Source organism: Falco peregrinus, chromosome 9, assembly GCF_023634155.1.
Source record: "Falco peregrinus isolate bFalPer1 chromosome 9, bFalPer1.pri, whole genome shotgun sequence".
Taxonomy (NCBI): domain Eukaryota; kingdom Metazoa; phylum Chordata; class Aves; order Falconiformes; family Falconidae; genus Falco; species Falco peregrinus.
The window spans coordinates 2452034-2504139 of NC_073729.1; the positions used below are offsets into that span (position 1 = coordinate 2452034).

Genomic DNA, 52106 nt, shown 5'->3' on the forward strand with positions numbered 1-52106 from the left:
GCTGCTCCACGGGTGCTTGGACACACCAACGGGAGCACAGCTGCTGGAAACCACATGGAAACAAGGAGCACTGAGGATGCTGGCTTCCCCTTTTCATGCCATGCCGCCAGCTACTGCTGCACCCCACATGGGGAGTGGGGCAAAACCTGGGGTGGCAACCACTGTGCCCCACGGGGGTCCCCATTTCCCCATCCTGAGCGAAAAGCTACAACTCTGTAGCTCAAATGGCCCATGTGCTTGAATGCATTGTCCCAGCTACACATCCCCAGCTACCAGTGACCATACTGGGGCACCTCCCAGGGCTGGGCCACCCCCAAAAGCTGCTCTTGGGGGTGCAGACCCCCACGGGTGCCTCAGGGCTGTGTTTTGGCAGGCTGCTGGCACAGCACAGGGGTGCATTGGCAGACGCCGTCTCCTCTGGGGCTGTTTGTTTCACAAGGCACCAAATTCACCCTGTGGGGAAAAGGAGGCACCGGTCACCGCTCGCTGCTCTGCTTCTGGGGCAATGCTCAGTCGGGGCAGGCAGAGCAGCCCCAGCGGTGGCTCTGAGGCTGAAGAGCAGTGGCGGGGATGTGGGTGGCATTTTGGAGTCCCTCGGTGCTCTCCGAGAACTCACTCGCCTCCAGACCTGACCTGTGCTGTCAGTAAAACTTGCACAAACTTGTAATTGTTAACTGGTTCCCCTGTAGTGGGCTTGTGATTTTTTCAGGACAGGGTTCGAAAATGCTAGACATCTACAGTAGTAAAGATTTTATTGTGCTGGCAACGGACTGTAAAACTTGATTACATGACACCGAGGATTGCCTAAACCTCATTCCCACTGATGCAACTGCTTGGGGTTGGGGGGATGTGAGTGAGGGAGGTGGCTTCAAGTCACGTCCGGAGGTGGCTTAGCACGAAGGGCAGGAGCCAGGGGCAGCCCACTCCCACCCAGCCACTCCCACCCTTTGGCACCCTCAACATGGAGCTGAGGATCTGGTGGGGTCACGGGAGGCACGCATAGCTGAAAGGATAGATGAGTGTTTGGGCCATCGCTGCCTAATCACATGAAAATCATGGGGAAGCCCAACCTGGAAGGAGTGAGATGAGATTCTTCTGTGGAAAAAGCTTTTCTGTTGAGAAGCAGGCTCCCCCGTTGGCCCCTTCTCTCAGTTTACTGCTGACATGGGAGTTTTCCCCCTAAGACAAAACTTTCCACAGTTTATATCCATTTTATACCCATTTATATCACTGCTAGTATTTTTCAAATTCCAAAGGACCATTTATGGTAAGAAAATAGAGTTTCCAATAAATAATCAAAGTGATCATATTTTGGAAGCGGGGAAAAAAATCATAGTAGGAAACTGTTGCAAAAAATGTTGGTCTGTGCTGAACTTTGAGCCGGTGTGATATCTTTTTTCCTTCCAATAAATCTTCTGGCTTATTTCTGCACACAGACTACGGCGAGCCAAGAGGGATTCCTGAACGCTTGGGTACAGCCAGCCCTTCCCCTGCTGGGGCATGCTGCTGAAATGCCATGAGGAGCTTTTAGGAGCTACATCCAGGATTTGATTAGCCAAAAGTAAGACAATCAACAGACTAATAATGTAGCACTTCCAACACAAAATAAAAAAGCTTTTTTTTTGCTGCATCTGTGGGATAAGCCCTGGGGAAGGGGGAAGCCCAGCATGGAAGCTACCCAGAAGGGAGACAGTAGATGGAGGAGCTTCCTTACAAAGTCCCACCATCAATAAAACGTGAGTTTGGGTGAGCTCAGGTAACATTCAAAAGCGCAAGAAGGAAAACCCTAAATGGCAGATCTCAGTGTGTGATCAGCCTGGGGAACACCCTGCACCGGAGCCGTTCCAAGGTGACCACTGGACTGAGGTCCATCAGCCCTCAGGCAGTTGGTGACCTCGGGACAAACACCTGCTAAGGGGAGCTGCAGGGTAATTCTGCAAGGCGATCCCCTCATGTGAGATGCCGGCCGGCGGTCCCTGCTCTGGAGGAAACGTGGGTGGCACAAGGCTGCTGCTCCTGGCTTTGACGACCTACTTCAGCTGGGGTAAAATGCCAGGTTTTATCCTGTGTAGCTGCTAGTTCCCCATCTGCTCCAGTAGAAAGAAGGTCTGAGTAAATGAATTCCTTATACTCATATTTTGCTGAAAACTGAGACTATCTTCTCGGGTACACCACTAGGTCATTGAAGTACACCCATTATCGGTTTTGAGGGGGAGGGAGACAGAGGTAGTGTTACGCATTGTGCAGAAATGCTATTAACTGTAGTTGAGCATCACAACTTGGATTTATTGGCAGGAGACCGAAAGGGGTACATGGCAGGGGATGTAACCGATAACCTTGTCTCGCATCAACGTGAGCGACTCAGTCCCCTCCCCGCACCCTCAGCAGAGCTTTAGCACTTCTCAGTGAGCCTTTTTGCAATCACTGTCATTTAGCAAACATGTAATTTACACTCGGGGTATATGGGACTTCCTACCTCCTACATGCTGATGGATGGAATTGCTTTGGCTACTCAAAAAAACAAGGGTCTGGTGCGTGTCTCCAGGCATTCTGCTGATTTCGGTGAACTTCCTTCTGATTTATACTGTGCATGGGGAATTGGGCTTGTTCCACATTAAACAAGCAGCAGAGTTCAAACAGATGAAAGTGTCTCCTCGGTGGTGCTGAGCACTTGTAGTCTCAACATTTAGAGTGATGAGAAGTTGGAAGATCATCTCATCCCCAGCATTTAAAATGGCCTTTTTCAGACGGGAGAAAAAAGAAAAAAGTATACTTTAAGCAGAGAAAGGTACAAACATGCTGTTGGTGGCAGAAAAGCTGAACATGGAAGTATCCAAAAAATGGGGTAATGTTGTGAAAGAGGGTGAGCTGGGTCTGATGCCAAACGCAGTCCCATGAACACCAGTGGACCACCCTGGGCTATCATCTCCTATTAAAAGTGAAATTCCCAGTCAGGATGGAGAAAATCAGCTATGTCCTGGTTTTCAGTGGGATTTACTGGAAACATTTCTCAGTGTCAAAGACAAAATTTTGGGCAGAGCCCCAGAGAGAAGAGCTGAGGTGTTCAGAGCTCTCACTTGCAAATGGCAGAGGCTGAGTCTCTGCTTAGTCCCACCCAGGAATTCCAAGGGGCACCTGGCAGACAGAGGAGGAGACCTGCCTTTCAGTGGGCGAAGGGGCAAGGCTAGTTTTTTCCCCTACAAAATTTCTAATACTCTGCTCCCATGCTGAGCTAAAACGACCACCCAAGGTGTCCTGCAAAATGCAGATGTTGTTCCTCCCGCAGGCCAAGCTGCGGACGCGTGTGTCTCGCCGTGTGCCGCGTGGCCGGCGAGTGGGGCTGCAGGTAGCCTCAGCGCAATAATGTGTTTTCCTCCCTCTGCCACCTGACAGTAGCATGGTCTCACCGACAACTTGGTCCCATGGCTGCATACTTTCCAAGGTGATGTTAATCAAACAGATTAACATGTTTGCCTTTAATTTTACATTTTAGAAACAGCTGAGCCACCTCAATGCCAGCAGTGCCTATTGCCAGCATTAGTGTCAATAGTAATCATTGCAGCTGTAATAGCACCATTATCTCCTGCTAAAAGGGTCACTGATGGCTTCAGGGAAGCAAAAACAGGTAAGATGAAATGAGACGGAAACTGCAAACTGATGCTTCTATCTTAACTTGCACAAAGACCCGCTGGTGCTACGTAGAGGGAAATTAATGTGCACAAGCAGCAAAAATTTTGGCTGGAGTGTCATCAAGGAGGTGGGGCTCGCACTAGCCCTTGTGTCACTTGGGCTAATGTAAAGCATATAAATAAGGGAAAGAGAGAATGGCGATATTGCTACCAACCTAACAGTCTTCATCTCTCAGAGCAAACTTCTCCCCATCTCTTGCTGCCACTTCTCGGTAAGTCTGACTGTCACCCTTTTAGCTTCCACCTGTTTTGCAGAGCTGTTTCCTTAGGCTGATGTAGCTGGTGGTGACAAATGCTGGCTTGCTAGTCTGTGAAAATGAGGGTTCCTCAGGTCTTTGAGCACATTGTGCTGTTTTGGGACCATCACCATATGGAACAGCCCCTTTTGACTTGGCAGAGAGGGTTTTTCCTCTGGAGGTGTCTGCTGATCTCGGCTCTGCTGGGTGGTATGCTACAGGGCTCGGTGGGATGGCTTTTCCAGTCTAGTTTGACCTTTTGGGGGAAGTCAGCAGGGAGGCCAGGACTGATGTGAAGATGTGGATGGAGATGGACTTCTGGTTATAGTAATTTGTCATTTACTGTGACTTGTAAACCCTGATGCAGGAAGCTCTCCTTCCCTCCCAAGCTAGGGCATCTTTAGAAGGTCCATCTGCTACTTTGGTCCCATTCTCATGCCAAAGGAGCCGAAGGACATAAGGTGCTTGGTGACAACATATTTCTCTTTCCTAGACCTCCCTGTGTTTCCTTTACCTCTTAATCCCAGGTCTCACCCTGCTCACCATGGCTCTCTGGATCCGATCGCTGCCTCTCCTGGCCCTTCTCACTCTTTCTGGCCCCGGGACCAGCCACGCGGCTGCCACCCAGCACCTCTGTGGCTCCCACTTGGTGGAGGCTCTCTACCTGGTGTGTGGAGAGAGGGGTTTCTTCTACTCCCCCAAAGCCCGCCGGGATGTTGAGCAGCCTCTAGGTAAGTAAGGCTGACTGCTATGTGATGTGACACATAGCAACCGCCTATCTTTGACAGTGACACCAGGAATGTCCTTGATGGGGAATGCCGGGAATACCTTTAACATACCAACAGCACCACATTGCCAATGAAAAGATCTTCAGGTTAAAAAGCCAGATGGGAGGGCAGGCAGGAAAGAGAATTTATGAGGCAAAAGGAATTGTGCCTGAAAGCTCAAACCTGTCTATTTCTTTGTGTGGCCGTTACACCAGCCAGGGAGTACTCATAGAAAACAAAGGTGGAAGGAACGCAAGAGGTTTCCTTCTGCCCCAAGACAGGATTAGTTGCCCCCATCCTATTCCCGACCCATGCTTATCTGGTACATTCATAAAAAACCTCCAGTGAGAAAGCTTCTTCTGCCTTCTGAAACTGCCTGTTCCCGTGCTTAACTGACCTTCTTTTTGAGTGTTTCTTCCTGATATCTAACCGGGACATCCCTTGCTATAAATTATCTCTTGTCTTCTCCTTAGTGGATGCAGGGAAAAGTCTACTCCTTTCTTCTTTATGGCTGCTTTTCAAAATATTTGAAGCCTGTTCTCATGCCTAATTTTAACCTGTTCTCAGCTAAATCCCCTCTACACCCTGCCACTACCTTCTTAGGTCATATTTTCTAGATGTCTGTCCACGCAAATTGTTCTGTACTTGGTCCATATCCTTACTGCTGATGCCTGGAGATGCACACAGGACCCCAGCTGAGGCCTTGCCGGTGCCAAGTAGAGCGAGCAAACTGGAAGAACGATATTGCGTGTTTTTCACACCATGTTCCTGTCTTCCCAGGTGGTTTGCCTTTTTCAAAGCAGCACTCCACTGTTTATTGACAGTGATCACTGTCTCCCTTGGATGTATTGACCTTTCCTTGGGTGGATCAGCAGTCCTTAAAGGAGTGCTACTGCAGTCAAACCCTCATCCTGGAGGCGCAACACAGTCTTCCTGCCTACCTTTAGCATCTTCCCCATTTTTTACTGTACAGCCTCCCATCTTTTCAGTATTTGTATAGTTTCAAAGGTAATTTTTAGTAGTAACGTTGCCCTTCAAGGGGCTCGCAGCCCCCACAGCTTTATATCACCTCTTATTTCATGGTGGTGAAATGCTGGTGGAGCTACCTTGGTTCCCCTTCTTAGGATTCCTGGACCACTGAGGAGCGTAGGAGCCAGGAGGCAGAAGGAGGTGGCAGTCCTGCCCGCACACCCTGTGGTGCTGTGCCACTGCCCCAGTCCAGCACTGTGTGCCTGCATGGCAGTGCAGGTGGGATGACGGTCCAGAGAGCTGCCCTTCAGCACTGTGTTTGTATCTAGATGGGGCCAGGACCTGTAACGCAGGGACAATGTCTCTCCTGGATGCGGGGACCTGCAGCTCCTCTCAGCTTTGGCTCCTCCATGAACCCAACGAGCACACCCTCTCTTCTGTCTTCCAAGCTACTAATGGAGACTGAATAGGTGCCAAAGAGACCCCAGCTAAATCCCAGTCATTTCAACCCTCTTGTTTCAAGACAGACCATTACTTAACCTCCCCTGACTACAATACACCTCTCCCATCATTTCTCTTTCCATCACACACTGGTTTCATGTGTATCCGATTCCTTCTCCTGCAGATGTAACCAGCCTTAGAGGTCTTCAGAAGGTGAAACCAGGTGATGCCATAGCAGAGGGCTGGCCATGATTTGTTTTGAATGGCCAGCTGGGCTGGTAGTCACTCCATTCTCCGACTATTTGTTTCTGAAGACCACCATGAATGGGTTGGAAGTTTTGTTATCCAAATTCCTTAAATGCTGTATGGAGTATTTCATTAGGGCCAACCAGTTTGAAAGTATCTAAGGACTTTCCACCTCTTTATCCAGGACTTTTGCCGGAGCCACCACTTTGTCACACAAACTTGTTGTGTTTACAGTCTGCTTACAGCTGGCTTGAAGAATGAAGACAAGTAAATCACAAAACATTGACTAGCTATTTCCTCTTCTACTTAATGTTGGACTAAATCTTTCCTAAATTTTCTTCCTAGCACACTAGCGTAATGATTTCTTGTTACTCCTGTGCCTCGTTCATTGCATCACACTTTGGGGGTTTGGGGATTTTGCATCTTGTGCTGTACTTTCATATTGCCCTAGAAACCACATCTCATTCTTGCTTTCCAGGCATTTTCTTTTTGTTGTTAAGGGCTCTTTTCTCCCTACAGGAAAAATCACTGTTTTATTTGCCATTTTCTATGTTTTCATTGGGCAACTAAAACCTAACAGTTCTGTCCACAAGTTTTTAAGTTCCCACCAGCAAATGAGACATTCTGTTGAGTTTTGCCTGTGTCCAAATACCCCAGTTTATTGTTCCTCCTAAAAACTTGTCCCCAGCTGTGAACACGGACACATATGAACATTTTTGCCATCAGCTCGAGGCTACATCCAGGCAGCCAACAGAAGCAGGGTGTTCAGGACCGGCTGGGAGATGCATCCAGCCCCAGGACCAGATCGTCCTTGCAATTCCATGGACTTCCCAGTTGTGTGCCCAGGCTTCCAGAAGAGTGGGTAACTGCCCGAGGGGGGCTGCAGTCCCAAGCAATTCATCTCTCTGGAGCAAACCAGCCCATTTTATCATCTTTCTTAGTAGCTGCTCACCCCAGGGAGCATGCAGGGTTTCTTTTCTCCACACACCTTCTGTAATAAAGCCCCTGTATCGCTTTGTCCCTCACACTGCTGATGTCCACTCGGCTTGGCTCCTTCTGAGCACCACAGGATTATTTTGGGAGAGGAAATACAGAGCCTGAAGGTACTACAAGCAGCATCAGCCCGGGGAACCCTTTGCAACTCCCTCCCCATTTCCCAGCCAACTCTGGCTTAAAAATCTGGTGTCTGAAAAGGGGGTGTCTGCCGGGCTCAGCAGCCAGGGCCGTTGCTGTGTGATGTCCCATGGCTTACCTTTTTCTCCCCTGGCAGTGAGCAGTCCCTTGCACGGTGAGGCCGGAGAGCTGCCCTTCCAGCAGGAGGAGTTTGAGAAGGTGAAGCGAGGGATCGTTGAGCAATGCTGCCACAACACGTGCTCCCTCTACCAACTGGAAAACTACTGCAACTAGCAGCAAGACCAGTGGCAGGGAGCTCGTGGGCCACGAGTAGAAACACGCACTTACACTACTGCACCTTCAAAGTGATTGAATAAATGTTGTGGATCTATTCAAAGGACTGTGTCCAGTCATGTGTCCACATCTTGGGGAAGGGGCAGTGATGTGTGCTTTAGGGTGTCCTCCATGCTTGGGTAAGGCGGTTTTAAAAGGTCCTGGAGCCATCCATCACTTCACACTACCCTTCTGCAATCCAAATGAAGTCCCTGGGAGGGAGGGAGGGAAAGAGGGAAGGAGGAGGATGGCACAGCACCAGAGTGGGTATGCAGAGCAGCCGGTACCCCCAGTATCCGGGGCACGAGGAGGAGAAGGCAGGGAGGACTGAATGAGATTTCTTTTTTCAGGGAAACATTACAGGGGAATATCTGTGGCAATGTCATGCTAATCAACTTCCTGCAGCTCACAGCCCAAATATAGCCAGGCAGCTGGGAGACCAAACTTCCTCAGCTGCGTAATGGAAACAGTTCAGATTAAGCAAAGAATTAAGTCACCTATTAATTGTGCCCAGAAAAATCGTGGATGACCGCCACGACCAATTTAGAAAGTGTGTCCAGTTCCCCCTTCTGCTTGTGGAGGCCCAGGCAGAGTCCCTGCTGTGGGATGTGCTTGTCGTTCACAAGTATTTGACAAGTCACGGGCAGAAAGTGGATTTGATCCAAAAGGAGTTTTGAATGTATTGGCCATGAGCTGGGCATCTCAGGGCAGCATCCCCGCTGCTGTTGCTGCAAACCCCTTCCAAATATCTGTCCCCAAAACTGCCGCTTTCTGGGAGGACAAGGTGCCACTGCAATGCCAGCTGGCTGGGTTGGCAGCGCGTGAAGGGAAGGCTCATGTCCCCTCTGCCGAGGGACTCCCGTGCCTGTGTGGTGGAAACCGTTCAGGAGGTCCCCATGGGGACCTGTACGTTGCTGTTGGCAGGTTTTGAAAGCTGGTCTGAGAGGAGGCTGTGGTTTTAACAGCCTCTTTTCCCAAACCAGAACTGACTGCCTCCAGCGGAGCCGTGCAGATGAAAGCTGCCATCTCATCCCTGCCAGGATGCATTGGGCCTGCTCCGATCATGAGCACAAAACTGGCAAAACCAACGCAGACTGAAGGGCTGGGAAAAGCAGCCAGAGGAGCTGCTGAGGAGACACAGCCATCAAATAGGAAATCAGGAAGCACCAGCGATTCCCCACAGTGACCTCCCCACGGGGTCCCTTGATGCATCCAAGAGCCTGTGACAGGAGCCTGTGACACCCTCCTGCAGGTGCCACACCAGTGTCGCCCTGCTGGTGTTGCTCCCCGCAACCACCCTTCCATCCCTCTCCATCAGCCCTTCCTCTGGGCCCTGCTGAATATTCCCAGCAGCAGCAGAGCTTGCAACTGTGACAGGCAGTCTTGGGCCAAAACCCTGTAGTTATGAAAGCATGGCAAGAGGTTTGCTGTTTCTGAGCTACTTGGCTCCTACCAAACCTCACAGCACATAGCCCCGGTGGTTTCTAAAGGGGAGTCCCTAGAAACAATTCTTCTGCCTGTCCTGGTGCCCATGAGAAGTGAAAACAGTAGATCTGTTGCTCATGGTAAGGCCACTGTCATATTCAGGCATGCAATGAAGTTCCAACAATCCCTCACATCCATCCGCTCCAAGGAAATGCCACCCTGATCCCAAAAGTAGAGTGCTGGGTCTGCTTGCATGGTCTGGAGGGAAAGCTCATCCAAGAGAAGTGCTGCCCTCCACAGCCAAAAACCCAAGACTTGTTGGAGTCACCTGGACTTGTCCTGCATCACCTAGGACCAAGATCTTGCACTCATCGTCAGGGGTCCACAGAAAGCAGGTGAGCAGAGGGGTCCTTCTGAGACAAGACGGAGACTTTCTAGTACAAATCTGAGATTTCCATCTGTAGCTACCTGACCAAATTGTACAGGTCCGCTGATGGGAAAGGTTGGAAGTACGACTACTGGAAGAGAAAGAGGTGGTGTAGGAGGAGCCTTGAGTAACTGAGTAACTACTGCCAGCCTGGTGCTAGCGCTTCTCCAAGTGATGCTGAGTGGTGATGGAAACAGCTGGAAGAAAAGGGACATAGCCACATCTGTGGAGATACCTCCGGCTTCTCCAGGAATGGGGCACATGTGTCATGCCAAGGACAGGCACAGACTGGAGCAGTCTAGAGCCATCATTTGTAATATCAGAGCTTCACCTTGCCTTGCAGAGAGAGCCTGCGTGTGTTCAGCACCAAAAGGACCAGCAGCCACTTGCTGTAACAGGGTGCGATTCCTGCATCCCCCCCCAGGACTGTTTATCTGCTGGCACTCCAGCCCCAGCAGCAATGCTCAGGCAAGGACAGCTCTTCGGAGATGCCCAGCTCATTTCCTGCTCTCTGCCATTGTTTGGTTTGCTCGTTTGTTTGTTTGCTTTTTCTGAATGCTCTCAATTAGGACTGGTTGGGAAATTCCAAATGCCACGTTTTTTGCTGGAAAATGTTGATTCATCGAAATCAGCACTTCCCACAGGACCAGACTGGTTTTAGCAAGGCAGGATTCGAAGGGAAGAAGGGATGCAGGAGGTTCAGGTGCCACTCTGCAATCATCAGAGCAGTGATTTCATCCTCTGCACCCGATTGCCCAAGACCACACACTAACTGCCAGGCTCTGGGCTACCCCGGGGTGGACTCTTCTCCTTCTGCTGAAAAATTCCAGGAGGTTTCAGTAAATGCAGAGTGGGAATTGTTTTGAAATCTTAAGATGGGGCAGGACCATCCTCTTGTACCCAGCTCAAGATGCGGTCCAGTATTTCCTCGGCAGGTTTGGATACTTGGTGAGGTGGGGGTCTGGATGCACCAGGGGCCCAGCTGGTGATTACCCAGGGCTTGAGCAGAAGAGAGAAGTGTGAGGAGCAGAAAGGGGCCGTGATGGACATTCTCCACCATTCCAATGCCTTTGTGCCCCCTGGGAAAAGGCATCAGCAGGTCCCTTGGTGGAGAAGGGGAGGGGCTGGTGACCACCTAGGGTCGGGGAGGAAGAGATGGCCTCATGTCCCCTTTGGGGATGCTGGCAGTCTGAGTGCTCTACAGAAAATATGCGGTTGCCATTGCTCCCTTCCTCCCCAAAGCTAGAGCTGTCCTGGAGGTGTAAGGCATACCACGAGCTACACCGCTCCCCAGGAGGTGCAGGAGAAAATACCACATCAATTTGAAACCTGTAGAAAATCTTTAAAAAAAAAGTCCTTATGAATACGCTTTGCTTTCCAGAACTGAAAATAACATAAAGGGCCAGCTCTTCACTTTTTAAAAGCTGCAGCAAGGTGAAGGCCAAAGGAGAACAAAGGTTCTTTTCCCCCTTTTTTCTGGGACTCCAGGGAAGGAAGCCTGAAGGCAACCCCACGCACTTTCCACACTAGAGCACACGGCTCCTCAGCTTGCAAACGTGATGCTGCTGGCTCGCTGACTCTGCACTGCGGCAGGGGAGGCAGCTTTAGACCCCTACCCCACCCAAACCTGAGGATGGGCAACAGCGCAGGGTGTCCTTAACTGTGGTCCAGGATGAGATTTCTTTACAAAGTCTCCCTCAAATCCCTGTGCCCTTGTCCAGGCCATGCCTTGCTCTCAGAAGTGCTTGGGAGATGCTAGATCTTGTGAATTCCTGCAGGAGAAGTGACTCAGGGACAGGGAATGCTACATCCATTGACCTCCCTCCCCACTCCTCCTCCTGCCGGGCTTTGCATTGTGATCGTTGGGAAGGAAATTCATCCAGCCCCCTTTATTCTGACTCAGCAGTTGCTTTGAAGTGATTTTTGCGGTAGCGGTGGGGCATCATGCCCGGCTAAAATATCTTGGCTCTGCTACTCTTGCAACAAACTTCCAAAGGTCTCATGCTAGCGGTGGAGGGCAATTTGAAGAGAATGCAAATAAAGGCTTCGGTTCATTCATGCTGCTTGAATAGAGAATTGAAAGCTGAGCCACAGAGGGGATTGCAAGACAAATTCTTTGGGCTGCTGAGTTGTTGACACTGCCTAGAAAAAAAGGACCAAAGTTGCCCCTGTATCCTGCGTGCGTCATCCCTTACCCGACAGAGCTCTGCCCCGGCTCCGAGGGAAGGGGAGCGATGTGCTCCAGAACGGGAATGGAGGGGAGCCACTGCAGGCACTGACTGCTGGGCTGCCTGGTGGCCCGGTGACAGACCATGTCCTCTGGGTTGCTGGATGGGCTGTGCTGCCCTGGCTTATCTGGAGAGGAAGGGAAGGCTGCCACTTTCCAGGAGCTAATCCCACTGTATTATTTCCTTTTCCAGGAAGCCACAGATAGAAGAATGCTCTCTATTACCCCTGGGACCTCATAGATTCACTTTATAAAAGAAATAGCCAGACTATACCTTGGGATTTATTTCTTTTTTTAAACCGTCTTATCAGCTTTTTAGGAAATTTTAAACCTGCATACAGCCTCTCTCTTTATCTGCAGTTTGATTCCTTAATAACTGGCTTGCAACGATGACTCGAGTTGGAAAGCACGCACTGAGCAGATTCAGTGTTAACACCTCAAATTCCCTCTGATGTAGACTGACCTCACCAAAGACACCTATTCTGAACAAAAAATAGCCTTTCTTCCTTCTCCTTTCACCCCGGGCAGGAAGAAAGCTTTAGGTCAGGCTATAAATTGATCTGGAAAGCCATTGCCAGCACATTGCCTCTGGGTGAATTATTCCTGCATGCCACCGGGAGGAAGGAGGATGTTTTTTTCCAATGCCAGGCTGGCTCTCGCATCCCCCCCGGGTCCTGTTGGGAAGAGCAAGGAGAAGCAGATCCGGGACAGTAAGGGGAAGCAAGGCAAGCCCGTAGGAGCGCACAAGGAAATTATCCGAGCCTTAATCCCTTCCCTCCATCTTCAGCCATCTTCAGGAGTGGCAGCAGGAGGTGGATGAACCATTTGGGCTCCTCCAGCCTCCTTTCTGTTGCTGGAAGAGCCAGCCAAAATACGGCACATTTTTCCTGTCTGGCAAATGCCAGGATTTCCAGGATGCACGTGGTTGCCTATGCCAAAATTGCCCATGACATGTTTTCAGATTTCGAAAGAAAATGGATAACAGAAACAAATTTAGCTTTTGATTTCCAGGTTGTCGCCATTTGTGCTTTGTAACACTGGATTTTGGGTGGGTGGGAGGGTGTTTTACAGAACTGCCAACTTCTGAAATGTAACTTTTCTGTCAAAAAATAACGCAGCTTCCTCTTTTCCAATCAGAAAATGGAAAATAAAATAAAAATGACACCACCCACCCTACATTGACAATAAACCATTCTGTGAAAGTTTCAATGGAAACAATTTCTACCCTTTTTTCCACTTATCAGAAACTTCCTCCGCTTTGGAGGCTGGGACCCAGCAGGGTCCTGGCTCTGCAGACATGCCTGCCAGCAGATCTTGCACACCCGAGTTTCCAGCTTTTCCTACTTGGTATGGGAACGTTTGGGGGGAGTTTTAAAACTTCTCCCCAGTATATGCTGTCTTGGACCCTGGGCTTCCGCTGATTTCAGTGGTGAGAGAAAAATCACAGTGAAACAGCTTGAGACCTGACCCACGCCTGGGAAAAGCATGCCCAGGGTGCAAACCACAGTGTGCTTCTCTCCCGCTTCTGAAATTGTTTTTTTCAGTTGCTTTTTAAATGTCTGCAACCTAAAACAGGCCACATTTTTCCAAAAGCTGACACCTTGTCCTGAAATAGTGAATTTCAACCCCAAATGAGGAAAAAAGCCTGACCCCACGACATTTTGATGAAATGCAGGCAGGTTATTTTTCAGCCCTAGTGCCGGTGCAGGTGTTACGAGGCAGGTGTCCTGCACCCACGTGCATTCTGGCTGAGCAAAGCAGCCGTGCTTCTCGGTGGTGAGAAGATTGCGGTGGGAGGGGATGAGGTCTCCCTCTGGCTCATGCAGCCGGGGTAGGGAGCGGGCACCTGGCCCAGCCTGGCTTACACCAAGGAGGTGGGAGGACTGCCAAAGGCCAACCCCCTCCCTCAGAAAATGCTCCACCGGCAGCTCCTTTGCTCCTGCAAGATCGCTGACCTCACCCTGGGGATGCCGAGCGGCACCAAGCACTGACGTCATGCCCGTTTTTCCTTTATGGTTTTGACTACAGAGCCCCGATGTCATTCTCGAGATGCTTGCCCTTAATCTTTACCCCGCAGAGCTGTTGCTTTGACTGCCCCGTTTCGCTGCGCATCCCATTTAAGAACATAGGACTGGGAGCGACTTTCAAGCCATTCGCCTTGGCCCTTGCTAACCTTGAATCGCTGTGCCTTCTTCATCTCCAAAAAGGTTTTTTACATCCCAATTTCTTCCTTTGGCCTGTGTGTAGTTTTAGTTTCTGGAACCTTTCCTGAGGAATTCATCCTCTCCTGTTGGGCTTCACAGTCCTCACAACCTGGAAAAGATCCTGAGGTTTCACATATCTGTTCAGAGCAAGGCAATTATCTGTGGCTCTGTCACCAAAATAGGGCACCACAAAAATGCTGGGAATCTGTTAAAGCCAGATTCCTGCGACGGCCTTCCCGTCCAGGGGATGGAGTGCAGGGTACCCACAGCTGGACCCGGCACCCCTGCCTGCAGCTGCCTGACAGCATCCTGGGGCAGGGCAAGGTGGCCTGGGCACCAGGGACCCCCCAGGTCAGGGAGGGGGAAGGGCAATAAATACAGGCTGTGCAGGGTGTTGGAGAAAAGCTCGCTGGAGATGTGATGCTGGAGTAAGACTGTGTGCCAAGGCCATGGGACACGCAGAGCCGGGGCAGTGGGGAGATGGCTGCAGCAATGCGAGCAAAGTGCCCACCAGCCCCCCGGCAGCTCCCAACGGGGATGCCAGCCCTCACTGGCATGGCCAGTGGCCTGAAGTGATGACGAGTGGGTTGATGCTGCTCTTGCTCTGGTCTTTGTTTAAAGGTGGCATTGCTCCAAGGACAGTTTTGATTGCCTTTCTGCTCCTCTGGGCTCTTGAAGCTGGGACCACCAGCCCAGCTCTCCCACCCCAGGGCACCCTCACCCTCCCACCCTGCCGTGCACCTCGCTGCTGTATGCTCTGGGGAAACTTTACCTGCCCCATATTTCCTCTGATGCAGCATGTACCTGTGGAGTGTTTTGGGTCAGATAGACATGTTTTCAAGTCAGAAGTCCTCTTCTGAGCAGACCTAGGTTTCAGTCCACAGTAACCTCCTGGCCCAAAGAGCCTGTGCTATGCAACAAAACCCTGGGCTCTCCCAGATCACCCTGGCACTGAAGAATGGCCATATATATCCTGAATATATAAATATCAAGGTTTCAAACAAAGCTGGGATGTCTCCCCATCCAGCATTACCATTGGGCTGGTGCTGAAACCCTCATTCCTGCCTGGCTCACAAGGCATTTCATGGGAACACGGTCCTCCTTAGCCGTGACACAGCTTTGATCAGCTATTCTGCTGTTGGGGATACCCATTGCCCCAGCTGGCATCTCTTCCCAGCAGGGATGAGGCCCTCACGAGCGGTTATGAAATGATATTGTAGCCAGCAGAGGGAGCGGAGGGTTCAGAGCTTCAGCCACGCACCGCCACGGCTTGGGAAGTGCTGGGGAAATGTATGAAAGCCTGGCCGGAGCGACAGGGCACAGGAACAAAAAAGGTTGGCCCTGGCTCAGCCACCAGCCTGGTGATGCTCAGCTGTGAGAGGATGGGGGAATGGATCTGCCACGAACCCTCCTGCAGATCTCAGGTTCTGGGTGAGCCAGAGATGAGGATCCCCAGCGAGGGACATGCTTGAGCCTCTTAGAACCGGGTCATTTTGCAGTGCCTGCTCCAAGCTGTCAAGCGAAATCCCCCTATTAATTCAGTCTGGCTTTGAGCTCTTACAATTGCTTTCCGACCGAAGTCATTGCTGCAACTCAATTATTAAGGAATCACTCCTGTAGCATTTTATTTCCAAAGCAATTTGTACCTCCATCCCAACATCAGCTCAGTCCTTGTGCCTCACGTCGGTGCTGGACCCGGGAGAGACTTGGTGGGCTGGGAGCGTGGGAAGCTTGGGCTTGGCTCTGCCCACCAGCTGAGGGTTTTAGGCAGAGCTTTGTTTGAATTTAGGCCAAACGGAGCAACACACAGCTAATTTGTATTACGTTAGTGAATTAAAGACTTAACATCTGGTAGTATCTTGTAACAGCCTCTTATCTTAGGAAAAGGATCTAAATTATTCTCCATAAAATGCCTCAGTGGTGGGGGGACCTCTCCACTCACAGACAATAATAGAAATATAATTAGTTACCCAAATACACATAGGCAAAGACTCGTGCCCTGTCCCCTCCTAACTGTGTGGATCCCCCAGGTTTTTAAACGAAGGCTCTTCAAGCACCAACGGGCAATTTTGCAACTTGTCTTTAAGCAGATCAGCAACTGGAGAGAGTAATGTAACGAAGTCAGGTGTCCCTGGGATTGAGTTAGGACAAGCCCAGGAGGGAATCCTGATGTGGATCAGATAAATATGTCATTAAATCACTTGCAGAGTGAGGTTACACAGGGAAAGCGGAGCATTGGGTGTTGGGAAGATGTGTATGGTGAGCACAGCCACGGGCTGATTAACACCACTTGCAAAGCCTATTGCAAGCCTGATAAGAGACAATGGGCCACATTTTCACTGCAAAATGTATCAGGGATAAAAGGGAGCTGGGGAAAGAGGCAGAAAAGAGCAGCAGGAATGCCCTGCCCTGCCTGAAACCTGCCTGTCTACTGGAGATCAAGGAAGCTCACCCTACTAAACTGAAAAAGGGTTGAGAGAGACTTGGTCACAACTGAGATGGTGGGTGTGAGAAGAATCCTCACGGTGCACAGTAGCCAAACACCTTATGAGATTTAACGTCTGGAAGGTAAAGTTAAGTCTGGTCTGGGGTGGTGGTTGGTGAGCAAGAGGCAACTACTCAGCGGGATAGTTCAGCTGTCGACACGGGAGATTTGCACCGCTTGAACCCGTGGAAGATGAAGTTTGTTCAATGGGACCTGGTTGCTCAGCCAACTGTCAGGTGCCTGCTCTGGGAGCAGCTGGGTGCCATTCTCTGGCCATGGCATGTAGAAAATCCCCTTTTCTCCACTCAAAACCTGTGTTTGAAGCTTCTCCTGTGCCTGATGCTCTCGCTGGTGCCTCAGACCCCTCTTTCTGCTCCCTCCCCTAAGAAGAAGGTGGGGGTGGCAGTAAGCATTTACACCCTACAAAGAGGGGGTGTGGGAGCCACCAGGGAGTGATGCTATTGCTGTGAGGGGCTCCTCTGCAGGGCCAAGCATACATGGATGAAGGCAGAGCCACGAGCAGGGAAGATCTCTGCTGGAAAACAACCCTGTTTTGCAGCCCACACCCTCTCACAGCTGAGATGTGGCAGTGAACCCTGCCACCAGCCCAGGCAGCCTGCCGATGTTACTGTTCCCTTCCCAAAGCCAGGATCAAATAAGGAGAATAAATCCCCGAGAAGGAAAAGTTCCCTCCTCCCTGCACTTGCTCTCCAATTCATCTTCCTCCCGGGTCAGGAGAGATCTCATGCAGCTCTGCAGCAGAAGACACTCTCTGCCTCTCCGACTATCTTGTGTGCTGTTAGCTGGTTCCAGCTTTCAGGTGGTGATGCCTTGGCCCAAGACAGCCTGGTATTTCCAGTTTATAGCTGCTCAAAATAAAAACTGAGCAGAGAGCCATCATTTCCTTGCAATGTGGGTGACTCCTTCAAAGCCTGAGCCTACCTTGCTCACGCAAACCGGGACCAGGAGGCCTTCAGGAAGATGGGATGGCAAAAGCTGTGATGGAATAGAAGAAAAAAAATTAATGCAAAATGGCTCAAGCAGTGATTTGTTTGGACTTCTGTTACGGTTAGCTCCAAATCAGTAAGCACAACCAAGCTGTCAGCAAACCCATTTTAGATATGAGCAGCTCTCTAAAATCAGCCTTAGTCTGTAATATTCTCCACATGTGCTGATAGAAATTCCCTTTTTGACAGAACCCCATGCCCGGTACAGAAGCGGGAGAAGACTTCATCCCCCAGAGCAGTGGGAGCCCTGGGGCGATGCCTTTCCCCTTGACTGCCACACCATGCCTCTGTAAACAAAACCTGTGCTACAAACCATTTTTATCTGACTATTTCTGATTGCCAAAGAGTGTATCCTCTGGGCAGCCCACAGAGACACGGTCACCAGCACATGCACCCTGCTTGGGCACTCGCTGGGGCACAGTGAGCTTCAACGCACCAGCGAAGGTCCCCTGACTTCACTGCAGAGCTGTGATCAGCAGCACCAGCATCGCTGTGTTCAGCATCACTTTCTTTCCTTCCTGACAAAAGTCACAAAGTCGCAGGCTGTGGCAGGGTGGCTGCAGAGCCTGGAATAGCCCCTGGAAGGACGCCCCGGGGGGAAGTGGCTGTCAGAGAGCCCCACAGCAGCTCCTACTATAAAAACACCAGGCTGTGGTGGGGAGGCTGGCTCCTGTGGCAAAGCTGGAGCAGAGGCAGGTGAGAAAGTAGCCGCTGTTCGGGTAAATGTGTGGCAGCGCTGCTTTCCCAGCCAGGCACCGAACGCCGAAGCCAGCTGGAGCGTGGCCAGGTTAAACCGAGCGAAGTGCTCATACCCCACGGCCCCTTGTGTCTGGCCGGAGTAGCTCCTGCATCCTCCTGCCGGTACCTTCCACCTCCCACCCCACAGCCGTGGGAGCCCCATGCCTGGGGCATTGCAAGGTTTGGGATGCAGGGATGCTGCTGCCTGCAAGGGAGCTCCATCCTCCCTCTGGGCTTAAGAGCTCACAACGCTCTCACCCCGAGCAAGTGGTCTTTTAAAAGCATCACAGGATCGATCCTGGTGCGGGAAACCGGTGAGCAGAGAGAGGCAGGTCACAGGGGCTGGCATGTTTTGTAGCCGGAGGCCACCTGCCAGTGGCAGGGAGAAGAGCAGCCCAGAAGGTGGGAATCACTGCCAAACCCCTCCAAGCACGGTGGAAAACCCTTCCTCTGCCTCAGCCTCCTGTGGTGGCCTTGTGCGACCAATGCAGCCCCTTTGCAGAGTAGCACCATTCTTCCCTGGCTCTTGAGGCTCCCCCTGCCCCCCCCCCCCCCCCATGAGTTACCCATCAGCCGGGGCGGACCCTCCAAAGCAATTAGTGAAGCTCAAGAGCTGGTTTCCCATATTATTGTGGGGGTCTGGGGCTGTTTCCACTCTGAAGACCAGAACCTGGCTCCAGCTGTTGCTATCCTGGCAGAATTGTGCCCAGAAAATCTCGCTCAATTCAAAAGCCGACAACCCAGGGTGGTTGTTTAGACTAAATGAAAGGTTTTCAGAAAAAAAAAAAAAAATCAGTCTGACTTAAATTCCATCCCCCTTCCCCAGGAGACTGCTCCCTATCTGGTTGCCTCCCGAAGGTGGGAGCAAGGGCTTTGCAGTGAGTCATCTTTTACTTTGTATATCCCGGCAATGCTATTACTGCTTTTCATGTGGGTCTTTGGGAACGGGAACGGCAAGGGCGGCAGTGGGTGGGAGAAAATGTCCACGAAACAGGCATCAGCCACTGGAGGGGTTTTGTGCCCCGACTGCATTACTGCGTGTGGGGGGACCAGTGTGGCATCCCCAGAAATACTCCCTCCCCAAGACGGTTCTGGCATGGGGCAGGGTGAGTGGGGTCTCACCAGGGGTTGGGTTGGGAGCTCTTGAAACATGCCAGTGACTCGGGCAAATATGAGATGACACTCATGTAAGTTAATTAGGGAGCGAGGGCAGTACTCAGCCTGCCCGGATGAGCCTGGAGCCCCTGGGCTGACTCACTGCAAGCAGAGAGGGTCACCCAGAAACGAGTACCGAAGCAGCTTGTGAGAAGCAGTAGTTGCAGGCGCTCATCGCCTCCGACAACGTCCGCTGCCATGGGACCCAGCAGGTCTGGCCTGAAATAATTCCCCAGCTCCAACACTGAGGTGTCCTGGAGGGAAAGCAACTTCCCCTTGAAAGCCCCTTTTAGGGGATGCCTGCTATTCACTGCTTGATTTTTCTCTCTCTCCTTATTTCAAGCACAGAGACAAAGGAATTCATTCTATCTCTGGAAAGCATCTTTTTCTTTTTTTTCCCTTTGGATTAGGTTAGTGGAGAAGAGGTTGTTCCAGTCTGGCACCTCTTGTGGTTACTGTGCTTGTTTTGACTAAAAAACACCCGTGTGATCTGTGCATATTTGAAATGGTTACCATTAATGCAAAAAAATCTAAACAAAAATCTACACAACTTCCAGGCAAACAAACAAACAAAAAAATCTTCTGCATGAAGAGCTACCTGGTGGACTGAGATGGCTCAGCAAGAGACCCATCTGGAAAAATAAAGGAGGAGTGGCAGGCAGATTTGAACCACGGATGCAATTTCCATTGCTGTAATTACACTTGCTCATCATTAATCATGTCCAGGTCTTTGCGTAGCTACAGAGGCTCACTGCAGCCCCCTCTCATAACTAGGAATGCCCTAAACAGGGCCTGCTGAAGTCAAGAGCGTTATTTCCACCGATTTCTGTGTTGTCTTATCGAACGTTCGTTCACGCAGGTGTTTTAATGACTCTGGCTGCTGTGGGGTGAGCAGCGTGCCCGGGCACTCAGCTCAGGGAACGGCAGGGATCCCTCGCGGGCTGAGGGAGGGCCATGCCTCGCACACAAGCAGTGCCACAGGGATGGAGGAGCCACCTGCAGCTCGGATGGGACAAGGAGTTAGGGGGTTGCTTATAGGGGCTGCATCCCACGGGCTGCATCCCGCGCTGAAGGTTGGGAGCCTCGCACCATGGGAGGCGGCTGATGGCGCGTACATCCACGGTTGGATCACACAGGGGAAGGTTCGTGGGGGGTCTCCCTTGGCCGTTGCGATATCTTGTGTTGCAGTTTTCTTTAAACTGTGGGGAAGTTGGATTAGGTGAGGAATTCCACAATTTCTTAGCTTTTCAAATAACATGTCTGTGATATCACCCAGCCTGACTCGTGCTCCCACCTGCCTTGGGAATTCAGTTAACCCTTTGCCTGTTGACTTCGGGGCTTGCAGCGGCATTTCATGGAGGGCCTTTGTGGAGCCTGTTACCTTCGGCTGATGAAGGGACGGGGACTCAAGTGGGGTCCCCAGAAATAGGGGGTAGCATCTCAATCACCTGCCGTTTGGCTCTATCCACTTAGCTGAGCACTTGCTTCCCCCTCAGCACAAAAATGCACGTGTGCACACACGCTCACGCCTGCACATGCTACGCAAGCATACCACCTGCTGCTTTGAAAAGCTACATGCATTTTTTTTGGTGGGGCTTACCTCCCTAGTAATTAGTAATTACCTTAGCTAATTAAGGGTCCTACCAAGGATCCTACCAAGGGTCCTACCCCATGAGGTCTGCTGCTCCAGGAGCGCTGGGATCCCTACGAAACCACCCTTGCTTCTCCCACCAGAGCCTTTCTGGAGCATAACCGGCACCATAAAAAAAAACTTCCCCTCCCATTACACAGGATTACATTATACCTATTTGCCCTGCAGTCCTCCTTGGAGATGCCAACCCCATCCATACACCTCTCCCTGGAGGTTAAATAGCCCCCAACGACTGACAGAAGGCTTCTGAGGGTGCATGATCCCAGGCAGAGCCATATTCAGGAAGCCCAAAGCCATCCCCGTGTACTTTCCCTGGTCCCCCCACCTGCTGTCCCCATGTGAGAGACCCTGGGAGCCTTGTGCCAGCACAAGCTGGTGACATCCCCAAGCCCATGCTGGCTGGGATCTGGCTCAGGGCACAATCCGCAGCTCGCTGCCTCTGCTCTGCCAGTGCTGTGCCACACTATTGCCGTGCTCGGTGGATTTTTCAGCAGTGGAGTATAAACATTTCTAGTGAAGCGTTCTTAGTGTAAGCTGCTTTGTCAAGTGTGGTTGCCTCCCCTCCTTCGTTACGATTATGTGAGAGTGTTTTGTTTAAGCGAGAAAACAAATTGCCCATACCTCCTACCTCCTCACGGGCTTCCATCACCCACAGGGAGGGCAGCGTGGTCTGGAGGGAATGCTGGCAGCACAAAGTGTCCCTGTGTCACCTGCTTCAGGAGTGGGAATGAGGGGAGGGTATGAGCAGTGGGAACCTTACTGAAAACTGCCAGCCCCCTACCAGTAGGTAGTCCCAGCTCCTAAAGGAACTAGGCAAAGGAGGACAGATTTATTCCCGCCCCAAGCTGATGGATGGGGATGCAAACCAGAGGGAAATTAAGTGACTTGCCCAAGGTGATGTGTGGATGCAGTGGCAGAGGCAGCTGTGCTCAGGGTGCAGAAGCCATGTGTGAGCACTGCTCTGCCCCTTCTCCCCACGTCCACAGCCACCCACCTGCGGGACCCCAGCCCCACATCCTCCTTTGGGGTCTTCACTGCTCAGCTCAGACCTGAGAGCACCGGTGGTTTGGCCTGGCAGCCCTGCCTGAAAAAGCCCCCAGCCTGAAGAGGTGATGGTGTGGCCCTGCCTGGGCTGGTAATTGGAGGTGGAGACAGGGATTCCTGATTAGGATGAAGCCCTGGCTGGGGGAGATGCTGCCCCCCAACCCTCTGCCCGAAGACAATGAGAGCTGCAAACAAAGACCTGCACTGAAGCACAGCAGCAATGCAAAAAGAAAAAGAAAAAAAACAACAGAGGAAGAAACGCCTGAAAGATACATAGCTGGGATTCCTGAACCCCTCAGAGGTATTTGGGCTTAGCCAACAGGCTCGGGGTTTTTTTTTTTCAAAGCCATTAATTACACAACAGAGATGTATCTGCACCACTCCACCTCTCTGTGGCAAGTAAGGGCCCTGTGTATATTCCCTAAAATGCATCGCCCTTCATGCGCAGTGTCGTTGCCTCTCTCGGACACTTGGAAAAATAACCCATTGCAGGGTGCAATTTCCAGCTGGCTCTTGTGTCTGGTTTTCTGCAGAGTACTGAGCAGGCGCTCAAAGCGTGCACCTCCAAAGGGCACGCCTGAAACACGTGAGCTGCATCAGTAGCGAGCACCAAAGGCTTGGAAATGCTGCCCTTCTCACCTGGGCAGCTTTGCTGAGCAAGGTGACTGCACGACGAGGCCAAGGGGAAGCTCTGAAAGAAGCTGCACCAAGGAAAAATCAGTGCAAGGACTGAATCCGGCTCTGGCACGGCCCATTGCAGGCATTGCCACCGGCCTGCTCAGCGATGGCTGCTCTGTTGGAGCTGCTGGAGAGGATCTCAGCAACAACTGCTGTGTCTCTTTTTTTGAGGAAGAATTTGTTAAGAGCTTGAACCCAGCAACACACAGCCAGACTGATCAGTCCATACTGATGCTCCCAGGAGCAGGATAAAACACTTCTAAGGGTGAACCCTGAGTTTTCCAAGTGAGGGCAGAACAAAGTGGTGGGTCTCAGGGTACCATGCTGAGGAGTGAGATACAGACACACTCAGAGGGCACGGGGTGCTCCTGCTCAAAGGTGGATGGCATCCCTGCAGCCCATCTTCCTGCTGCTCAGCTCCACAGGGACACAAGGATACCCACTACTAGTGCTGCCTTCCCAGAGCATCCTCACCAGCCCCCCCCAGCAGGGACACAGCTATGGGGCACAGGGTTTGCCCCAACGAGCTTCTTCTAGTCCAAAGGGTTCCCCACCGCCTCCCACAACATGTCTCTTGCAGGCTGTTCTGACCCAGAGCTTGCTCCACCAGAGACAGACCCATATTTGCACTGTGCCGTAAAGAGCCAACTTCATCCCCTGGTGCTTGGAAGAGCTAATTGTACCTGCTGGAGCTTAAATGCTGGAGCATTTAAGGACCTGCTGGTCCTCAAATGAGCCTGAACTTCTTCCACATGATAATCCAGTGAGTATTTTCATAGAAATGCTTTAAAAAAAAATAAATAGGGAAAACAGGAAATGGTGATGTGCTTAGCTGTTAATATAGGCACAGACCCATCTTCCTCCTCTGCTACCCTATTTGTTGTGCATTTTTGACACAATCAGACAAAACTTGGAGCTTTCCAGGCTCCCTCTGCAATGAAAGGAAGCTGGGGAGAGAGCAGGCATTTCTCCTTATCTACCCTATTCCACCCTTCTTGGAAATCCTTTTAGGAAGCTGTTAGTCGAGCTGGGGTCCACTTTGGCAGCCAAGGATGACCAAGAGATGTCTGCTGCTCCACAGATGGTGGAGAGAAAGGAGAGGCTTCTCTCCCTTTCTGGTATCGCCTGACCCACGGGACTCCTTGGCCTCCTTCTTTTGGGCTGCACTTTTTTGGGCATCCCAACAAACAGACCCACCGGGTTTCCCTCGCTGAACATCATTTGTACTTTTGCAATTCCTACCTTGCACTTGTCCACCATGACATCTCCCTACTCTGCGTTCTCCTTCCTGCAGCCTCTCGAGCCAAGTGAGGCTGCTCAGGATGGAGCTTTTCTGTAATCGCTGGGGACGTTGACTTTTAAAAGGTGCTACAGGAATACCAAGTCTGTCCAGCCCACAAAAAATGCATAGTTTGTCCTCTGTATAAAACAGGGGTGAGAACACTTGTGTCTTTTACTGCTGTCACAAATTCCTCTGGCACAGTGCAATAACTTATGTTGGAATAACTTCATTTTTGCTATGCTCAGCACCCTCCAGGTCCTCTGGACGCACCTGCCAGTACCACTCCTGAACACCTAAGTCCAATGAGTGCTCCAAGGCTTTGGTAGATCTGGGCAGGAGCTGGTACAGAAGTCCCTCTTCCTCTCTGAAAATGCAAAACCAAACCAAACCAAACCAAACCAAACCAAATGTCCTCTGCTGATGCCTAAGGGCATCCTGCTCTTCCCCCTGCCCATATAACAATCCTGTAGCAGAAAACCCCTCTGGGCTGGGAGCACAGCCCAAAATGTTCTCCCCACCCAGGCGTGCCAGCAGCCCTGAGCAGACCTGCCTGGCCTCTGCCCTTGTTTGCTTTTTGTTGACCAGGGGCCCCAGGTGAATTATTTCTCCTACTCTTAGTTCTTTGACTTGAATTTCAGGTAGGGACTTTCCATATATCACATCCCCTTCCACTGATGAATCTCCCCCTGTTCCAACAGTTTAGTGTGCCCCAGGATCAATATAATTTTAGCAGCATCCAAGGACATGGTGTTATTGCCAGGTTCCTGGGTTGTGCAAAACAGAAGGTATCACTTTCTTAAAGCTACTGGAAAACACTCTGGGCCAAGTGCAAGTATTCCTCTGTCATTAAGAAGCTGGGTATAGGACTCTGGCTAATCACTCTCCATTCTCACTGGGGATGACTTTTTCTCCTAGTCTTCAATGACAGGAGACCCAAACCCACGGCCCACCCTCACCCTCACCTTCCTTTTGCCTCGTCTTGGACATCTCAGCCTGCGGTGACCAGATCTTCTGGGCACATCGATCAAGCAGTCTGATCTCTCCCAGTTGTCCTCACCCTTAGACGTGTGGGATAGAAGATGCTTCACAAACTGGGGTACCTTTGTAATGCTGTAGGCACAGCACCTGAACCACGCACCTCAGATCCCCGTTCAGCTCACCTTGCTGCTTGTGGCATAAATGTGAAATAAGCCAAATGAGCATCACAGTGTGCTCTGGTTGAGCTGGGATTAGGTGACCTGTCCCCTGTTTGGATTATAGATGAGGAGGAAGGGAAAAGTCATGTAAACACCCCCTTCCCTGGAAGTATCGGCAGAGCTCAGCTCCCCAGAGCATCTCTAACATCCACCCCGGCCCATGAGAACCGCATTTCTGCAGCTATTTAAATTCCTCTGCCTTTGCTGAAGCTCGCATCCCTGCCTACAAAGGTCCAGGCTGGCCCAAGCTTCCCTGTTCTTCCCCTTTTCCTTGGAGAGCTTTTGGGCCCATCACCATGTGTTGGTGGCCACCCACAAGCCACTTTGATCAGCTCAGATGGGCAGCGCCGTCAGGGGGCTTTGCAGTCTGCCTGGCCGCTTCCACAGCCGCTGCAGCCGCAGAGGTTCCCCCCCGAGTCCCAGGCATCCCCTGGTCATTTCAGGGCACATTTCAGATGTGGCTTTTATTCCAGCTTCTGCTTCAGATTCCTGTAGTTTCAGCTCGCTTTGGCTGACTGCTTTGTGAACACTGTCCTTGCTTCTTTCGAATTTAACAGCAACCCATAAGTGCGATCTCTCTCCTGAGCCGAGCCGATGACCACAGCAGTCAGAAAAACAAGATGCGGTGGGCTATTTTTATTGCATTTCCAATGGTTTCGGGTGATGCTTTGCTGCAGCCCCATCCACTTTCAAACCAACATGCTTCCAGGGATGCTGTGGTTTTGCAAGCCCCTTGGCAGTCAGTGCTGTGGTCCAGAGGCCTCCCTCTCTTTCTGCTGCCCCATCCTCAGGTTAGCCATGTCCTTGCCTTTACTAGTCCTCCTCCTGCTCTCCTCCACAAGCCCTCCTTGCAGGCAATGCCAGGGGCTGGAATTCGGGGTGGAGGCAGCTATTGTTCCAGCTATCTGCAGCCTAATGTTCCTTATGACTGTATTAAATGAAGGGCGGAGGTCACACAGCCCCAGTTTAAATTAGGTTTAGGCTGACCTTTAACAATATTACACTCGTGGATCCTCTCATAACTCACCGAATAATGTCCCGGGGGGGGGGTTTACCACCTCCCTCTTTTCTTCCTACTGTAAGGATGCCCGAGGCTTAATGTGCTTCTCTCCAATTTCACTTTGATTTCTAATCCTATCCCCTTCCCCCCCCGCCCCCCCCCCCCCCCCCCCCAGTACAGATATATTCACTCCTTTAAAGGTGGGGGGAAAGAACCTGTTTCCTTTTCTCTTCTGGGTGACAGCTCTTTCTTTTGTGTCTCTTTCTTCCCTTCCCCGCCCCCCCTCCTCTTTCTTGACACAATGCACTATTTATTTGCACTGAAGGATAACTAAGAAGCAATTAAAAGATCAAAAGGCACAAACACAAAGTAGATCCAGTGGCAACTTGTGGGGTTTATTTTGCTGCTGCTGCTTCTGCTGAAGCTTCACCAAACTGCTGCCTTGTTTTTCCCCCAGCCAGAGGGACACCTCTCTTACTGGGTCGCCTCTTCCTCCAAGCAGACTTTTTTATGATCGCTATTTTTCACCCCCATTGTTTGCTATTGCAGTTGTTTACTGGAAAATCACTTGTTTTTTCTCAGGGAGATTAACCCCTCCAAGCTTTCTTTTGTCTACTCTCAGGAGGTCCTTGTGGTGAGCTGGGGGAAAGGGAAGGGAGCTGGGCTCCTTCAGCTATTGACAGTAGCTTACAGCCCTGCTTGCCCCCTGCCAAGGTTGGGTCCTTTCCTTTGATGGGCTTTTGCTCGTGCAGCCAGGAAAGGTGGTTGCCCTTTGTTAGGGAGACCAGCTCTGCTGAGCGGTTTGGAGGGACCGGGGGACTGGGATTTACCAAGCCCTGGGCATCGAGGAGAAACCCCTAAAGGCCAAGGCAAGCATCGATGGAGATGTCTCTTTTTAGGAAGTCTGGAGCCCTGACACATGCTGGCAGATGCTCAAGTCTCTCTGACAGCCAGACCACTTCTTTACATGCTTAAATATCAGCGCAAGGTCTGAGATTTGATGGCTGTGTTCGAGTCCGGTGTGCACAGCACCTCTTCCTCAGCATCACCCCTCTCTCCCAGCTGTGCCGATGTTTCAGCCGAAGCCCGCAGCCCTGACACCAGGTCTGTGGGGTGTGTCACACAGCGACACAGCTCAGAGAAGCACAGCCCAGAGGGCGGCTGGGAACGGAGGGATGCTGGGGAGGGAAGGATGGCCAAACCCTGCCGAGACAGGACAAGTCCTGCCCACATTCTCCTGGGCATGTTTAGGGCAACCCCGACTGTTTAGAGGTGCACCGAGCCCCCCATCCTTGAAAAGAAAAAGCACAAACTTGGGAAAAAAGAAGAGGAAAAAAGTTCTTTATTGCACGCTGGGGTGAGGGCTGCTGCATCCTTGCCCTCGCATGCCATCACCTACGGCAAGCGCTGCCCGAGATAAACCAACCTGCCCTCCGCCCCCGGGCAGCTCTGCCCCAGGGAGGATGCGAGCCGGCGGGGCCAGCCGGGCTGGCGTGTCCCTGCAAGGGGGCACCCAGCGGGGCACCGTGGGGCTGCGGGCACGCGTGGGGCTGCCTCTGCCTCTGCGGAAAGCGAGGGGCCCCTTGCAGCGGGGCGGGCAGGGCCGTGGGAGCAGGCGAGCCGCACTGGGTGCAGCAGACGTGACGGCGGAGCGGCAGCGCCGGCGGGCAGGACCCGCGGGTGCGGGCACCGCTGCGGGCAGCGCTCCGCGGGTGCGGGCAGCGCTCCGCGGGGTGGGTGCGGGCGGGCACTGCTGCGGGCAGCGCACCGCGGGGTGCGGGCCCGAGCGGTGCTGCCCGGCGGCGGGGGGATGCGGGTCTCGCTTCTGCCGAGGGCGGGGACTCGCCCGGGGCGAGTGAGGCGGGCCAGGACTGCGGAGCAGGCGGGCGAGCCGGGGGGCCCTGAGGAGCGGTGCGGGGCCGGTGCGGGGCCGGGCGGGCGGCGCGGACACCTGTGCCCCGGGCGCGCCTAGAGACAGCCTGGAACGCGGGACGGGCTGGGCGACCCCCCGGGTCCCCCCCCCCTCCCCAAGGGCTGGGGGCTCGCCTTCGGGCAGCTAGAGGCTCTCGGGGGTGCCCCCCCCCGGGGTGCCCCCCCCCCAGCATTGCGGGCAGGGGCTTGGGGCTTGGACCCCCCTCCTCCTCCCCTCACCTGCAGGGGATGCGCGCAGCCCCCCGCCGCCCCCCGGGGCAGGCCGCGGTGGGTCAGAGCCCCCCACCCGGGAGCAGCCCGCGAAGGAACCGTGCGGCAGAAACTTTCTGTCCCTTCTTCCCTCCCCGAGCTGGACTCCGGAGGGTTACGAGGGAGAAGGAGGGAAGAAGGAAGGGAGGGAGGGAAGAGAGGGGGTTAGACCGCTCTGCAACATTATTGGCTGCGTGGCCGGGCTGGTGCTCGCCGGGGAAGTCAGAGCATGCCCACTGGGGGGGTATAAAAGGGGGGCAGCCGGAGCGCCCTGCCTGTCTCCGCGCTCGTGGGGCAGCCAGCCGGGAGCAGCGGGCAGCCAGGCAGCCGGCCCCGCGCCCCGGCCGGGGGGACGCAGTCAGTAAACACAAAAGTGAGCGCCACCCAAGGGGCAGCCAAAGCAGGAGGAGAAAGAGAAGGAAAAGAGCGGGGGGGGGGGGGAAAGGGGGGGGGGTAAGAAAAGAAAAAAAAAAGGGGGGGGAAAGGAGGAGAAAAAAGAGAAGGAAAGCGCTCGCTCGCTCTCTAGAATAACAAAATACCTGATCGTAACAAAATAACATCCTTCAGACAAAATCCAGCAGGGACCTGACATACCAAAAAGGCAAGGCGAGGAGAGCGAGCCAGGGCGCGGGGAAGGCGAGCCGAGCCCGATCGCTGCCGGGGCAGGAGAGCAGCATGTCAAGCGCCGGGGCAGCCACGGATGAGCGCTGCCGGCAGCCGGCCTTCCTCCCCGGCCCGCCGCCGCCGCCACAAGTTGAGAGCAGCAGCGGCAGCGCCAAGGTAAGCGCCGCTCCGCGCCGCTCCGCGCTGCCCGCGGTGGCACAGCCCCAGGGCTCCGTGCCGGGCAGAGCCGTGCCGCGCCGTGCCGGGCAGAGCCGTGCCGCGCCGTGCCGGGCAGAGCCGTGCCGTGCCGTGCCGGGCAGAGCCGTGCCGTGCCGGGCAGAGCCGTGCCGCGCCGTGCCGGGCAGAGCCCTGCCGTGCCGGGCAGAGTCGTGCCGCGCCGTGCCGGGCAGAGCCCTGCCGTGCCAGGCAGAGCCGCGCTGTGCCGTGCCGTGCCGCGCCGAGCCCGCTGCGCGCCGTTCCCACGCGTGTCGCTAGAGGGACCCCGAGAGCCGGCCCAGCGGAGGCCGGCGGGCTGGCGGGGCGGCCCCGCTGCCGGGGGGGTGCGCGGGGCAGCCCCGGGGGGGTGCGGGGGTGCGGGGGGTGCGCGGCTCCGCGTCCCGGCGGCGGGGGGTGCGGGGGTGCGGGGCTGGTGGGCGGCTGTGCGGGGCCGGGCGGCGCGGGGTCAGGCGGGGTGGCCGTGGGAGCGGGAGGGGACGGACGGGGCGCCAGCTGCGGACACCGGGCAGAGCATCCAACTCGCTTCTGCAAAACACTGCGGTGCGTTCGGTCTCGGAGGGATAGAAATACAGAGAGGAAAAACAAGAAAGCGAAGCCAAAATGGAGTGAGAGTTAATGGTTGGCATGCAGCCTTCGAGTTTGTGTGATTTTTTTTTTTTTCTTCTTCTTTCTTCCCAATTGCTTTTCCCTACAGTAATTGTTTTAAGAGCGCAACTTGGAAAGGTTTTGGCACTCTGTTGAGCAGTAGGGAATTGGGGCACATGAGGAAACGCGGATTTAGCGTAACTGTACCAGCAGATGTGGTTGCCTTGCCTGGAGCCAGTGGCACTGGAGCGGGTTTCTGATACGCCAGGTCTCACTCGGGCGGCGTGGAGCAATCGAGTGTAAAAACAACGTTTGTGTGGGCGGTTTTAAATAGACACCTCGGGAGAACCGCTGCTTTCAACCCGAGTCAAGGCTTCCCAGACAAAGTGTGTAGTTTTCTTCCAAATGCAGGGATGTGCCTGGGAGGCGAAGGCCTGGTTTTCTTCGGGTTTATTTGTTGTCGGTTTGCATCTGTGGGTGCGTGTGTGTGTGGTTTTTCCTTTTGCTGTGCAGGGTTCAGCGTGCTGGGATTTTTTATTCCTCCTCTTGCCTTGATTTAAAGTGGAGTTGAGGAGCCTGGGTGGTGGGGTTTTGTGAGGGTGACTTTGTGCTAAGGACATCTGGAGGAATAAAACCAGCTGACATTTCTGGTTTGAGCTTCACTGAGCTGTTTTGGACCCAACTTGACAATTTTGGTGGGGGTGAATGGGTCAGAGCTGTAAATCTTGCTCCATGTTGTTGACACCCACACAAGTTCACTCAGCCTTTCAAAGGGGCTATCCCAGCTCCTGTGAAAATTCATTAAGGGATAAAAGATTTGACACCGTGGGTCCCCTCCCACTGCTGCATGAAACCTGAGAGCTGAAATGTGTCTGCGTGTGTGTCCCAGCGCTTTTTCTGACAGGTGATCCTTTTTGCAGCCCGGCTGGAGGGCTGCTGCCTTGACCAGGCAACCCGGAGGTGTCAGTGCGTGTCTTCCCATTGATTCCTACAGGCTTTGGTGCAAGCCTGGCTTGCCTCGTGGACCACCAGAGAAAAGCGTTCCTGTACTTTTCTTTATTTAAATAAAGCAAACACAGCAGGTGAGGTCTTATTTTTAGAGGGACCAAGGAGTTGGTGTGTTTCCAGCAGTGCGTATGAGCACTACGAGTGTCCCACACTCTCTCTCCCTGCTCGTGTCCTGGGACTGACCTCTCCAAACCTTCTTTGGATTGTCTTCGCTTTTAAAGGCTGCTGTGTGGCTTAGCGGGCCAAGGAGTTACCAGCCTCCCTCGACCAGTTTGCGTGACAGATCAGGAGAGGTGGGGAGCACTGGGGGAAGAAATCTGCCTCAGGGCTGCAGCTCGGCTCTGAAAGGGTTAAAGCCACTCCGCCAAGACGTAAAGCAAGTTCAACGTGTTGTGGGAATATCACTTGCCAGTAGACTCCAGTCACCACAATTTCTGATTTAACAGCTTAACTTGCTGTTAACTTTCCCTGATACACTCTAGGTTTTGGATGGGAACACAGAAGGGAGAGAGGAACAATAAAGAGAGGAGTTAAGTGGGGCTACTAAAATGGACTTAAATCCCTTCGCTGGGTCCTGCCAGCTGTCTTTAGAAGAGTTAAGCAAGATTGCATTTCCTTTTTTTTATGCAATAAATCAAACGTTTCTGGGCTGCATACCAAAATTTGTGCAATACACCCTTACTCCCCAGTGGGGTGAGTAAATGGTACTGAATACCCCATTCACCTTTTTCAGCTTGATTTTCCACAGCTATGGTAGTTCTTGCTGTGGCACGTAGAGACGGGGGCGCGGGCAGCGCTCCCCAGCCCCTGTCCGCGGGCACAGGAGGCAGGTGTCTCTCCCTGCTCGCAGGGTGGGAGGTGGGAAGGTGACCCCCGGCATGGGGCAGAGTGGGCGATGGGGACCAGCAGTGAAGACAAAAAAGCGAGGGCTAAAAATAGTAGCAGCATTGACAACCTCAGCCATATGAATGTCATGCGAGCCAGGTGCCAGGAACCACGAGGGTTTTATCTTTTTCAAGCCTGAGCTAAACAGCAAAACCCCTGGTCCTGGGTCGCTTTTATTCGCCTGACAGCTCGGCAGTCGAAAGTTTTGTGTTTTGAAGCTTGCTTCTTCCAAGCCGTGGGCTGGAAATCTCCTCCTTTCTTTTTAAGATGAAAAGGGAGGCTCTTCTGCGGCACAGCACGCGGTGGCTCCTCTCCCTTCGGGTATCGCTGAGTGCCTCAGCCCTGCGCCTCTGCCCGAGGTGCAGCCCCTGGGTGGGTTTTGGCTGCCAAGGCACCTGCCTCTCCCTGCTGGCCCTGTGCTGCTTGGCACCTTGGGGCACGGTGGCCCGGTGCCCCACGCAAGGTTGCCCGTGGGCAGGGGTGGCATTCGCTCAGCACGTGTGAGGCTGGCACGCACCCATGTCCTGCCTCTCGGGAGAGCTGTGCTCCACACCGGGTCAGCTCCCCACGCCACCGGGGCTGCCCACCGAGGAGTAACGCGGAGGGAGGGATGCTCAGTGTCTCTCACAGGCGATCACCGGAGCAGTGAAGCAGCAGCGTGCCCGCTTCTTTTTGGAGGGGCGGAGGGTGATGGAGGCTGGGATGTGCAAACTGGGGTTTTCCCCTCCTGTGCATGCCACTGGGTTTGGGCCAGTGAATTTTTGCCGTGCTCCCTTTCAAACGCTGCACTGCTCCACAAAGAAGCAAGTTTTTTGGTTTTTGTTTTTGGGGTTTTTTTTCTTTTTGCTGTCCAAATCCAAATTTTGCAGACTGGGCCATCTGTCAATTCCCTCCTACGTTGTTCTGTTCGTATTAAATTGTAATGAAGGCCAGACTGAAGGAGGAATTAGGTCAGACAGGAGGTTTAGTCTCCATTTTTGGGGAGATGTTTGTTGCCCAAGAGAGGCACTGTGGTTTCGTTGGGTCAGTGCAAGCCTGGATGCAAGGGATGCTTAAGCTGTCCTCTGAGATTGCGCTACAAGGCCCAGTTGCCATTGTGGCCTCTTGGCCCCCAGCTCCCCGGCAGCTGGACAGAGATCTGCAGGAATCTGGATAGCTGATTCTGCAGGAAATCCTGAAAAAAATCCTATAATGGTCTCGGGTGGGAGGGTGGTTTCCCTGCAGACCTGCCTTCGGGCTGTCTCCGCAGCCACCCCGAGAGGACACCCTCTGCTGGTGCATCCCCACTGGCTGGGGGCTGCTGAGAGGGGTTTGGGTGTCCCCGGCCATGGGTGCAGCAGCACCTGCTGCGAGGTGGGGATACACAGGAGCCCCAGGGCAGCAGCAGCATCCCGCATGCAGCAAGCTGGCTCCAGCAGCAGCCTGGCTTTGCAGGGGGACCGGGGAAGTCAGGAGAGGTACACAAAGCATGGAGAGCAAAGCAGACTCTCTCCAGGCAAGGAAAGGCCAGCAGCAGGCTCTGATGGCTCCTCTGAGCCACTCCTGCACCCAGAAGGTTGCTCTCAGGGGTGGATTATTCAGGGGAGATTCAGGTGCAATTCCCAGAATGGTACAGGGCACCTGTGCAACCGAGAAATTCCTCTTGCATCACCCTGGTGCACACTGCGTGGGGTCTGAGCCCTTGTTAGGAGGAATCTGGTGGTTGGGTTGTTGGGCACCTGGCACGTCTGGCGCTGCCGTTCCTACCAGCCCTGGTTACAGCAGCATCCCGAGGCATTCGGGCTCTCTGCAGGCACGTGAGGGGGAACAGCAGCCGGCACGGCTGATTCAACCTGCTTTGGCAAGAAGGAAACTTTGGTGGGCGTAGCGTCTCTCTTAGCAGAGATGGGATCTTGTCCTTTAGGAAAGCGCCTCACTTACCTCTTGCTGCCTTATCCCTTTGACATCTTGTGAGAGAGGCTTTCTAGTAAATACTGAAGGTTCTTCCAGCTGTTGGTGTGAATTTACTCCTGTCTCACAGCTGAGGGGGCTGTCCCTGCCCTGATGCTTGGACTAGAAACCAAAAGCAGTGCTGTCCCACGTCTCCAGTGAAGGCTAGGAGCGGTTCCCAGGGCTTTGCCTCACGATGCTGAGCTGGCTTTGGTGAAGCCATGTGCAACCTGTGCTTGTGCCGGGTCACGGGCTGTGGGTACCCAGCCACGCTGTGCCACCTCATTCCAGGGAGCAGCGCTGTCTCCGGCAGCTGCGGTGGGGCAGGTGTGAGCTCTCCTGCATGGGTGCTGCTCATCCCTGCTAAGGAGGACCAGGAGGGGCGAAGGATTGACTGAAAGGTCATTGGGATACACCGAGCTGGTGATGGCACCCTGGGAGCCTGTCTAGCCTTGGGGTGAAGCCTGGGGGCTTTTCTCTGCAAGTCAGTAGGGCCAAAGCAAGAGGGAAGGGCTTGTGGGGTTGGGTTGGGTTGCAGCTCCATCAAGCTGGAGAGGAACTGCTGCATCGGGTAGTAAATAAAGATGCTTTTTGCTTTGCTGCCTGGTTTCTCATTACATGGCTGCTGGAGGCAGTGAGGAGACACCAAGGTGACATCGGTGAAAAGGGCCGGCACTTGATTCTTGGGCACAGGGGCACTTCATTGCATCGCGCACCTCCACGTTAGCCCAGCTCTGGTTGGCAGCGTCAGGGCCGTCCCTGTCCTCGTGGCTTCAGGGGGGCTTCCTGGCCAGAGTTATGGGGTGTGTGGGCACCCTAAAATAGCTCTCAGTGGAGGTAGGGAAGGCTGCCGGAGGCTGCCTTGGGCTTGCGGCGCGGGTTGTGCAGGGGCAGGTATTTTCTGAGGAGCACAGGTATTTTTCCACAGAAGGTATCAGTTCTCCCCAGCATCAGATATCGCCTCGCTGACAAAACTTCACTCTCCTTTTGCTTCAGAGCATCTCACCCCTTCCTTTAGACTGAATGTGGAGGAAAGACTGGGATTGTCACCCATGCCACCAAGCAAGTCCCTTCTGGGGAGCTGGCTCTGGCTTGGGGGTGTTCAGCACACAGCCTGCTCATTAGCCGCAGTGCTCACAGCCAGCATGAGCCTAATCAGGGATGGGGGATTATTTGGGTGTCCTGAAGTCCCGCGTCAGCAGCTTTGATGGCGGAGCTGGCTGGCACACATCTGCCACCCCGGCAACGAGCTGCTGGTGCTACCTGTGCCCATGGGACACCAGCAATCAGGAGCTGCATGTACAAAAAGATGAAAAGGGCCTGTGGGGGCGGGGAGGAAAGGGAGTGGGATCATTGGTCTCTCACCAGGTGGAGATCTGGCAGCTGATGCTGCTGCACCAGGGCCAGCAAGAATCAAGCAGTGAGGGTGATGCTGCAGTCATGCCAGGGGGGCCTGGAGAACACCCATCAGCCACTTGATAAAAAAAATCAAGGTGCAAAGGTGTCGGTGGCAAAACACTGCAGCCTGGCAGCACAGTGCAGTCATAACCCGGTGCTGACCTCCTGCTCCTAGTGTGATATAGACCAAAGCCATGCCGAAGGGACTGGTGCTACGGGAAAACCTGGTCCGGTCCCATCACTTGCTGGTTTGAGTGCAGTTTGTTCCCAGGGCTGCTGCCTCTCTCTGTCCAGAGCTCTGGAGGGGTTTTGCCAGCCTTGGTGGTCTCTGCCAGCACAGACTGAGCAATAGGATGGGCCTCGGAGCTCATGCCGGGGGGGGGGGGATGCCTCCCTCAGCCTACCCAGACCTTGCAGCCTCTGTTTTGGCTTTTCTTGCTACTGATCCCTGCCCTCCTGCTGCTCAGAAGAGCTCACAACTTGTAAGCATGGTGCATTGCTAGCAGCGACGATTTGAGCTATGTGCTAGTAAAAGATTGGTAGCAAGGGTGGCTTTATTGCTGGCAGGACTGTAGCGGTGCCCCGGGGGAGCTGGGCTAATTTCCTGGCTGCGCTGCAGACTTCCCCCGTGACCTTGGGCGAGTCATTTAATCTATCCTGGGCTTCGGCTCCATCTCCGAGCATCCCGGGGGGGTGAGGTAATATTCATTAACTGATATTATTCTCGAGTTGCTCAGATGCTATGGTGATGAAGGCTGGATGTGAACCCCAGCGTCTTGGCTGAACATTAGCAAGGAGAGGGGGTGCTCTGCTTGACATGTAGCATTGCCCCAAAGCAGCTGCTGTTTTGCCACACTTCTCCTCTTCATTTTGAGCTGGCCGGTCTGGCCACCATCATTATTTGGCTGTATCTATACAGTGATGCTCATCACAGGGGGGCTGTAACGCCTTGAGCCATCCATGGGTTTCACCTTACCCAGTGAGGCAATAGCACCCTCGCTTTACACCTGCAAAGCTGACAGGGAGGTAAAGCTGTTTGCTGGAGCCGAGTCAGGGGAAATCTTGGGGTTAGTTAGAAAATATCCAGGGAGTTTCTTTTTTATTCCTCTGCACTGGCTGATACCCCCTTGGCCCTCCTTGGTGATGCCTCAGGTGCATTTCCCGTGGGAGTGCTCTGCTCCTGAGGGATGTCTTCTCGGTCCCAACTCTCGTCAGCAAACATGGCTTGTGCAATCAGCCCTTTGATTGCCTGAGCCTCGGCCATGCCAGTGTCTTGCGTGCGCGGGCTGAAGGCCGCTGCTTCCTGGCAAAATCCAGCTTTCCTCAAAAGCAGCTCGAGGACAGATTGAAACTTTCACTTGTTTCTGCTTCGGGGGAATGTGTGCTGAGGTAGGGCCTGAAAGCCTGTCATAGGAAATGAAATTAAGAACACCTCCTGATAATTGTTTGAATGATTGCCCATATAAAAGGGGGGAAAAAAATAAAACAATCATGTGGTTGAAAGAGAAAGGGGGAATAAAAACCTTTCAGAGGTAGGCTGAAGTGGGATTTTCCAATGGAAAAACTGCTTCAGTGCAAACCTTACCCGATCAGAGCGGCGGGGCGAGCGCGGGGAGCCAGCCTTGCACCGGTGGCCGGCTCTGTGCTGCCGGTCCTTGCCTGCAGCATCCTGACATGCCTGGGCATCAGACCCCAGGCGCACTGTGGGCGGGGGGCATTGCCTGTGGGAGGTGGCAGAGAGGGGTCTCTCATGTTAACGCTGTGCCTCTGTCCCCAGGTGCAGAGGATGTGTGCGGCGAGGCGGATGCTGCTGCTGCTGCTGGCTTTCCTGGCCTATGCTCTGGATTCGGCCGCGGCATACGGCACGGCGGAGACCCTCTGCGGCGGGGAGCTGGTGGACACACTGCAGTTCGTCTGCGGGGACAGGGGCTTCTACTTCAGTAAGTGCCAGGCAGCTGCCAGCAGCGGGTGGGATGCTGCCCCCACCCCACGCCTTGCTTTGGTGGAGCAGGGCTGGGAGGGAGAGGACCGGTTTCTCAGCCTGGTGCTCTCATGATTGCCTCATACGTGGCAGGAGAGGGGCGAGAAAAGCGGCATGCTCGGGGTGACGTGCACCCACCTCGCGCCAATGTTGGGGACTGTCTAGCCCCATGGAGGAACTGGATCCTGCATTTGATGCTTGGGAAGATTGAATGTTGCTGGGGAGCCATAGGTGGCTGGCTCACCTGCGATGTGGGCAAGTCATTAGCAGAACGAGGATGTCTGCAGGCAGCTCTCTGCTGAGCTGGGGCCTTGGCTCATTTTTAAACCTTGCTGCCCAAGTGCTGCATCCTGAGAGCAGGCAGGGAGAGGAGCGCCCAGCCTTTCCGAGCAGGCTTTGCTTGGGTCTAGCAGCAGCTTCTAGGCTGCTCCCAAAATACTCTGTGGCCTCCTGGCTACCTGCTGGTGAACCTGTTGCTGAAGAGTGATGTCTTACCCTTTCAAAGCACATCTAGTGCAAAAAAATGCAGCGTTGCTGTTGTCCACAGGGTGCTGGTGGCTTCAGGACAGTTGGCTGAAGCAGGCTTTTCCAGCCGGGCTGCTCTGGGGATTTGGACCTCTGGCACTAGCTTAGCTGGTAAACGGGGAGGAGGAGGAGTAAACCAGTAGCGATGGATGCTCAGTAGTCTATGGGCGAAGGTGCCTCGAGTGTGACATCTTCTGGTGTTTTGGTCCCCTGCTCTGCTTGGGAGAGGGAAGACCTGGTGTCTTGCTGCATGCAGAGGACTGAACCGCAGAGGAACTGACTACAGTGAAGGTGCAAAGCCAGGTGGGGGGAAGGGGATGGAGATACCAGCTGTACATGGTGCCATGCATTTGGCAGTTGTGCCTCTGCCCTGGGAAAAGGAATTAAAAAGTCACTTTTAAGTAACAGGGTGTTTTTTGGAGCAGTGGAGTCCAGAGCCAGGCTCCCTTTTATCCCAGTCTGCCTGTGCAGGGAACAGGGTGCTGCAAAGTTAGGAGATGACCCAGGATGTCCCTTCCCAACTGGGATGTCCTTCCCAACCGGATGCCCAGCCAGGCTTGGCTGATGCTGTCTGCTGAGGTTGGGCAGGGAGAGGCACAGGGCTTCCACATCCAGCAGCAGCCAGGGTTTGTGCTGTGTGATTCTGGGCTGGCAGCTGGGCTGCAGGGGGCTTTGCAGCTAGCTGGGGGCCATCTCCCTGCCCCGTCCCGGCTGAGCAGCAGGGGGGTTTCATGGCCCCCTCGGGTGTTGCGGGCAGGCGGCGCTTTTGGGGACACCCTGGGCATGCTTCCTTCCTCTGACCCAGCCGAGTGGCGAGGGTTTGCATGTCAGCTGCCCTTCCTCTTCTCATCTCCCCCTTCCACCTTCCCCTGGCCAGCGGGCCCCGCGCCGGAGCTTGGCCACGGCAGCGGATCCGGGGCTGGCGTTACGGGCGAGGCAAGCTCCTCTCCTGCTCTCACACCTCTTCCTCTCCCTCTATATATAGAAGAGCATCCGTCTCCCTTCCGTGGTTTCTCTTCCCTCCTCCCCCTCTCTGGGGATGAAAGGGAATGGGGCTTTTGTTTTACGGACAAACTGACCTCCTTTCACCTCAAATAACCCAGCCTCCCAAGCCAAAATAAAAACACTTTTGAAGGCAGACAAGTTGCTTGGTGCCAAGTGGCCAGTCTGGTGGTTGCAAGGGGATTCTTGCCTTTTATTTTGTCCCCTCCCATTCCCCCTTCTTCTTTTTGAATACTTCTGGAAAGCCCAGGTGCCAGGGGATGAAGCAAAGTCCCCCCTAGTCCCGTATTTTAACCCCTTCAGCATTTAACCAGCTTGTGCTATGCAGGGCTGATGATGTTTGGGCAATGGCTCTACTTGATCAAGGGTTGGACATTGCCAGCTCGCTTCATTTTTCACCTCTGCCTCCATCAGTTGGCCTTATGAAGTGATTACTTCTCCTGGCCGTATTTGTCTTCACTCCTAAACCCTCATGGCTACACTCTCGTCACCGTATAGGCTCAACAGGACACTGTTGTGTTGCATGATTGCAGGTTTATGCCTTAAAATCACGCTTGGGTTTGTCATGAGCACTTCACAGCATGGGACATGCAACCTGATGAGCAACCTGTGCTAACGGAGTTGTTTGCACAGGAGGTAAATGCCTTGGGCAGCCTTGTCCCACAGGTACAGGTGGGCTCTGCTTGCTGAATGGGGCTTGTTGCAAGCATCCGAATGGTAATCTTGAAAAAAACCAAAAATGGTATGAAAATCTGTTAGCAGTTTTCTGCTGCAGTGGTGATCAAAGTACTTAAATGATGCTCTGCATTCTTACAAGGTAGCACTTGGCTAGCAAAGCTAGCTCTGAAACATGGCAGTTTTCATCCGTGTGAGGGGATGCAGCATACTGATGGTGTTCCATTCACCTGGCACCTGGTGATGGGGACATATGCAACCTAAACTGAGGAGGGTGCACCCCCTGATAACCAGGATGCCCATCTGCCCGCTGGCGCAAGGAGTGAGTCCCGGCACCCAGGTGCCCTTGGAGGTCTTGTGGCTGGCAGGCACCTGGGGCTGGGGATGTTGCAGCCTCCTCCGAGAGCTGGGGCTGCCAGAGAACTGGGCCAACAGGGCAGGATCCGGCAGTGCCGGGGTTACCGGGCCATAGAATGCAGGCTGGGCATGATGATGTACACCACGCCAGCCCGCTATGTCCCTGGGGTGCCTGGGCGAGCTGCAGCTGGAGCCGTGAGTGCTTTGCTCCTCTCCACCTCTGCTGTGATTCCTACCCTCCGTGACTTCCAAGGCTTTTGGGGCTGGCCTGCAGGTGCCAGCAAGGTGGTGGCATCCTGCTGTGGCTCGGCGGCAAGGTTGGGACCCCCTCTCCCTGCTCCCTGGCACCCACCCCGGGGATGGCAGCTTGGCTCGGAGGGATGCTGAGTGCAGCCCCAAGTGAAAAAAGTGGGGCAGGTCGAGAGGAAGCCCGGGCCATGAAGTTGCTGTCATGCAATGCTGGCAGGGAGGGGAGAAGGGGCTGCAGGGGGAGAGGCGTCCGACTTCTCTGTAAACAACAGCTCCTGTTTCCTCCTTTCCAACAGCTGATAAGAATTTAGCTCTTTGCAGCCGCTTGTGCTGACGGGGCACATTCTTGCGCGCCCGCCGCTCCTCCGAATAATACTAGGAAAAAGCAGGGGGGAAAGTGCGGTGCCGGGGTGGGGGAGGGCCAGGCCGGGGGCACTGGGACGGGGCCCGGTGCCGCACAAAGGCCCCCTTGTTGCTCCCGACATTCCTGCGACAGGGGCGCGGGGACTGTTTACACCCAAAGTCCCCTTCCACTCGGCTTGCCGCCTGATTGACCGGAGGAGAGGGGACCCGGCCAGGGTGGCACCGGCACCATGCACCCCTCCCCGCAGCATCCCTGCAGCCCCAGCGAGGGTGGGGAGTCCGCAGCAGCAGGGTGGTGATGCCAGGGAAAGGGACCCTCCTGTCGCCCCATGGCCATGGCAATGCTGCTGCCTCTGGCCCAGAGGCATCGCTGAGCTGCAGGTATGCAGCCTCCGGCTTCTCCTGGGAGCGGGTTTGGCTTTGCAGCGCCACTGGGATGCCCAGCTCTCCCTGTCGGGATAGCCTGCTGCCGGACTGGAGGAACCCCAGGCAGCCGGAGGGCTTTGCATCACTGGGCTTTACATTGTGGGGCTCGGCCCCTCGGAAGAGCGGTGGGAGGTTTTGGTGGAGCACAGTGTGGGGAGAAGGAGAGCGTGGCCATTCATCGAAGGCCGCAAGGAAGCGCGTTTCCTCGGGAGGAGGCAGTCATCGCTGCGATGGGAAGTGGCTCGCACGCCCCGTGGTGCTACAGCCTGCTGCCTGCACAGCTCGCCCCTGCGGGCAAGGGACGGATGGCAAAACCCTCCCTGGGTTTGGCAGTGGTGGCAAAGTGAGATGTCACCAGTGGGCAAAAGTCAGGAAATTCAACCTTTAGTCTGTGTGTAAATCATGTTATGGAACAGATGCTTTTCCCAATCCAGGTCAGCAGTGATACTGCTGTTAACCAGCAACGTCCTGGCAGCTCTTCCTGGAGTTGTTGTCTCCAGGTACTTTCTGCAACTAAATTCCTGGGTTTTATGTTTGATTTTTTTTTTTTTTTTCCCCTCCTAAAGTAACTCTCCCACAGAGGATTGTATTGGCATTTGGCGAGATCCGTATGAGCAATTATGTAACGGGAAATGTGCCCTATCAGGCCATCGCAGCAGAGCTGGCAGCGGCGCAAGGGGAACGGCATGCAGCAGCTTTATGCAAGAGAAGAAGGGGCAGCGCGCCGGGGCTGGGGGCCACGCGTGTGCCTGCTGGCTGGGCAGGGGTGGGAAGGTGCGGGAGGGGCTGTGCTGCCGCAGTGGTCCCTGCGGGGAGCTCACCCTGGTGTGCCGCACCTGGGCATTTACAAACACGTGCTGCCGTGATCTTCCTGCATGCTCCCGTGCCAGAAAGTGCCCTGGATGGCGAGGCAGTGAAAATGGTCCCACTTTGCCTGTTGTTTCCCCACCCCCCTGCCTCGCCTCTTCTTTCCAAACAAACACATAGCTGCAAGCGGGCAACTTCTGTTTTTGAGAGGAGACATGTAACCTTTCAAAACCTCAGCTTCTTCCTGAACCGTGCATGTTGTCACTTGTGCAACCTTCTGTTCTGCGGGAGTGTGAATGCAGCCCCCTGGGGATGTGCTAGCAATAGGGGGTGACTTGAATTTTTTCTCTTTTCCTTCCAAACTCTCCTTCTGCCCATGCTCAGGGTGCCTATCTGGAGCAGCCTAATGCTTCAGCAACCTGCTATGCATGCAGGTGTGGGCACTGCGGTAAATAGGTGCAGAGCGGGGGCCGTATACGGTGTGGGGTGTCGGTGGCAGTGCACATCTCCAGTGGACCTTGCTGGGCATCTTGTACATATAGAAGAATACATGCACCTGCCCCCAGTCTGGCTCCTCACCCCCATCTCCCTTCCCTTGGGCATCGCTGCCTGGATTGCCTGCATCAGCATCACTTGTACAGGCACCCAGCACACCTGCACTGTCTTTAAAGGGAGGGCCCAATCCGGCATGCTTGTTGGCCATAGGAGTTTAATTTTCTCTCTATAAATGCTTAACAGTGCTCCCTTCACTGAGTGGGAGGGAACTGTCCTTCTCACCTTCCCGTGGGGCTGGCTAAAGGTCATGCCTGAAATTTTTCCGAAGAAAAAGGAGGGTGGTGGCACAGAGGGGATGAATGTGGAAAACAGCGCATTTGAAATGACTCCTGAAAGCGGGCTGCATGGTGTGAGTCAGCTGCCCCACCACCCCGCGCCCCCATGCTGTGTTTGCTCTCATGACCATTGCAGGGGCAATGCACCGGCATGGAGCAGCACGAGGAGCAGCTTCCCCCTGGTAGGGGCATGGCTGATTTTAACGGGGAGCAGGTGCCCTGCTGCAGGGGCTTTGCTGTTACAGAGCCCATGGCGAGGTATGGCTGTGGGGCTTTCCATGCCAGCATTGCGCAGACAGGGCTGCGTTGCACATGCACGTCTATGTTGCACATGTGGGGTTGCACTGCGGGCACGGAAAACTCTGCTTTGCAGTTTGTCCCAACGCACTTTGGGTGGGCACCCAGATGGGATACCCCTCGGGGAAATTGGACAGCACCTTGCAAGCCAGAGCCTTTATATCTTCACCCAGGCCAAATACTTGGGAGTGCCTGCTTCATCTGGCGTGTGGGGGGGTGATCGCGGGTTGTGCACGGGGCCAATGTGGACCATTTTGTGCATTCCCACAGGCCAGCTGGGAGGTGGAGGCTTGGCGTGGCGTGGCGAGCAACATTAGGCATCGTGCTTGCACCGCTTGCTCTTGGTTTTTCCCATGCCCAAATTGTCCTGGGCAGGATGCCGTTCTGGATACTGTTTGCAAGCCCCACTGGTGCTGGCCTCCGCTCCCCTCCCGCGAAGCACCTCGCACTCGGAATTGCTGCTCAGGGCAGCGTGCGGAACCCTGGCTGCAAACCCCATGTCAGCAGAAGCGCATAATGTGCCGTGTGTGAAAGCGTGGAGAAAATCCTTTGATTTCGGGCCAGTTTACGCTTTGGAAGTCACAATTCCCAAGCAAATTTGTTTTGCATCAGAAATTCAAATTTTCCCCATCTCTTTTACGTCAAGAGGGGGAGGAAAACAAGTAAAACTGGTGTAAGCTTTTCCTTCAGAGCACTTTGGCCATCGTTAGGAGGTGATATGAAATGCACTCAGCTGTTGCTGCACTGGACGCAGGCTTTCTCATCCTTCTGCAGGAAGAAACAGGAGAGGAACTCTTATTAAAAGATTAAGTTTAATAGCTATTCTTGGCAGGTGCGGGAGCCTGTATTCTTTCTGCAGCTGTCTCAGAGCTGTCCCATCTGGTAAAATTTAGCCGCCTTGGTTTGCTTCACCTGCCTGAGCGTCGACCTGACAGAGGGAGGTTGGCAGCCACAACGCCGCGCTGCTTCTTTCTAATAAAATTCACTTGCCAGGATCAACATCAGAGACGGTCGCAGTAATTGGCGCAGTGCTGGCGGCCAGGCTGGGCTCGAGCTTCCTCGCGTTAGCTGTGCCCGAAATGGCTGCCCGCACGGGAGGTATCGGAGGGGAGTAAATCACTGCCATAGAAACACCTGGAGTTAGTGCCGCACACATGCGGGGAGCCCTGTTGGCGTCAACGGCATTTGTCTGGGAAAGTCTTAACGTGAAACTCGGCCAGTTTGCAGGCACGTGTCAGCTTGTTTGGGAGAATCGCTGCTATTTTTGAAGCGTGTGGGAATCACCGGTCTCTGGTGGCTGGTGGAGGGATGCTGGCAAGGGGATGGGTGCCATGCAGGCGGGGAGAGGGTCCCATCCAGGTTGGTGGCTAACACTGGGGTCTTTGCTGTTGCAGGTAGACCAGTGGGACGAAATAACCGACGGATCAACCGGGGGATCGTGGAGGAGTGCTGCTTTCGGAGCTGTGACCTGGCTCTGCTGGAAACCTACTGCGCCAAGTCCGTCAAGTCCGAGCGTGACCTCTCCGCCACCTCCCTGGCAGGGCTGCCAGCGCTCAGCAAGGTAGGGGGCTGCGCCAGGGTGGTGGCCCCTTACCGAATAAATAACAAGAGAAAAGATGGGAAGGCCATGGGTAGGAGAGGACAAACCCCAGCTGCAGGGTCTGTTGATTCTGCAGAGCCTTTGAGGGATGGCCACCACTGGCAACTTGTTCCAAGTGCCCTGCAAGAAGGTGGGGGACTGAGGTGGGCTGCATCGTAGGATCACAGAATGGGTTGGAAGGGACCATTAAAGGTCATCTAGCCCAATCCCCCTGCAGTGAGCAGGGACAGCTTCAACTCGGCCAGGTTGCTCAAAGCCCTGTCCAGCCTGACCTTGGATGTTTCCAGGGATGGGGCGAGGTTTCTGTGGGATGGATGGAGCTCAGAGAGGGAAACCCCCATTCGGAGGGTGGGCAGGCTTGTGGTGAGGCTGATGTTCCTGTCCCATCCACTTGTAGGAGAGCTTCCAGAAGCCCTCGCACGCCAAGTACTCCAAGTACGATGTGTGGCAGAAGAAGAACTCCCAACGGCTGCAGCGGGAGGTGCCCGGCATCCTGCGGGCTCGCCAGTACCGGTGGCAGGCAGAGGGGCTGCAAGCAGCCGAGGAGGCCAAGGCACTGCACCGTCCCCTCATCTCCCTGCCCAGCCAGAGGCCCCTGGCGGCACGAGCCTCCCCCGAAACGGCTGGCCCCCAGAAATGAACCATGACCAGCCATCTCGATTTTTGATCTCCCGGGGGAGGGCGGGAGGACTGGTGAGACCCGGCCCCTGAGCCCCTCCGTCCCCGGGGCCCCCGAGCCGCGGAGCGGGGCGGCGGGGCACCCTCATGCCGCTCCGGCCCCAACCAAACAACAGACACAGCAAGGAGGGGTGGCGGCGGCGGCAGCCAGCAGCGCCGCTCCCGCGGCATCGTCCTTTGGGGGGGGGGAGGGTTGTTTCATGTCCCAGGCCTGTTTCATTCCCCCATGCCCCCAGTATTTCCAAGCCTGTACTTGCAAAGGGACAGTTTGGCACTTGAACTTTTTGCTGCCGGGCGCTGCGTGACATCCCTGGTGCCAACGCCAGAAGACAAAAGAAAGAGCAAGAGGGAAAAAGGATATGAAGTTAATTTTTTTTTTAATCTTTTTTTTTTTTTTTCTTGAGAAGAAGAGTCCATTCCATGTCTTTCTTGACAATAAAGTGAAAAAAAAAATAAAATGGGGAGAAATATTGAGGGACATATTTTTTTCGCCTCATTCCCGCCCCACTTTTTTCTTCTTTGTTTTTCTTTTTTTTTTCTTGTGGTTTTCTTATGTTTATAACTTTCTGTTGCACCTTTAAAAGAAAAAACATACCTGAGAAGAATTTTTGAGGAGGAGCCCCCATCTGCATTTTTGTGTGTGTGCTTCATTACAAGATTCCAAATCGACTTGCACCTTTTTGAAATCATTGATGACGTGAGAAAGAGAGGAAGAGGAGAGAGAAAGCGAGAAAGAGAGAAGAAAAAGGAAAGGGGAAAAAAGAAAAAAAAAAAGAAAAAAGTGAGCTGATGCTCACTTTAAATGGAGGAGGCGTCTGCATTGCACATTTGCCACGGATTTAGTTGATTTATATATATAATATATTATATAACTTTTTTGGCAAAAAAAGCACTATTTTTATGGGACATTTTGTGTAGTATCTGAAGAGGGATTGTAATGTTTAAAATGTGTTATGGTGCTAAAGTAAGTTGGAAGGGAAGAAACCCAGAAATAGCAAGGGAGGGTGGGGAGGGAAGGACAAGATAGCGAATACTGAACTTGAAATTTTAGCTTTTCGTTTTAGGAAAAGTGTGATAAATGTGTTTCTTTTCTCTTCTGAAATATAGCTTGGTCATGACCATATGAGCTAGTTGGCTGTTACTCATGTACACAGATGCACGCACACACAGAAATACATCCACACGCATCCTTTTTTTTTTTTTTCTAAAAAAAAAAAACAAAACAACACAAAACCACCACAATTTAGACTAAAAGGGAACTGTTCTAGAGACAAACTCATTTTGAATGGTGAAGGTGTTGCCAGTTACAACTCGAGGCCCTGCTTCTGCACAGACCCCCGGTGGAGCTTGGCGTCCCGAGCCACGGGGGACCTGCTGCTCCCTCCCCATCCTGACACCTCACTCACACTGCGCTCCGGTGAGCGGGCGGCCCTCGCTGCCGAGCCCCTGCAGAAGCATCAGCTCCACGCCCCACCAGCTCCTTTTCCTTCTCTTGCCCTTTGTATCCTTCTCGCTGGACCCCCCTCCCTGTCCCGCACCCTCCTGCCCTCGCCCCCGCCCTGGGCTGCGGAGGAGGGGGGCTGCACCCCGGGGGGGTCAGGGCTGGGACTGCCGCATGGGATGGGGGACGGCAAGTCTCTGGCTTGAGGCTCGGGACTCGGTGAGCGAATGGGTTTGAGAGGTGGGCAGAGGGCTGTAAAATAGGTTGGTTTTAAAATAATATATATTATCTGTCTAGGAACCGTAAAAAGGGGGGGAATCAATTACATCTCCCTAATATACTCTCACTTGCTAATAAAATGGGGACACTCTGTTAACCAGTTCTGTACTTGCTTTGTCTTATATATCCATACATTTAAAACATAAAAAAAAAAAGACTACTTGAATTGTATTCTATTTCGTGGTTTGAAGGGGAGGGCTAGGGGGAGTCTTGAGAGGGGGAGGATTTTAATGTATAATCTTTTTGTTTGTTATTACCTTGCAATGTTGAGCCATGAAGCCTTTGTTTAAAAAAAAAATGGCACTGCAATACACAACAAAGAAAATCCTTTATTTATTTTATTAAATATATATGGAAAAGAATGAAAATTGGTCCAAATTAAGGGGTATGGGGAAGGGAAGTGGGTGGGGTGGGGAAGGCAGAATAAAAACAGAGCAATTGCAGATAATTGACTTTTTTTTTCCTTTTCATGTGTCTTTTTTTAAAAGAAACCTAGGTTTTATTTTTTAAAAAGAGAAGTAAAAGCTTTCCTGGATGCTTTGTACCAAAAAAGTAAAAAATGAAAAAAAAAAAAGAAAAGAAAAGAAAAGAAAATCTGTTAAGCAAATAAATATCCATCCAGAATATGAAGCCTGACTTTTTCTTTTACTTTTAATTTATTTTTGCTCCTGGGGTGAGAGCTGGGTGGAAAGAAGGCCATGCCAAGTGCCACTCTTCATGGAAGAACAAAGTACATTGCAGCTCCTCTTTTTGGGGCCCAAACCTGCAAAGGGGGTGAGGTGCCCTTAAACAGGATCATGAAACCTTGATCCTGTGGCAGGTGCCCCCAAAACACACCAGGAAAAGTATGTCCAGGCAAGATTTGGGGGTGCGTCCCAGCGGCTGCTGGGATTTGCTTAGCTTGTACTGGTTTGGGCTGTACCCAGAGACCTGAAAGCTGGATGGGAGCTGAAAATGCACCAACCAACAGCAAAAAGAAAAAAAAAAAAAGTATTCGGGGTAGGTTTCCTGGTAGATGGTGCTTCTCTGGTTTCTGGGGGTAGGTTTGGCCTCTCCTAAGATTTTAGGGATCCTGATCAGCTGCTTTTCATCACATATTACCATTGTGCACCAGTGCAAATGGGAGGTAAAAAACTACACTTCCAGTTTGATGGTAGAGCGGCTGCTGGGCAAACCAGTGCCCCAGGGTGCCTGACCCCCGCAGGCAGCAGGACAGGGCACTGCCGGCGCGGTCCCACTGGCACAGCCAGCACCTCTGGCTCTCTGTGGGGTCGGGGACCTGAGCACGGACCTCGCTGAGCCCATCCACCGGCCCCAGACAACTTGGCCTGGAAAAGATTTTCTACCTCAAAAGCGCAGTTGCTGGTTTAGGCACTCAATGCATGTTTTAAACCAGGTGGGTTTTTTTTTTAAGTTTTGCAGTAAAACAAACAAACAAAAAATTTCAGAGAGTTTTTCCTCGTGGGATTTTTGTGGTTGGTCAGGAGGGTTTTTGTACAGACACAGGGCTGGATGCTTCCTTTGGACATGTCCTTTTTTGCAGGTGGAGAGAGGGTGTCCCTGTCCCACCGCCTGCTGCAGACGTCTGGCTGGCTTTGTGCTAAAAAGTGCCCAGCAAGGACTGGATTTGTCAGTGCTTCTGGTGGCCACTGCTGGAAATTCTGCCTTTGGCAGCCTTGGTCCCTTTCTGTTCTTTGCTGTGTAAACCGCTATCATGGGGGACATTTAGAGATGATTAAGAACCAGGCAACACTTCAGCTAAATCTCTTGCCTGCATCCCTTGGAGAGCAAAGCAGCAATGCTGGAAGTACCGTAAGGGTGATGGTACTCTTTCCAAGCACAGCTCAGCTTTGACCCTCCTTTCTGCCTTATCCTGTCATGGGCCACCATGAGGCCAGACCAGCACAGCTCAGTAGGTTTTTAGATAACAGCAGACTGTTCAAAATGTGCCATCCTGCCTTTTGGCTTGGCAAGGACTGCTTTCGCTTGCGAGGAGACCCAAGCATCCACAGGGACCTCCGACCCCGGTCCTGGCCAGTGGGTGGGAGGCTGGATTGAACCGGACCTTTGCTTCAGCTCCTGTTTCTTGTATTGCCTGCGAAGCCTCTTTGCAGGTTGGTAGGTAGATCACAGGCTTAGCCTGGAAATCTCAGGCTGCAGGCTTGAGAACAAACCCAGGACGCCGTGTTTGCTCAGATGGATGGGCAGAATTGACTCCGATTTTTGTTGTGGTGCCTCTCATGCCGACACAGTGCCAAGTGCTCAGCTGCTGGATTACAGCCACACAGGAGGCTGCACCAGTGACCGGCTGGGATCCCTGGGGAGGGACAACCGGCAGGTCTGGGCACCCAGCATGCCTCCATGTCTAGACCAGCTGGTCCAGGGACCTCCACCTGCTGCTCTGCTGACGTACAAGAGGGTGGGGAGGCAAAGGATTGTTTCAGCAGAGAAGTCTTAAATGCTGCTTAGAGCCGTGGGAAGGATGGGGAAAGGCACTCTAGCCCAACTCCAGCTCTGGACCCTGGGTCACAGTATTATCGCGCAGCTCTGCAGGAAGCAAAGGGCAAATGGTTTTTGCATAAAGCATCTCTTCAGAGGGCACTTTACCAGTGTGTCTGGGTAACACACAGGGATACTGGGAAAGAGGGAAGGTGCAACTTGCTGTATGGCAGTTGCCACAGTCTTCGCAAGGTATGTAAATTAATGTCTCTGGCTTCGGATAAAGGGAGATACAGGGGGAAAAAAACCACTAACCACCATATACTTTCCACCCTTTTTTCTCCCTTCTGCATAATTTCTTAGCTTTTTTTTTTTTTTAATCCAGAAAGCAGCTGAGCTGTTTTCCTAGCTTTCAGTGAGTTGTACTAGTGCCATCGGGATGGACTGAGCCTCCTGGTTGCTCTACCTCTGTATCTCACAGCAGCTTCACCCCTTCCATTCTGCCTGCTCTCAAAAGCTCGGTCTTTTAGTGATGTACCTAGCCACACTAGATGGAGGGAAGAACTGTGTTTGTTATTTTTCAAAATATACCTGACTCCCTTGTTGCATGTATTACCGTCCACTGACATTTCACGTGGCTGTGGGAGGCCTGGGAAAGGTGCTGATGTAACGTGGCTTATTTCACTTGCATGCACTCAGTGGTGGGCAAGACTCAGGCAATTTCTGCACCTATTGTACTTCTCATTTGTAACGTAGTATCAATAAAGCAAAGCAGTCATAACCACCTCTTGGCATCTGATAGCTTTTTTTTTTCCACCCACTTTATTTAAACAGCAGGTGAGCTGTAAAATACCCCAAGCACGGGGTAGAACAGCAATTCCAGAGCTCCCAGTGCAGGAGAAGGGAGACCCCTGGTTTGCAAGGACAAAAAGATGGCGTGTCCTAGAAGGGGTCTGTCCTTGCCACTGAGGGGCTAGGGGTGGCAGTCACCCCCCAGGGTGCTGAAGGATGCTCTGGCTGTCAGTGGGCAGCACGCTGTGGCAGACATGACTTCAACCTGCTGGAAAGGCACGGGTCTTGGCAGGAGTCTCAGCCCGCTTCACTGCTGCGCTTCCAGCGGCGCACATCCCAGGGAATGCACTTGCTCATTAAAATCATGTCAGCGTTTGCAGAGCGCCCTGCGAGAACCTCTTTCCCTGCCTTCTCCTTGTATCTGCCAACACTAGACTGAGGTTTCCAACCTGCCGGGCACTGGCTCAGCCACCAGCAATAGCCTCGGGGCAGGAAATCTCTGAACTAGGGTGGTTTTTGGCTCAGTCAGCATGGGAGGTTGAAGTTGACACTCAAAGTGGGCTGGTCTCGAGCTGGCTGCTCGCAGCTCTGGGTTTGGGTTTCTAGGACAAGCAGCAGTGACTGGAGGTGAGCACCCAGGTAGAGCATCCATCTCCGTGGGCGTTCTCCAAAGGACAGCACTGGCCAGAAGGGATTAAGCAGACCACAGTTTTGGATGGAAAAAAGACACTATTCAAATATCTGAGTAATTCACAGGTAGCAGCCACAGAGATCAGTGCAGAACTCGCACCCTTTCACCAGCAATAAAACACACCCCTCGCTTTTCAAAATGACTAGAGATAAATTCAGTTTGTACTGGTTCTTCAAAGCTCTCACCTGTTTCAGGGATGTGTTTGTGCTGCTTTGTTGGCCAGCTGTAGAAAGAGCATAGCTCATGATTATAGGGCAGTGAGATGAAATAATATCAATTACTACAATGTAAAGCAAAGTATTTCCCTGCTTTTCCATGGGAAAAGTGCCTCCTTGTCCTCCCACCGGTCTGTTTAGATGAAGGCCATGCTCCTGTGCAAGACCACATGCCTCAGCTATGTCAAACTCGAAAGGAACTGATTTAGGAAGGCAGTCAAGACCCAGGGCCCTTGATATAAAGCTTGTTATCCCAAACAAACATTATAAAAAAAATGTAAATAGTTTATTAATAGAGATCTTCCCCAAAGCATCCAGATTTCTTGTCTCATTGCCTCTACTGGCAGGCCAAGGCTGTCTTACCACTTCTGGTGGCTAGAAAACATCTCCTAATGACCAGATGAAGCCAGACGTAATGGCACCTGTTCTAATGACAGCCCTGTCTTTTGCCTTCTCTCCCTGGATGGAGGAGCTGTCTCTTTCATTTCAACAAGGTAGTAACCCAAGCTCTGCCAGCATTTTAGGTAAAATTTTCTTGAGTTCCAGGTGAGCAGCACAGGGACCTCTAAGGGTACCCCTCCAACGTCTAGGACAGAGTATCTCCGCATCACCCTCCCTCACTGAAAAAACCCCACCCCACCAGGAACAGGAATTCTAGACGCTTGATTTTCCTGTCTCAAGCCAGAAGGGCACACCGATAATGGTAATCTTTGTTTTCTTCACAGCTGGGGCATAGCTGCAAAGGGAGGGAGGCAATTAAGAGAATATTAAGACTTCATCTTTCAAGACGTTGTTGCTTCTGTTCCTCCTCCCGCTCCCCTCCGTTCCCCATGCTTAGCGAGGAAAGCGGCAGGAGTATTATTTCTCAAGGCCTACACTGACGTCAATATGCAGGGTATTTATTTATGAAATCAAATCTAACAGTGGGGGAGAGAGGAGTGGAGGAAGATGGACGCACAGAGCTAGCAGCTGCCAAGTTATAATAGAGCAGCAACCTCCCAGTATTTTTCTATCCTCTTTCCGGGGGAGGGATGTGGTGTCCAGAGCTTTGGAGGCCCAGGGAAAGTGAAACAGAAGACAGAAATGGAAAAGGCAGGCTTGGCTCTGAGAGTAGAGGGGAGGTGTGCTAAGGGGAGGACCTAAGCAAGGTAAACAGCCTGTTTCTGGTGCTGGGTTGGTCAGGTTCAGTCCTTATGCAGTGAAGGCAGCACTGCAAACACCTGTCTTCAGGCAGGCTCTGACCAGGCTCTAGCACCCCTTTCGTCTCAACCTCTTTGGTCTTTACACAGAAAAATCAGAGAGAAATTCCAGCCCAAGAAT

The 52106-nt window shown here is 53.1% G+C and overlaps 2 protein-coding genes across 2 annotated transcripts; both read left to right on the plus strand.

The window, feature by feature from the left end:
• The first annotated feature begins 3824 nt into the window (after nt 1-3824).
• Nucleotides 3825-7788, plus strand: INS (insulin). The gene is given in 3 exon segments (XM_027786574.2): nt 3825-3901; nt 4451-4656; nt 7619-7788. Coding segments are annotated over 3 exon segments (420 nt in total). The 3' UTR covers nt 7756-7788.
• A 20969-nt stretch (nt 7789-28757) lies between these two features.
• On the plus strand, nt 28758-47279 carry IGF2 (insulin like growth factor 2). Its single transcript, XM_055814357.1, has 5 exons — nt 28758-28867; nt 29062-29274; nt 36917-37079; nt 44046-44212; nt 44649-47279. Exons 2-5 carry the CDS (start codon nt 29170-29172, stop codon nt 44889-44891), a joined length of 678 nt encoding a protein of 225 aa, XP_055670332.1. The 5' UTR covers nt 28758-28867; nt 29062-29169; the 3' UTR covers nt 44892-47279.
• Nucleotides 47280-52106: the final 4827 nt, after the last annotated feature.

Excerpts from the sequence above, each read along its gene's own strand:
- IGF2 (XM_055814357.1), top strand. The coding sequence starts at position 29,170 with ATGTCAAGCGCCGGGGCAGCCACGGATGAGCGCTGCCGGCAGCCGGCC. Across the intron at positions 29,275-36,916 it reads GCAGCAGCGGCAGCGCCAAG|GTGCAGAGGATGTGTGCGGC; the intron begins GTAAGCGCCGCT and ends CTCTGTCCCCAG. Across the intron at positions 44,213-44,648 it reads GGCTGCCAGCGCTCAGCAAG|GAGAGCTTCCAGAAGCCCTC; the intron begins GTAGGGGGCTGC and ends ATCCACTTGTAG.